Source organism: Muscardinus avellanarius, assembly GCF_963383645.1.
Source record: "Muscardinus avellanarius genome assembly, chromosome: 2".
NCBI lineage: Eukaryota > Metazoa > Chordata > Mammalia > Rodentia > Gliridae > Muscardinus > Muscardinus avellanarius.
In genome coordinates, this window is record NC_137787.1 from 149,550,968 (window position 1) to 149,605,538 (window position 54,571).

General features: G+C 38.8%; 1 protein-coding gene across 2 annotated transcripts; it reads left to right on the forward strand.

The window, feature by feature from the left end:
- Positions 1-650: 650 nt before the first annotated feature.
- On the forward strand, positions 651-43,442 carry SUGT1 (SGT1 homolog, MIS12 kinetochore complex assembly cochaperone; the record flags this gene model as incomplete). Of its 2 annotated transcripts, none has more annotated exons than XM_080689235.1 (11): positions 651-688; positions 774-831; positions 8,314-8,404; positions 9,538-9,607; positions 10,685-10,755; positions 14,795-14,852; positions 21,548-21,722; positions 24,093-24,200; positions 34,385-34,475; positions 39,532-39,713; positions 43,341-43,442. In XM_080689235.1, the coding sequence occupies 11 exons, from the start codon at positions 651-653 to the stop codon at positions 43,440-43,442; spliced, it is 1,044 nt and encodes a 347-aa protein (XP_080545361.1). The 2 variants fall into 2 exon arrangements, with proteins under 2 accessions (XP_080545361.1, XP_080545362.1); XM_080689236.1 differs by having other exon boundaries at positions 21,584-21,722.
- Positions 43,443-54,571: the final 11,129 nt, after the last annotated feature.

A 54,571-nucleotide genomic window follows, 5' to 3' on the forward strand; every position in this document is an offset into this window, starting at 1 on the left:
GACGGGAAATGGAACAAAACACAAGCACGGGGCGCGGCTACCCAGGAAACAGACCTTTCCTCTGAAGCTTCGGTAAGCGCTAAACGACTTCCGGCAGGTCCCCGCCCCTCAGTGCGCTCGGCGCAAACATCGCGGGAATCCACGCGACATCCGGGACCCTGCCCTCGGAACAGATCACGCAGCCGCGATGACGTCACGGGCCGCCAACGGCTTGGCAGGCCGCGGTAGCCATAATGGGAGCTCGTGAAAATGGAGCTCAGTGTAGCATGTGTTATTAACAGACATGCATACGCCCTCCCCTCCCCAATCGCCACAAGTTCCTAGGGGACGGCAGTGCGTTACGAGAGCGAGGGCGCTGTCGGTGCCGGCGGGGCTGGGGAGAGCGGACGGGCGGGCGTGGGCCTCGGCGGCCTCCGTAACCATGGCTGCGAGGCAGGGGCGGGGCCGGGCGCGGTCACGGGACCCGAGGCCGGGCCGGCGGAGCCGGTCCTCCACGTTCCCAGCCGGCCCCGCGCCCGCCGCCGCCGCCGCCCCTCCCCCCGCCGCACGCAGCGTGCCCGCTCGTTGGCCGCCTGCGACGGAAGCTCGGCCGGGGTTTCTCCAGAAGTTTCCCCTCGGGTGGCGGCGGCGGCGGCTCCGGCCTCGCAGGGATGGCGGCGGCCGCAGCAGGACCTGCGGCAGCCCAGCGGTGCGTGCTCCCCTCCCCTGAGCTGTTTGCTTCGTCCTTGTTTCTGTGGTTAGTAAGCCTTGCTCAATTCGTTGTTTCCCGGCAGGTTTTTCCAGAGCTTTTCAGATGCTCAGATCGACGAGGACCCCCAGGCGGCGTTAGAGGTGAGAGAGCCCATTTCTGCCCCCTCCACTCTTGAGGGGGCCGGACTGCGTGGGATTCTGGCCGACCCCGCCTCTCAGGATAGTTTTTCCGTATCCAGGCTCCCATGTTGAGGGCTTCGGTCTCCTTTCTCTGTCTCACAGCGACCCTGTCGCCCCTCCCAGACTCTGCACCTCGCTTTTATTTCTTGGAAGCGTAGTTGGCGTGAAAGAATTTAAAAAGTGGCATTTTTGACTCAATGAAAAAAATAAAGTGTAGATTTTTAAACTAAGGTTTTTTTTGGTACTGGGAATTGAAGCCAGGAGCATTCTACCTCTGAGCCACACCTCCAGATCCATTTTATCGTTATTATTATTTTTTGCGGTATTGGGGAAGGAACTCAGGAACATTCTATCCCCGAGCTACACCCCCAGTCCTATTTTTTATTTATTTTGAGATAGGGTCTCACTGAATTGCAAAGGGGCTCATTAGGTAGCCGAGGCTGTCCTCCAAACGTGATCCTCTTGTCTCAGCCTCCCCAAAAGCTGGGTTTAAAAGGGTGCTCCACCACGCCCGGTTTATCTATATTTTGAAACAGGGTTTCCTTAGGTTGATAAGTCTCACTGCTTGCCGAGGCTGTCCTTGAACCTGCAATCCTCCTGTCTCAGTCTCCCAAGTACTGAGATAAGATTGCTAGGGTGCACCGTACAGCCTAGCTAACTTTCATTTGGTAGTCATTCTTGCAATTCTTCCTTAGGCACTGTGTTAAGCATCTGTATGCATTCAGTTCACTAGAACAAAAACCTTTTCCTGTATGTCCCTAAATGTTTCCAGATGTTCGTTATTCACTCATTTGTTATTTCAAGCTGCTGTGTTAGAAGGTGCTTACTATGATTTAAAGTTATATATGTGTATATGTATAAATATGTTAAGAAAGCACTTTGTGCTTTTGTACACTGGAAGACACACCATAAAGTTAAAAAAAAAAGTTAAAGAAACTAAGTATGATGGCACATGCCTGTAGTCCTAGTACTTGGGAGGCTGAGATAGGAGAATCGCAGGTTTGAGGACATCCTCTGGAAATACTGAGGCTCTAATCAACTAGCAAGACCCTGTTCCAAAATAAAAATTTAAGAAATAGGGCTGGTTGTGTAGAGGTAGAATGTCCCTCTGTTCAATCTTCAGTAACACACACACACACACACACACACACACACACACACACACACACACAAAGAGTAAGCAGCTCAGTAATAAGAAAAAGCCATGCTGCTGTGGGTCTCAAAACTCATCCAGGGAGTTTCTTATAAGTACAAAAAAACAGTTCATTGTTAGGATCTAACATAAGCAACCCTGTTACATTGTTAGGTTCTACTGTAAAGTTAACAACTTGAGGTAAAAACTCTAGCTATAACTTCTTTTGTGTGTGTATGTGAAGATTGAACTCTGGGACATTCTTCTGAGCTATATCCCCAACTCTTTTTACTTTTTGCTTTTGAAGGGTCTTTCTTAATTGGTGAGAGTCTTGCTGCATTGCTGAGGTTGGTCTTGGATCTAGGATCCTCTAGTACCAGCCTCCCAAGTACTGGGATTATAGGCATGCACCACTGCTTTCGGCTCTTGCTATGACGTCTAAAATTTGCCACAGGATACTAGAGCCTCTCTGAAGAGGTGTTGATTGGAGTGGAGACTTGAAATAATGAGGGAGCTAGCTTGGAAACTTGGGGTAAGAACATTCCAGGCAGGATGAAGATGCAGCGCAAAGATCCTGCGATTAGAGTGAGTTGAGCTCCACTAGAGCGGCAAAAAGACTCATTTAGTTAGAGTGGAATGAAAAAACGAGTAGGAGGTGAGGTCAGGAAATCAGACGCTAGGTCTGAGTATATTTTATGAGCTAGACATACCAATCTTCAAATAAAGTGATTAAGGCTTCTGGTATTAGTATTGGAATAATGTTCAAAAGGACTGAGTTTTTTATTTTTTTATCATTCCTAGCTAAACAGCCTTTAATGTCTTGAGTCTATATTTCTTACAGGCTTGTTAGGCCCAGTATTTGTTTGTTTCTTTGTTTGGCACTCCAGTTTATGTGCCAGTTGCTTTAAAAGAATAATAATGTAAGCCGGGCCTGGTGGTGCACTCTTGTAATCCCAGCATTCAGGAGGCTGAGACCAGAGGATCGCGGTTCACAGACAGCCTCAGCTACTTAGTGAGGCCCTCTGCAATTTAGTGAGACTCTGTTTCAAAATAAAGAATAAAAAATAGGGCAGGGGGTGTAGCTTGCAGGTCGAATGCCCCTGGATTCCAGGCCAGCAAAAAAAAAAAAAAAAAAAAAAAAAGAAGAAGAAAATGTAAAGCTGGACATGGTGGCTGTGTGTGGTTATTTAGGAAGACTGTCTCAAAAAAATAAAATTGAGCTAGGAGTGTATTGCAGTGGCAGAATGTCCTTGAGTAACACACACACACACACACACACACACACACACGAATATTAATCTAATGAGTTTTGTAGAGTACTGGAAAGTTAACACAGAGGCATTCTATATCCTAGACCAATTAAATTTCTTATTTGGAAGCAGGGTTTCACTGGGTTGCTAATAACCTCACTAAATTGCTGAGGCTGTCCTCCAACCTCCAATCCTGTCTTAGCCTCGCAAGTACTAGGAATACAATGGTGCACCAGCACTCCTGGCTCAGTAACATGACTTTTTCTTTCTTTCTTTTTTTTTTTTTTCAGTACTGGGGATGGAACCCCAGGGCATTCTAACTCCAAGCTACACCCCTAGCCCTATTTTTTATTCTTTATTTTGAAACAGGGTCTCACTGAGATGCAAAGGGCCTCACTTAAGTAGCTGAGGCTGTCCAAGAACTATCATACTCCCGAATGATGGGGTTACAAGCGTGCGCCACCACACCTGGCTCAATAACATGACTTTTAAGTCCACAATTTGACTAGGTTTTAATGTGTTTACAACACAGTCAAGATACAGAACATCTATCCACAAGGTTCCTTTGTACTACTTCCCAGTGAGTAATTCTTAAATTGATTACTGCTCTGAATATCATCACTGTCAGTTTTATTTGATCTTAATCCCACAAACAGAAGTGTACAGTAGGTGCTTTTTGAGTATACCTACTTTTTTTTTAGTCTGTACTGGAGATTGAGCTTAGGGTTTTGTAGTACTAGGCAAGCACTCTACCACTCAGCTATATCCACAGCCCCCTCTCCCACTTTTTTTGAGACTATACTATTAAGTTCCCTGGCTGGCCCTAAACTTGTGATCCTCTTGTCTCAGCCTCTGTCCTAGCTGGGATTACAAGTGTGTGTCACTACACCTGGTTTCCCTTTGGTTTTAATCATTTGAGAATACATTCACATTTTTGTGTGAAGTGACAGTTCACTTTCATTGCATTTGTTATTTTGTAATATAAATATAGCTTATTTAACAATAAACCTTTGCATTATTTCTAGTTAGTGTGAACAAGAGTCACTATGAATACTCGTACATATTTTGATGAATACATTCTTTGGTTGTATATACTACAAGTAGAATAGAGTAGGACAGGTGTGTGGTTAATTTTAGTGTCTTGGTTATTTCTGTGTGTGTATAATTGTGGATTGGGCCCAGGAGCATTCTACTTCCAAGTTACACCCACAGCCCATATTTTTTTGTTTTGAATCGTTCTCACTAAGTTGATGATTGTCTTGATAAGTTGCTGAGGTTGTCCTTTAACCTGTGATCCTGTCTTACCTTCCCAAGTATTAGGATTGAAGGCATGAGGCCACTATGTCAGTTCTTAATTTGTGGCTCTCGGACCAGCATTATTAACACCAGGGAAATGATTAGAAATGCAAATTCTTAAAGCAAAGTCCTTACAACTTATGTAATCCTATATTTCTTACCCTTATTATCTTGTATAAGAGAAAATTGAAGCCATGCCTGTAATTCTAGCACTTGGGAGGCTAAAACAGGAGAATTGTAGGTTTTGAGGCCAGCCTCAGCAATTTAAGGAGACCCTGTTTCGAAGACCTGTTTCTAGACCCTGTGGCTAGAGTTGTGGAGGTAAAATGACCCTGGATTCAATCCCTCGTACCAAAAAAAAAAAAAATGAGATCCAAAGAAATCCAAGTGATCTGTCATATATATGTAAATAGGTAATCTAGTGCTATAGAACAGTGGTGGTTCTCAAATGTGTGATCTCCAGAGCAGCTGTAGCAGCATCTTGTTAGAAATGCATATACCTAGGGCCCACCATAATCTTCTGAATGTATAGGCAAGAATGGTGGCACATTCCTGTAATCTCAGTATTTGGGAGGCTGAGATTTCAAGAATTTAAGGTTTGAGGCCAGTGCCTGGTGGCTTAAGGAGACCTTGCTTTTTGAGATATCTCCATTTAGTCCCATTGTACTGTAGCAGCCAACAGTTGTTATCAAAAGGTAAAATAATAAAAGTAGAAATGAAACAGCAAAATTTTAAAACCATGTCATAAATCAGATGTAGTTAAAACCACAAATCATTAAATTTCCTTTTTCTGATTTTATTATACTGTATGTTGCTTATTCAAAATAAACTGTGTTTTATTAATAACTTGTTTGTGTGTCATGCTTTGAAGTTTGTGTTCAATGGTTTTTAGTAACAGCTTTATCAGACTTTTTTTAAAACTATGGCCTCTCTTTTATTTTAGCAGCCTCTCTCATTTTTATTTTATTTATTTTTGTGGTGCTAGGAATTGAACTCCGGGGCGTTTTATTCTTTATTTTGAAACAGGGTCTCACTAAGGTGAAGGCCAGCTATGAACCTGTGAACCTCCTGTCTCAACCAAGTACTGAGATGACAAGTATATACTACCACACCTGGCTTACTTTTTATTTTGAAACAGGATCTTGCAGAAGATTGCTTTGAAGCTGGTCTTGAACCTGTGACTCTCTTGTCTCAGCCTCCCAAGTACTGGCAAGTATTATAGATGTGGGCCACCAGGTCAGGCTTTTTATTTAAGTAAAGGAATAACCATAACTGGTTCTCCTTAACCAGCAGTTTCATTTTGATTTTCAAGGTGATTTATAAAGGTAGTTTAAAATGCAGAAGTTTTTACCAAACTCCCTAAAAAGGAATATGAGCTGGTGTGGTGGTACTGGCCTATAATCTTAGTATTTTGAAGTCTGAGACAGGATTTCCGGTTCAGGGACAGCCTCAATAACCCATCTAGGCCCTCTGCAAATTAATAAAACCCTGTTTCAAAGTAAAAGTAAAATAGGGCTAGGGCGTAGCTCAGAGGTAGAATTACCGTGGGTTCAATTCCTAATACCACACAGACATAAGATTTGGTTTATGTCTATTATATATAATTTTTTTTTTTTTTTTTGCATTGCTGGGGATGGGACCAAGGAGTATTATACCTCCTAGCTACACCCTCAGCCCTATATTTTATTCTTTATTTTGAAACAAGGACTCAGTAAGTTGCAGAGGTCCTCACTAAGTCGCTGAGGCTGTCTGTGAACTTGCAGTCCTGTCTCAGCCTTTTTGTCTTTTTGTGTGTGTGTGGTACTGGGGGTAGAAAGGGGCTTTTCTACCTCCAGGCTATTACTCCCAGACCTATTTTATACTTTATTTAGAAACAGGGTCTCACTAAGTTGCTGAGAGCCTCACTAAGTAGCTGAGGCTGGCTTCGAACCTGTGTGATCCTCCTGTCTAGGCCTCCCAAGTTCTGTGATTACAAACACTAGCCACCACACCAGGCTTGTCTCATCCTTCTAAGTAATGGGATTACATTTGTGCACCACCAATTTAAATTGATGCTACAGATATACATATAATCTGTCATGGCCTTTTGGGAAGGGACAGTACTGGGAATTGAACCCAGGGGCATTCTATCTTCGTGCTACGCCCCCAGCCCAGTTTTTTGTTGTTTTTTGTTTAATTTTTGTTTGAAAATGGTCTAATTAAGCTACTGAGGGCTTTGCAGAATTGTGGAGGCTGACTTCCAATCTGATTCTCCTGTCTCAGCCTCCTAGGTACTAGGATTACAGGTTTGTGCCACCATGCCTGGTATAGTGATGTTTTCACCATAATACATGTTTTATTACTGAGGAGAGGCTAGAAGTTTGGTTTATAAATACATAAAAAGCTGTCTGCTAGATGGTATTTTTTAACCTAGAAATTAAAAAGTGCTAGAAAGCATTACGACAAGTTATAGAGTGAGAGAAACTTGGAGTAAAACCATAACTAGGAGGCAGTGTTGTTTTGTTTCCATCTACTTTGGAGTCAGACTTGGATTTGCATCCTGTCTTCGGCACAATCTTGTCACTACTGGGAGGTGAGGACATGAATTTTCTGCACATACAGGGGAAGAGCACTCTAGTTAGAGGGAGCTGCAGTTCCAGAGTCCTGAGGTGTCAAGGAACTGCAAGGAGGCCATTGCAGTTGGAAGGAAAGAGCTGGGAAAGGGTATTAAGAGGTAAGATCAGAGAGGTACAGGGGTCATCCAAAGAGCCTTCTGGAAGAGCTTGGCTTTTTTTCTGAGTAAGCTGGAAAGGCATTGTAAGTTTTGTGCAGAGGCAAAACAACAAGACCTGATGAACATTGCTGATTAGATCAAAAGTTTAGGTGGTAAAAGGTGGTTTGGGTTTAGGTCTATTTTGATTCCCCAGTATACATAGCTAACGAGAATCAAATTACTAGGGTAAAGCAAAATCAGTGACGTGTGAGTCTTGGAATACTTTTGCCTTTTAAGAACACTACCGGATTTCTTAGTGGGAAAGATGGGCAGGGGATCAGATTGTTTGTTTGTACTTGTCCTTGGTCTTAACTAATTGTGAGGTCTCTTGCATCATTATTCTTCCAGCTACTACCTACACATTGACTGCCCAGGGTGGTAAAAGTTTGAATCTCTAAATGTTAACTCAGCGGTCAGTTGGTACTAGCTAGCTGTGAAAGCCTATCTGGATTTTCAACAGAATGATGTAATGTATTAGGATTTTCTGCCGTTGACAGAATAGGAGAGGGCTGGTAAGTTTAATGATGTATGTATTGATTCTGTTAACCTCTGAGCTCTAGATTTAACCTCTAGTGTTTTTTTGTTTGTTTTTATGTGTTTTTATAAATTGGACAGCTCCCTATTTTCTAGGCATTTTTTTCTATGTAGTCTCTGAACCTTCAAATTAGGAGGAATTCTGTGCTGGTCAAAATGTATCAGTTTCTGAGGTTTAACTGATACCTCAGAATAAACGAGGTGATAAAAATTACCATTTATTGCGTTCCCACTGTAGGCCAGAAACTGCTAAGTGCTTTACAAAGATACTCCATTAGCTTGTGTTCTTTGGGCATGGAGAATGGAGAGAGGAAAGAGGACTATTAATCTTTTTACAAAGAAAAGCTCCAAGCTTGTTTCCATGTTACCGTTTCTCTAAACAGCTTATAGTAATAGGTTATTTGATTAAAAGTTATGTTAATTAGGATTCACTTGCTTTTAATAACATTTACTGACATTCAACATATTTGTATTTATAGGAGCTGACTAAGGCTTTGGAACAGAAACCAGATGATGCACAGTATTATTGTCAAAGAGCTTATTGTCACATTCTCCTTGGAAATTACTGTGGTAACTTTTCTTAAAAGTTTATGTCTCTTTATAAGTTGCTTCTAAATTTTGCCCAAAATAGAGTGAATAAAACAAAATGGAGGTTATATGTGAGGATTTTTTAAATGGTCTTTTATACAAGATGAGCTAGCTGCATTGTTAAACATGCTGAGTAACTCCTGTTTAATTTATTGCTGCCTCTTTTTCAATGGGTAGACATTTCATTTTTAGTTACTGAAAAAAGTGGCATCACATTTATTATTTTAGTGTTTTTATTTTTTATTATTTATTTGCAGTACTGGGAATGGAACCCAGGGGCATTCTACCTCTGAGCTACACCCCCGGTTTTATTTTTTATTCTTTATTTTGAAACGGGGTCTCACTGAGTTTTGAAGGGCCTCACTAAGTAGCTGAGGCTGTCCACAAACTACGATCCTCCAGTCTCTGCTTCCCAAATGCTGGGATTACAAGTGTGCGCCACCACACCTGGCTTATTTTTATTATTTTAAATATTTTTATTGGTGTATTGAAATCATACATCTTAGTGGGGTTATTTCAGTGTTTTTAAATAAAAGTTCTTATTTGCATTTTTAATAAAAACAACATTTTGTGTGTGTGTGTGATACTGGGGGTGGAACCCAGGGGCTTTTCTACCTCCAAGCTATACTCCTAGATCTATTTTTATATTTTATTTGGAAATGGGGTCTCACTAAGTTGCCGAGAGGCTCACTGAGTAGCTGAGGTTGGCTTTGAACCTGTGCGATCCTCCTGTCTCAGCCTCCCAAGCACTGGGATTACAAGCGTGTGCCTCATGCTTGGCAAAAGGAACATATTTTTATATTGTGTAACTTTAAAAATTATTTTGATTAGAAATCTGGGTAAGGAAGAAATCAATATTCTGAGTCAAATTATGTAAATCTTGATGAGAAAACTTTGTGACACAGCTTTATTTATTGACGTAAGAGCTCTAAGAAGGAAGCTAAATATTAGGCCAAAAGGAAGGTATAAGATTAATACTTTAGGATTAGCTTTTCCTAGTTTAAAACTGTTTGGCCATTTCAGCCACTTAAGAACTTTATAACACTGATTCAAATGTTTAATATTTGCTAAATCTGTAAATAACTGACTAAAAAATTTTATCTTTTTATATACAGACGCTGTTGCTGATACAAAAAGGTCTCTTGAACTCAATCCAAATAATTCCACTGCTATACTTAGAAAAGGGTAGGTAACTAGTCTCGTTTGGCTTGGTATAGATAGGTGTTTTATTTTCGAGTGAATTAATTGTAAGCTTCATATAAAAGTGTTATATATTTTATAGATAAGATACTCAGTTTTAAATATAACTGATAGTTCTATTATTAGGCTAACTAAAGTATGTGAAAGGAGATCTATAATTTATGTTTTAAAATATGATTGAAGCCAGGCATGGTGGTGCACGCTTGTAATCCCAGCATTCGGGAGGCAGAATCTGGAGGATCGCAGTTCTCGGACAGCCTCAGCTACTTAGTGAGGACCTCTGCAACTCAGTGAGGCCCTCTTTCAAAAAAAAGAAAAAGAAAAAAAAAGACTAACATATAATGATTGAAGTAACTAAGTTGTAAATGAAACAGAGATTGCACATTCCTTTTTTGTTCATTTTTTGGGAATTTACTCTATTTAACTGACTAGAAAACATCCTAATTCGAACCAACCTGGATAGGCTACATTTAATGCTAGAAAAACTCTTGTATCTCTAGCCAGGCATGATGGCACATGCTGGTAATCCCTAATCCCAGCATTTGAGAGGCTGAAACAGGATGATCACGGTTCACAGACAGCCTCAGCTACTACTTAGGCCCTTTACAACTCAATGAGAGACTCTTTTAAAATAAAGAATAAAAAATAGCTGAGGGTGTAGCTCGGAGATAGAATGCCCCTTGGTTCCATCCTCATACTGCAAACAAACAAAAAAACCTCTTGTATCTGTTTTTATCTATATTTGTTAAACCCAGTTTGTTTCTGTTGATAAGTGTGACTTTATTTAAATAGGAAACTAATTTCTTTGTATAATTATATTTGAAAAGAACAAGTTCTAACAATTAAAATCACATTTCTTCTGAAGTGAGTTCCAAAATTGAATTTTAATGAGAATTATACTAGATGTTACAGTATTTTTTTAAATCTCTTGGTTCATTAACATATACTTAATTCTTTGACCAGCAAAAACTAAGATTTTTTTGTGTGTGCGTGTAGAAAGAGGGCTATTTTTCATGATCTTATGTATGTGTGTTAATTTGGTTTTTTAATATGTTCATGTAGGATATGTGAATACCATGAAAAAAACTATGCTGCTGCTCTAGAAACTTTTACAGAAGGACAAAAAATAGATGGCAAGTATTAGAATTATGCTTTAACTAATTTAATATTTTCTCTGTCTAAACACCATATCTCAATTATGTTAATGTAATCTCAATTTAATTGTAGAAACCAATACTATTTTTTCTTCTTAATGACATTTCATGTTGATTGCAGTCGAATTCACTTAGGATTTGATTAAATTGGCCTTTCTTTAGCATTTATATTGCAAATAGACTTTATAGTTAGAAGCCAAGAAGTATAAGTACTTAGTGTTCTCTTCATACTGAATCTGGCTTTATTTTTTTTAATTTATTTTTTTCTGGTAGAAAGTTTTAACTTGCTGTCTTGTGTAAAGCTATTCATTTGAGCAGGGTGTGGTGGTGTACACTTGTGTACACCTAGCGCTTGGGAGGCTGAGACAGGAGGATCCAGGTTCACGGCTAGCCTCAGCTACTTAGTGAGGCACTCTGTAACTTAGACCCTGTTTCAAAATAAGGAATAAAAAATAGGGCTGGGGACGTAGCTCACAGGTAAACTGCCCCTGGATTCAGTCCCTAGTACCACACACACACAAAAAGACAAAACACAAAACTATTAATTTTAGTTAGGTTACAAAGATGGAAAATCTTACAACAAAGTTGTTATGGAGAAGTGAAGTATAAATTTTGAGAGGATAAAGAAGAAATGGAGCTTTTTTGAATTTTTCTCAAAAAGTCGTCTTTTTTAAAGGATTAGGAACATTACAACAGCATATGGATTATCTAGACATACTGAAATTGATCTGAGAATTTAAAAATCTGCAAAATACTAAGATACAGGTTATAAGTAATCTCAGAAAATTACAGGCTTCATAATTCTAATTTTACTTTTACTTTATATCAGAGTGACCACAAATTTCTGTAGCATTGGTTCTCAACTGGGAACAGTTTTGCTTGTTGGAATTTTCAGTATCTGAAGAGATTTTTGATAATCATGACAGGGGATGTCCTGTTGACATCTAGTGAGTAGAGTTCAGGAGTGCTACTAAATATTCTTAGTGCACAGGACAGTCCCTCACTTCAAAGCATTATCATCCAAAATGTCAGTAATGATCAGGTTGAGAAGCTGTTCTAAAGTTTTTTTTGGTGGTACTGGAGATTGAACCCCAGGGCATTCTACCTCTGATTTTTGCCCCCAGCCCTATTTTATTTTTTGTTTGGAAACAAGATCTTGCTGGGTTCCTGAAATTCTCACTACTTGCTGGGGTGGGCTGGCCTTGAACCTGCCAGCCTTCTGTTTCAGCTTCCCAAGTACTGGAATTACAGGTGTGCACTACCACTCCTGGTTACTCTACAGTATTTTCTATTCTTTAACCTTTGCATTTCAGCTTTACTCCCAGTACTTAGGAGTCTGGGACGGGAGAATAACAGGTTTGAGACCAGTCTCAGCAACTCAGTGAGACCTGTTTCAAAACAAAAAATAAAAATGGCTGGGAGTGTATCTTCTCAGAGGTAGAATGCACCTGGGTGCAATCCCTACTTCCACACATACACAAAAATACTTGTTTTTCTTCTGTATACTTATTTAGGAGAAAGAACTGTAGGCCCAGCTGTGCAAGTGGAGCTACAAATTAGGAAGGAAGGGATCTAGACAAGTGAATTTGTTCTTAATCTTGCTTGTTCTAATTTTGGTGTGTAAATTATATTGCTATTCAGTAAGCAAGCTGGCATATCTGCACTCCTAGCAAATGTAGTCTAGTTATATAATGCTTTGGTACCTATTTGAAAAATCCTATTTGAAAAATAAAGAAACATGAGTCATTTTACTCTACTTTTTTTTGTGTGTGTGGTACTGGAGATGGAACCCTTCTACCTCCAGGCTACACTCCCAGAACTATTTTGTATTTTATTTGGAAACAGGGTCTCTCCTGGCTGGCTTTGAACCTACTCGATTCTCCTGTCTCCGTCTCCCAAACGTGGGTGATTACAAGCTGGGTGATTACAAGCGTGCGCCACCATACCCAGCTATTCTCTACATTTTTTGTTTGTTTTTTGTTTTTTGTGTTTTGTTTTGGTGGTACTGGGGGTGGAACTCAGAGGCTTTCTATCTCCGGGCTATACTCCCAGACCCATTTTATATTTTATTTGGAAACAGGTTCTCACTAAGTTGCCGAGAGCCTCATTAAGTAGCTGAGGCTGGCTTCGAACCTGCGTGATCCTCCTGTCTCAGCCTCTCAAGAGCGGGGATTACAAGCGTGCACCACCACGCCCAGCCCTACTCTACATTTTTAAGCTGAGCCCCCCCGCCACCACCACCACTACTCCTCTGTATGATAGGAAGCTTGGTTTTTTTGTTTTGTTTTTTGGGTTTTTTTGGTGGTACTGGGGCTGGAACCCAGGATCATTCTACTATCGAGCTACACCCCCAGCTCTATTTTTCATTCTTTATTTGGAAACAATCTCACTGAGTTGCAAAGGTCCTCACTAAGTAGTTGAGGTTGTCCATGAACCACAATCCTCCTGTCTCAGCTTAAGAGCATGTGCCACTATGCCTGGCTCGGAAGCTTGGATTTAACTTAATCATTATTTGGAAGCAGGGTATTCAATAGAATTAGTTAATTAATTTATTTATTTATTTATTTATTCTCTTTTTGTAGTATTTGGGATGGAACCCAGGGGCATTCTACCTCTCAACTACACTACCAGCTCTGTTTTAATTTTTAATTGATGATTGGTGCTGGGGATTGTACTCTGGGGGCAATCTCCCTCTGAGTTACACCCCTATTCCTAGTTTTATTTTATTTTTATTTATTTATTTTTGTGGTCTGGGGATGGAACCCAGGGGCATTTGACCTCCAAGCTATACCCCCCCTGCCCTATTTTTTATTCTTTATTTTGAGACAGGGTCTCAGTAAGTTGCAGAGGGCCTCACTAAGTAGGTGAGGCCGTCTGCGAACTGTGATCCTCCTGCTCAGCTTCCTGAATGCTGGGATTATAAGAGTACGACACCATACCCAGCTCTTATTTTTTTTTAAACAGGGTCTTGCCAAGTTGTTGAGGCTAGCCTCAAACCTTTAATCCTCCTGTCTCAGCCTCTCATTTGGGGTTGTAGATGTGTGCTACCACACCTGGCTTAAAGACAGTTTTATTGCTTTTTAAATTCCAGATTAATCTTATCTGCAGTTAGCTTGAATTATTAAATTTTACAGTACCTTTAATACTTTATGAGGTATCATGACTATTTAAATAACATCATTCTTGGTCTTTAGAAAAATATAATTTGTTTATGTACACATATTGCTATCTATGAGTATATAGTTCACTATATATAGTATCTTGGCTGCCATGTAACTTGGAGATGTGACAACTTCACAAAGTATAAAAGTGGTTCTTAGTCTTGGTAGGAGAGGTATGGTTACAAGTAAAGCCGCCCAGAGAAAGTAGAATAGCTAGCTGCACTGAAGAGGAAGCTAGAGCCATGAGAAGCTTCCTGACTGCAACCCAGCTAGTTAGCAGGCCTCCACTCCACTCTCACTGATGGCATATTGGGAATCTGACTCAGGTCTGATTTTGTTGTGTGAGAGGAAGCTCCTTTAAGAATAGGGCGGTGGGAAGAAATGTAGATTATAATTGAGGTTGATTATAGTTAAAACTAACCAACAAAACAGTTTTTCAGGATGAATAAATGTAAGCTGGATACAGTAGTACATTACTATAATCTGTGTACATAGGAGGCTGAGACCAGAGGATTGCATATTGGAGGCCAGCCTCAGCACTGTAGTGAGACTCTGAGCAATCTAGTGAGATCTTGTTTCAAAATAAAATAAAATAGAACTGGGGTATAGATATCAGAGCTAAAATGCTCCTGAGTTGGTATGTTTACAGCTTGAAATATTAGGGTTGTTATAATCTCTGTTTGGACAAGTGTTTTTGTCTATTCACTGTTCAATCACCAGTGCCTAGAATGTGCCGAGCACATGGTAGGTATTCAGTAAGTATTTGTATACTTACTGTATACTATTAGTAGGTATTTAGTAAGAAATTTAATTAATTTGCTGTACAGATGAGTGATGTTACAGTTTTTTCTTTTTAGGTGCAAGTGCTAATTTCACTGCCTGGGTTAAAAGGTGTCAAGAAGCTCAAAATGGCAAGTAGATAGGCTTCCTAGTGTGTGTGTGTGTGTGTGTGTGTGTGTGTGTGTGTGTGTGTGTGTGTTACTGGGAATGGAACCTAGGGGCCTTCTAGTTCTGGGCCACAATCCCCAGACTTTTTTTTATATTTTATTTGAAAGCAGGGTGTCACTAAGCTGCTGAGGCTGGCTGTGAACCTGCAATCCTTCTATCTCAACCTCCTGGTACTGGGGTTACAAGTTTATGGCCACTACACCTGGCGTAAATCTTTCTTTTCTTTCTTTCTTTCTTTCTTTCTTTCTTTCTTTCTTTCTTTCTTTCTTTCTCTTGTAATACTGGGGATTGATCTCGGGCATTCTACCTCTGAGCTACACCCTAGCCCTATTTTTTTAGTTGTTGTTTTTGGTACTGGGGATTGAACTTGGGCATTCTATCTTTGAGCTGGATCCCCAGCCCGATTTTATTTACATTTGCACTATGCCTGGCTTCCTGTAGTCTTTCAGTTTAAAAAGAAGTAAGCATTTGAAATTTGTTTTGTTTTGGAACCCAGGGGCATTCTACCTTCGAGCTACACCCCCAGCCCTATTTGTGTGTGTGTGTGTGTGTGTGTGTGTGTGTGTGTGTGTGTGTGTGTGTGTGTGTTGTGTATGTCTTTCTGTCTGTCTGTCTTTCTGTCTAGGGATGGAACCCAGAGGCATTTGACCTCTGAGCTACATCCCATTTTTTAATTCTTTATTTTGAAACAGGGTCTCACCAAGTTGCAGAGAGTCTTATTAAGTTGCTGGAGCTGTCTGTGAACCGCGATCCTCTAGTCTCAGCTTCCCGAATCCCTGGACTACAAGCCTGTGCCACCACGCCCAGCCCCCAGCCCTGTTTTTAATTCTTTATTTTGAACAAAGTCTCACTGAGTTGCAAAGAGCCTCACTAAGTAACCGAGGCTGTCCTTGAATTGTGATCCTCTGTCTCAGCCTCCCAAATTCTGGGATTAAAAGTTTGCACCACCATGCCCAGCTGAAATTTTTTTGTTTAAGCCGGGCGTGGTAGTGCATGCTTGTAATCCCCACGCTTGGGAGGCGGAGACAGGAGGATCACGCAGGTTCGAAGCCAGCCGTGCTGCTTAAGAGACCCTGTTTCCAAATAAAAATATAAAAAATAGGTGTCTGAGAGTGTAGCCCAGAGGTAGAAGTTTCCAGGAACCCCAGTACCACTAAAAAAAAAAAAGAAAAATTTTTTTTTTGTTTAAACACAAGTATTTTTAATCTTTTTAAGTAGATTTTTTTAAAAAGATACATTGATTTTGTCCTACTTTTAATGTTGAAAGGGATATTAAAATGGTGTTACTAAGAAATGATCATGATCGAGGAATCTAAAATGACTCCAGGATCCAAAATTAAACCAATGTCCTTTATTTGAATGATGGGGAGAATTGACTTTCTTAATTAGTATGTTTGTGCCATAGAAATCATATCTAATTTTGTCTATATAAGGGTACTATTAACTGAAAGTGGTTCTTTTTCTATGTTTTTTTAGGATCAGAATCTGAGGTGGTAAGTTCAAAGGTTTTGTCCTTTATGTTTTTACTTAATATTTTCATGTATCAAATATTTTTGAAATATAGGACTTAGGATAAGCTGTCAGTTATTCTGCCTCTGAGCTACATCCCCAGTTCTATTTTATTTCTTATTTGGAAGCAGGGTCTCACTAAGTTGTGGAGGACCTTGCTAAATTGATGAGGCTGGCCATGAACCTGTGATCCTTCTGCCTCAGTCTCCCAAGTACTGGGAATATAGGCATGTGCCACCACACTCAGCTAAATAAAACCATTTCATGTTTGTACTTATGTGTGTATATTCTGGTACTGGAAATTGAATCCAGGGACATTCTGCCACTGATCTACAACCCCCAGCCCTATTTTATTTTTTGTTTGGAAACATGATTTGGCTATGTAGCTAAGGCTTGCAAATCTCCTGCCTCAGCCTTCCAAGTACTGGAATTACAGGGTGTGTGCCATTTTGCCTAGCAATAAAACCATTTTTTTTTCCCCCAGGACTGGGGATTGAACCCAGGTGCCTTCTACCTTTGAGATATACCCCTCAGATCTTTTGTTAATTTTTTATTTTGAAACAGGGTCTCATTAAGTGGCTGAGGCTGGCCATGAACCTGCAATCCTCCTGTCTCAGCCTCCCAAGTACTGGTATTACAAGCCTGTTCCACCACACCTGGCTAATAAAACCATTTTTTGTTAAATAAATTGTAGTTTGTAGTTATGGAAATTATTGGTCTATTTTAGTGAGTTTATGTGTAGGGTAAATTGATGTTTATGATAATTATTTCCTGTTTTTCATTACTAGCAGTGATCGTATTTAAACAGTTAAAATCACTTATAGGGCTTTTTATGATAGGCTTAAAATATAGAGGGAAAGTTGGAAATGTTTGAAATGTTTATATCTGATTCAGTGTTAATGTTTCTTATTTTACACATTAAGATCTTTAAGCTTTTTCAGGTATTAAAGGTATATGGCAGCCAGGCATGGTGGTGCACACTTGTAATCCCAGTACTTGGGAGACTGAGACGGGAAGATTGCAGACTCAGCAACTTAGTGAGACCTTGTTGCATAGTAAAAAATAAAACAAGCCTGGGGGTGCAGCTCAGAGGTAGAATGATCATGGGTTTAATCCTTAGTACCACTTGAGGGGGGGGTGTTTATAATAGAGTTGAGGCAAAGTTATTTTTTACTTTAATCTGTTTAGGTTTATATCTAACACCAATTATGGTTCATGCTTTTTTAGTAGCATTCGTGAACATATTTAGTAAGAAAACAAAAAAATTGTTATTAAAACTCATGCCACATTTATAAATCCCAAACTCCAGACCCACCGTTGAGATAGACACGCTGTAAACTTTTGGCTAACTTCAAGTCATTATGTAGACTTCAAGTTGTTCTCTATAAAATAAGATAAGGCCGGCGCATACTTATAATTCTAGTACTTATGCTGAGACAAGAGGATTGTAGGTTTGAGGACAGTCTCAGCAATTTTAGTGAGGCTGTCAGCAACCTAGTGAGACCCTGTTTCCAAATAAATAAAATCGGTCTGGGATGTAGCTTTGAGCTGGAATGTCTCTGGTTTTAATTCCCCTATCACAAAAAATAAATAAATAAAAATAAATAATTTTTAAAAAGAAAGAACTATAAGAAGTCAAGAGATAAGTTTGTAGTCCTTTTTTTGAGATGAGCTCTAAAGTTGGCCAGGCTGACCTCTAACTGCTAATCCTTCTCAGTTGCTTGGATTACAGGCATGTTCAGTCATCCCTGGCTCTGTCTATATGGGCTATTAGTTAACCGTTTTGAGTCACTTTATCTCTCAAGAAAGATTTACATCTTAATCAAAATTACATTGTGACATTGAGAGAGTCATTTGTTCTCTGATTTCTTCTATGTAAATTTGAACTGACAGCAAATCTACTTCAGGCAGATTATTTTGAGCTTGAGGCAACATATGTACATATGTAGTGACTATTGCTTTGAACATTTTCAAAAGTGAGTCCTGTTCAACTATCCCACTGTATCCATGCTTGCCCATATTCCTATATGTGGTGGGTAAGAAATGAATTGGAGGATGGAGGAGGCCTTTAAAAGTTGGCTTTCTGCTTCAGTGTTAGTAGTTTTGTTCAGTTTTTTTTCTTTTTCAGGTTTTTGGTGCTAGAATTCAGTGCATTCTACCTTTGAGTTACACGCCCAGACCTTTTTTTTTAATTCTTTGTTTTGAAAGGGTCTTGCTAGGTTGATTAAAAGTCACTTTGTGCCAGGCGTGGTGGCGCATGCTTGTAATCCCCGCGCTTGGGAGGCGGAGACAGGAGGATCGTGCAAGTTTGAAGCCAGCCGCGCTGGCTTAAGAGACCCTGTTTCCAAAAAATATATAAAATACGTCTGGGAGTATAGCCCGGAGGTAGAAGGGTTTCTCGGAACCCCAGTACCACACACACAAACAAAAAAAAAGTCACTTTGTTTCTTGATGGGTAATGTTATTAGGAGGTCACCATAGACTCATTTCCTTTATAGGTTTCCAGAGCACTATCTGACATCATTATTATGCCTGAAAATTATATTCTTTGTTAAAAATGGGTTTTAAAACGTTAATGTTATTGTCAATTTAGAAGTTATTTGCACCTTAGCAATTTTATATATGTAACTGGACGTTTTATATATGTAACTTTTACCAGTCATATCTTTAGAAATTTTTGTTATTTAAACTTTGTTTTAAGGAAAGTTAGCTGGATGTGGTAGTACATACTCATAATCTCAGTACTTGGGTGGCCAAGACAGGAGAATTACAGGTTTGAAGCCAGCCTGAGCATTTAGCCCCAGGTCCTTAGCAGCTTAGGCTCTGATTCCAAATAAAACATAAAATAGGACTACAGTGTAGAATGTTCCTGGGTTTCATCTCAGATGTCACCAAATAATAAAGTTGCTTTGGTTTGTTGTGGTCTGGGGGGGAGGGGGGCACTGGTGCTTGAATGTAGGGTCATTCTATCTCTGAGCTATGTCCCCCAGCCCTTTTTACTTTTTATTTGGAAAACAGGGTCTCACCAAGTTGCTGAGGCTAGGCTTGGATATGTGATTCTCCCAAGTACTGGGATTGCAGATGCATGCCTCCATGCTTGGCTATAAAAAATGCTTTTTTTGTTGAAATTAAACCATAAAAACACCATTCTAATTTTTTGGTGAAGATTAGAATTATTTAACAATTGTAGATACCATGCCTTGTCTTTGAAGAAAGTTTTCATAAAGTAATTGCATATCAAAAGAACTATAGTACCATCTAAGTTAATAATACATGAATTTTTAATTGCAGTTGCCAAATTAACTTTGTAAAAATCTCTTTTTCAACTACCAAATTAGTCTGCATCCCAGAAGACTTCATCAAAAATCAAGTAAGTTGTTTGTTTTTTTATAAAATAATGTATGATAAATATGCCTAACGAGGAAAATACTCTGTAGTTTAATTCAAGTAAATCTTACCATGTGGTTTTAAGAGTGTCCTAATTTTGCTTTTTTTTCTCTCTCTCTTTCTTTTTGGTGGTACTGGAGATGGAACCCTTCTACCTCCAGGCTATACTCCGAGACCTATTTTATATTTTTTTTGGAAACAGGGTCTCTTTAGCCAGCCCGGCTGGCTTCGAACCTGCATGATCCTCCTGTCTCCACTTCCCAAGCGTGGGGATTACAAGCGTGCACCACCACGTGCGGCCTTAATTTTGATTTTTGAAGTTGTTTTATATAGTCTTATGAAAAGTGTGTGTGTGTGTGTGTTACTAGGGATTGAACCTTTGAGCTGCACCTCCACCCTAATTTTCTTTTTTTGGAAACAGGGTCTAGGCTAGGTTGATGAGAGTCTCACTATCTGCCAAGGCTATCCTCAAATCTTCAATCCTGTCTTAGCCTCCCAATTCCTGGAACAAGAGTGCGCTACTGCACTACCACACCCAGCTAAAAAGTTTCTCATCTTTAAAGTTGCACTTCTTAGCTCCATATTATGTCACCTTTCCATAAAGGAGAACTTATAGTAAATTAGTTTTATTTATAGATAAATAAGTTAATAATGGGCATAATAGACTTGTAACTGCCCTCCTCTTAAATTTGGAGTAAATTTTTCATGGGAACATTCTGTAAGAGCTGAAAGTTAATATTGCTGAGGATGGCAGTTACAATAATGAATGGACAGCTAACAAGTCTTTGACTTTAATTATTCATTAGCCATGTGTACAGCTTGTGTTCTTAGGGCTGTAACAGAAAAACACAAGTCACTGATCTGGAGCTTTGCATCCTCGCTGAATTTCAGAGGCAAACTGAGACTCTTGAAGTTCCGTTTCTTTAGTCAAGAATTTTTTAAAATAATTTCTTAGAAATGGCTTTAAAATGTTAAAACAACTTAGTCATGTTTTTTTTCTGGGGAAATAGAGGATGGTTCCATCCAGGTACCTAGTAAGCAAGGAACTTTGACTTGCCTACTGGCCACAACAAGGACAGGGCATATAAACAGTAACAATTAGACTATATGAAACATAATTCATCATTTGATTTAGTAAGTATACATGTATTATGCTTGTTCCTGGAAATAGAATAGTGGCAAGATAAATAGCTCTACTTTCAGGGAGATTATAATATAGTCTAATTTGAAAGTGAAGATTCCTACATTTTTAGAATTTTTGAGTGGGAAAGTTACACATAATTAGACCCTCTAGACACACTGGTCTTCTTGTGTGTCTTAAGTTTGAAGGGAAAGTGTATGGATAAACTTACTGTAACAGCTTCCTTTCCTTAAGGCTTTACTCCCAGCTTCAGTGATGAGAACCTGGAGTGTTGGCTCAGGCTGGCCTGAGTCCTCTGCACTTCGGCTGTCACTGTATGGTTGCTTCACCTTTCTGAGCTTGCATGTTCTCATCTGTAAAATAAGAGATGTCGACTTGCAGTATTAGTGAAAATGATATTTGTGTGTATAACTAGTAGCTGTTTAGATTAATTTTCATCTTTAATAATAAGCATAGTCACAACAGAATTATAAAGTTATGTAAGTATTTATGTCCACTGAAAGAGTTTGAGCATCATCTATCATACTGTTTTCTCCTGACAGATCATAGAAAGTTACATAAAATTGTTTCTGTGGGTCAGCTGCTTCGCTATTTTGTTCCTCAAGGTGGAGCTCTTGTTAATCAGACTGGTTTTTATTTTGGCAAACTCGAAATATATTAGAAGTGCTGTTTTAAGTTTCTTTTGTGTGTTTTTTTTCAATAGGTATGACTGGTATCAAACAGAATCTCAAGTAATCATTACACTTATGATCAAGAATGTTCAGAAGAATGATGTAAATGTGGAATTTTCAGAAAAAGAGGTAGTCTTTCAGTTGAATTTTATATGGAGTTTTATTATTATTTGCAAGGCTGCATGTGGTGGTGTACACTTGTAATCCCAGCTTTCGGGAGGCGGAGACAAGAGGATTGTGGTTCCTGGACAGCCTCAGCTACTTAGTGAGGCCCTTGGCAACTCAGTGATACCCTGTTTATAAAAAGACTAGAAAGTAGGACTGAGGGTATAGCTCGGAGGTATAGTGTACCTGGGTTTCATCCCCAATACTGCGAAATATATTTTTTTGCGGTACTGGGACTGGAACCCAGGGGTATTCTACCTTAGAGCTACACTCCCAGCCCGGTTTTTGAAACGGTCTCACTGAATTGCAAAGGGCCTCACTAAGGTAGTACCTTAGACTATTTGTGAACCGTGATCCTCCTGTCTCAGCCTCCCAAATGCTGGGTTTACAAGCGTGCGCCACTATGCCCAGCTTATTTTTTATTTTGAAACAGGATATTGCTAGGTTGCTGAGGCTAGACCTGTGATTCTTCTCTTTCAGCCTCTCAAGTACTAGCATTACAAGCTTGTGTCACTAGGCCTGACTTGGTTTGAATATTTGAAGTTTTGAGATAAGAGCATATATGCTGTTGATAATAGCTACATGTGCATTATTTAGTAGATTTAGAATATAAAGTAGAACTTAGTTGACATAAAGTAGAACTTAGTTAGGTAATTAGGTTACACTTATGGTACACCTCATGAATAGGCCTATTTATTTGACACGGGCATTCTACCTCTTAGCTATACACCCTTGTAGTTTTTTGTTTTTTGTTGGTGGTACTGGGGTTCCTGGAAGCCCTTCTACCTCCGGACTATACTCCCAGACCTATGATTTTATATTTTTATTTGGAAACAGCGTCTCTTAAGCCAGCAAGGCTGGCTTTGAACCTGTGTGGTCCTCCTGTCTCTGCCTCCCAAGTTGCGGGGATTACAATTGTCCACCACCACGCCTGGCCACCCTTGTATTTTGAAACAGTGTACTGTTAAGTTGCTGAGGCTGGCCTCAAATCTGTGATCCTCCTGTCTCAACCTCCCAAGTACTTGGATTTCAGGCATGCACACTACACCTACCATGAACATGACTTTTTTTTTTCCGATACTGGGGATGGAACCCAGGGGCATTCTACCTCCGAGCTATACCCCCAACCCTATTTTTTATTCTTTATTTTGAAACAGGGTCTCGCATGACTTGGTTTCTTAGCATTTTACATAGTACTTTATGATACATATTTAAGAAATGTTATAGTAGAACTTGATGTAGTGGTGCACACCTGCAGTCTCAGTATTTGGGAAACTAAGACAGAAGGATTGTACAAGGCCAGCACTTAGTAACTTTGGAGGACACTTTCAAAAATAAAAAGGAGTCAGACATGGTAGCATATGCTAATAATCCCAGTATTTGGGAGGCTGAAACAGGAAGATAGCAGGTTTGCGGCTAGCCTCAGCAACTTAGTGAGGTCCTCTGCAGTTTCTTGAGATTCTGTTTCAAAATAAAGAATAAAATAGAGCTTGGGAGTAGATTGGAGGTAGTATAGCTCTGGGCTCAACTCCCAGTACCACACACACAAAAAAACAATAATAAATAAATAAAGAGGAGCCAGGCATTATGTCACACACCTGTAATTCCAGTGCTTGGGAGGATGAGACAGGAGAATCACAGTTTAAGGCTAGCCTTAGCAATTTAGTGAGGCCCTGTTTCAAAATAAAAACAAAAAAATAAAAAGGGGGAGAATGTAGAGGTAGAATGACGCTGGGTTCAGTCCCCAAGGCCAAAAATGAAATAAATAAAAGAGAGGGCTGCCTTTGTTTTTTTTCACAGTGCCATAAAAAATGTGTGTGGGGGGGGGTAGTGGTAGAATTGAGTATTTTGCAAATGAATTGTTTTTGTTAAAAACTGGATAATTTTGTTCTTAGTTTTGTTTTCTTCAGATTTTAAGTGTTATGCTATTAAGTATTTGATAAGTATTATGAATTTTTTTCTGCTACTATGTATGTGAGAATTCACATTGATATTCCATATAAAATGGTTAATCTAGGCCAGGTATGGTGGTGCACACTTGTAATTCCAGCATTCGGGATGTGGAGACTGGAGGATCGCAGTTTGCAGACAGCCTCGGCTACTTAACAAGGCCCTTTGCACCTCCGTGAGACCCTGTTTCAAAAAATGAAAAGATGAAAATTAGGGCTGGGGGTGTAACTCAGAGGTACAGTGTTCCTGGGTTCCATCCCCAATACTGCAAAAAAATAAGTAAATAAAATGTTTAATCTCCACTATCAATTGAATTTGTGTTTAAAATTTTTACCTTTTATTATATAAATTTACAACATGTGTTGTTAATTTTTTGTACATTAGTTGTCTGCTTTGGTCAAACTTCCTTCTGGAGAAGACTACAATTTGAAACTGAGACTGCTTCATCCTATAATACCAGAACAGAGCACATTTAAAGTACTGTCGACAAAGGTAGGACAATTGAAAAGGTTTGTCGCTAGTAATATTTCAAAATATGGAAATACTGGTTAACTAAATGTGATAGTAAGTTTGTAGATCTTTTTAAGCCACATACCTTTAAACTAAAAGGGACTGTAAGTAAGAACAATAACTTTTTAGTGTCAGGGTTTTTTTTTTATCCCTCCAAATTAAAATAGGGTGGGATTTAGCTGCCTTTTTTTGTGCGTGTGTGGTATTGGGGTTCCTGGAAACCCTTCTACCTCTGGGCTACACTCCCAGACCTATTTTATATTTTTTATTTGGAAACAGGGTCTCTTAAGCCAGTGTACTCGTCTGGCTTTGAACCTGCGCGATCCTCCTGTCTCCGCCTCCCAAGTGCGGGATTACAAGCGTGCACCACCATGCCGGGCAAAATAGGGTGGAATTTAAATATTGACTTAGTTTGTGTAGTGTTTGTGTCCTTATTAAGATAGATAGCGACAATACGTTTCAGTAAAGATTTCTAAAAATAGATAAAACTTTAATAATCAGTTACAGTACTGGAGATGGAACCCACGGGCATTCTACTTCTGAGCTAAAGCACCCCCAATTTTTTTTTTTTTTTTTTTTTTTTTTTGCGGTGCTGGGGGTGAAACCCAGGGACATCCAAGCTTACGCCTCCAGCCCGTTTTTTTATTCTTTATTTTGAAACAGGGCCTCACTGAATTGCAAAGGGACTCACTAAGTAGCTGAGGCTGTCCATGAACTGTAATTCTCCTGTCTCAGCCTTCTAAATGTTGGGATTACAAGTGTGTGCCACCATGCTGGGCCCTATTTTTTATTCTTTATTTTGAAACACGGTCTCGCTAAGTTGCAAACGGCCTCATTAAGTAGCTGAGGCTATGTGTGAATCTTGATCTTCTTGTCTCAGTCTCCCAAGTACTAGGATTACAAGGGTGTGCCACCAGCCCAGTTTAATCATCCTTTTTCTATTTTCCTTTGTGTGTGTGGTGGTGAGGTATTGGGGATTGAACTCGGGGACATTTTTACTTTAGAGCTACATCCCCAGCCCGATTTTTTGTTTTGTTTTGTTTTTGGTGGTACTGGGTGTGGAACCCAGAGGCTTTCTACCTCTGGGCTATATTTCCAGACCTATTTTATATTTTATTTGGAAACAGGGTCTCACTAAGTTGCTGAGATCCTCACTCAGTAGCTGAGGCTGGCTTTGAACCTGTACAATCCTCCTGTTTCTGCCTCCCAAGCACGAGGATTACAGCGTGTGTTACTAAGCCTGGCCTTAATTTTCTTTTTTGAAACAGGGTCTTGCTAGTTTGCCGAGGGTCTCTCTACATTGCTGAGACTGTTTTTTAATCTACAATGCTTCGTGTCTTAGCCCGAATGTCATTGTTACACTGAATTACAAGTGTGCGTCACCACGCCCGGCCTAGGATATGCCCTTTTTAAAGATATTATTTATTTGAAGATTGCCAAGAACAAAGCTGGCTAATTATGAGGTAGATATGTAAAATAGAGCTGTATGAAATACTAGGGGGGTGGGGAAGGTATGAAATCTTACCAAGATTTCGGTCTGTCACTGATTCCATCTGCATAGTTTACAGTTTGTTCAATAAAAGAATTTAAAGTAGTTGGGTGTGGGTGTGGTGGCACTGGCCTGTAATTCTAGCTACTCAAGAGGGTGAGGCAGAAGGATGGCAAATTTGAGGCCAGCCTGGGCAGCTTGGAGAGACCTTGTCTCAAAATGAAAAATAAAAAGGACTGATTGATCCTGCTCTGTAGTAGAGCACCCCTGGTTTTATCCTTAGCACCACACATGGAAGGAAAAAAAATTTTTTTTAAATAATCAACCCCAAGCCAGATAGCCTCAGCTACTACTTAGTGAGGACCTTTGCAACTCAGTGAGACCCTGTTTCAAAATAAAGAATAAAAAATAGGGTAGGGGAGCTGGATGTGGTGGTGCATGCTTGTAATCCCAGCGCTTGGGAGACTGAGACAGGAGGATCACACAAGTTTGAAGCCAGCCTCAGCTACTTAGTGAGGCTCTCAGCAACTTACTGAGGCCCTGTTTCCAAATAAAATATAAAATAGGGCTGGAGGTATAGCCCAGAAGTAGAAAAGCCCCTTGGGATCCACGCTCCAATTCCCAAAAAAAAAAATATGGCTGAGGTTGTAGCTTGGAGGTAGAATGCCCCTGAGTTCCACCAACAGTACTGCAAAATAAATAAGTAAATAATCAAGCCCAAAGCACTAGATAGATTCGAGAGGGAAAATCTTCAAGAAATTATGAGTTTGGCATTTTTGTGTATATTTGTAATAAAAGATTCTTAATGTGAGTCCATTTGAAGTAATTTAGATGGAAATTGATTTGTTGTAAGTGATAAAGTGACTTAAGATCTTACATATTGGGTAAACATTGGTTGAAATATAAATGAAGTTTGTGTTCCAAATGAACAATAAATAAACTTAATACAAGTATGTTCCATGCTATAATTAGGGCTAGGTGTACTGGGGATTGAACCAAGTGGCATTCTTATCTCTGAGCTACACCTCTAGTCCTTTTCATTTATTTATTTGTTTGTTTGTTTGTTTTTGTGGTACTGGGGATTGAAACCAGGGCATTTTACCTCGGAGCTACATATCCCAGCCCAATTTTATTTTTTGTTTTTGTTTTGAGAAAGGATCTTGCTACAAGGCTATCATTGAACCTGCAATCTTTCAGTCTCAGCCTCCCAGGTACTGAGGTACTGAAATTACAGGAATGTACCACCACTCCAGCTAAAAGCTACATTTTTTGTTTTGAAATAAAATCTCACTAGGTTTCTGAGGCACAGTCTCCTGTCTCAGCCTCCCAAGTTCTGGGATTCCAGGGGTGTGCTATTATTTATTTTTTATTTTTTGGTAGTACTGGGGATGGAACCCTTTTATTTCCGGGCTACACTCCCAGACCTACTTTATATTTTATTTGGAAACGGGGTCTCTTAAGCCAGTGAGGCTGGCTTCGAGCCTGCGCGATCCTCCTGTCTCAACCTCCCAAGCATGGGGATTACAAGCGTGTGCCACCACGCCTGGCCTTTTCTTTTTTTTTTTTTTTTTTTGTGGTTCTGGGGATGGAACCCAGGGGCATTCTACCTCTAAGCTACACCCCCTGCCCTATTTTTTATTCTTTATTTTGAAACAGGGTGTCACTGAGTTGCAGAGGGCCTCACTAAGTAGCTGAGACCATCCTCGAACGGTGATCCTCCAGTCTCAGCCTCCCGAGTGCTGGGTGCTGGGGATTACAAGCGTGTGCCACCCTGCCCGACTTCTTTATTTTGAAACAGAGCCTCACTAAATAGCTGAGGCTGTCCAAAAACTGGTGATCCTCCTATCGCAGCTTTCCAAATACTGGGATTACAAGCACGTGCCACCACGCTTTATTTGCTAAATTTGATAACCCTCATCCTATGCATTGCACTTAATGGGGTGTTCAGTAATATTAGTTTAGTGATGACTCTAAATAGGATTCTGATATTAGCCCTTTAAAGTTGGCAGGATATTATTTTTATTTTTATAAGGAGAACACCTGACATGTATAGGTTTTAAATGCTTACCTCAAATTCACATAGTAACTAAATTGTTCGTCCTGACTCAGAAAGCATATTTTTACTTCTGCTAGTGCTGCTTAGATTTTTCTATGTTCTGGATTAAAGAGTTTTAGATTCTTTCTGTTTTTTTGTTGTGGGCCTAGGGATGGAACCCAGGGGCATTCGCCCTCCGAGCTACACCCCCTGCCCTATTTTTATTCTTTATTTTGAAACAGGATCTCACTAAGTTGTAGAGGGCCTCACTAAGTAGCTGAGGCTGTCCACAAACTGTGATCCTCCTCCTGTCTCAGCCTCGCAAATGCTGGGATTACAAGCTTGAGCCACCATGCCCAGCTAGGAGTTTAGATTCTAAATGATTGTTTTTCTTGTTCTGACCCTGGAATTTCCACATGATGTGTATATGTCTGTGTTAGACTACTTTTACAGTATAGTTAATAAAAAATAAATTGAATTTTTTATTAATATTGTGGTAAATAAATGAAGAAATCTTTTGTGTCCTTTTGTTTTCATACAGCAGAGGGAGACAGTTTTATAAAGTACTTGAAAATAAAATCTCTGGGTTACCGAGGCTTTTATTTAGTAATGGCACTGAGTGGAAAGTATGGGGCTAATTTGTGTCTTATGTGTTCAAATGTCTGGACTATATTTTATATATTCACATATCTTGAATCTTTGGGCAAAATGAGAACAACATGATGTACTTGCTTAGGAGAATCTGTTTGAAATGAGAGATTTTACAAAATCTTACATTTATTTATTAATTTTATTTAGTGATGCTGGGGATTAAATCCAAAGGCATTCTACTTCCCAGCTACAATCCCAGCTCATTTAAAAATTCTTTTTGTTTTGAAACAGGGTCTCACTCAGTTGCCAAGAGTCTCTGTGTTGCTAAGGCTGTCCTTGAACCTGCAAGGCTTTCCTCCTGTCTCAGCCTTTTAAGTACCTGGACTACAGGCAAGCAGCACTGTTTGGCTAAAATCTGTATTGATTGATTGATTGTGGTACTGGTGTTCCTGGAAACTGTTCTACCTCCGGGCTATACTCCCATACCTGTTTTTATATTTTTATTTGAAACCAGGGTCTCTTAAGCCAGCAACGGCTGCTTTGAACCTTGGTGATCCTCCTGTCTCCGCCTCCCAAGCTCAGCTAAAATCTGGTTTTAAAAGAGCTGTTTCAGCTGGGCATGGTGGCACATGCTTGTAATCCCCAGGCTTGGGAGGCCGAGACAGGAGGATCATGCAGGTTTGAAGCCAGCCTTGCTGGTTTAAGAGACCCTGTTTCCAAATAAAAATATATTTTTTTAAAAAATGGGTCTTACTTGGAAGGCTGAGACAGGACAGTTGCAGGTTTGAGGACAGCCTCAGCAGCAAATAATGACACTTTAATTAACCTATTAAGACCTTGTTTGTGCTCTCTCTTTTTTTTTTTTTTCTTCACATACTGGGGATTGAATCCAGGGGTACTCTACCTCTCAAATACACCTCCCATCCCTGTTTTTAGTCTTTGTTTTAAAACAGGGTCTCACTAGGTTGATGAAAACCTCACTACTTGCTGAAGCTGGCCATGAACCTATGATCCTCCTGTCTCAGCCTCCCAACTACTGAGATTACAAGTCTGTGCCACCACGCCTGGCAAGAAGAATACCAGTTTCTTCTTTCTGTATCAGCTTAGTACCTGGGTCAGAATAGGCACTCAGTAAATGTTTGGATAAGCAGTTAGAAATTTGCCATTCATTATTATGTTTGGAATTTTAAAAAGTGACTATAAAATGATTCGAGCAAAGCTGACGTGGTGCACTTCGTGGTGTTCCTTAACTGTAATTCTAGGTACTCAGGAGGCTAATAAGGCAGGAAATTGCAATTCAGGGATAGCCTGGGCAACCTAGTGAAACCTACCTCAAAAGAAATGAAACTAAAAAGCTGGGGATATAGGCCAGGCATGGTGGCTCACGCATTCGGGAGGCTGAGACAGGAGGAACATGGTTCACGGACAGCCTCAGCTACTTAGCGAGGCCCTTTGTGAGACCCTGTTTCAAAAATAGTAAGACTGAAAAATAGAGCTAGGGATGTAGCCCAGAGGTACAGTGCGCCTGGGTTCCATCCTCAGTACCAGAAAAAAATAAAAAGCTGTGGATATAGCTCAGTTGTAACGCCTTGCCAGGTGGAATCCCAGTAATGTTAAAAATAAATAAATAGGTGCATGCTTGTAATCCCCACACTTGGGAGGCAGAGACAGGAATCGCGCAGGTTCAAAGCCAGCCGCGCTGGCTTAAGAGACCCTGTTTCCAAATAAAAAGTATAAAATAGGTCTGGGAGTGCAGCCCGGAGGTAGAAGGGCTTCCAAGAACCCCGGTACCACCAAAATAGATAGATAGATAGATAGATAGATAGATAGATAGATAGATAGATAGATAGAAAGAAAATATTTTTATGTAGGAATAAAGATGGTCGTAGATATAACAGTGTGCCTCAGGAAGACTGAGATACTATTCTAGTATTGGACAAAGGTGTGCTATACCAGTGAAATGTGCAAAGAGCTACATAAGAATGTTGGGAAGGCTGTATTCTGAAGATTGGGAAACAATAATGACTACAACATTGAAGCAGGTGGTTTTCAAAAGTTTGTAACTTTGCCAAAGTTCTTTAGACTCTGGGAAAGATCCCTTCACTGCCATTCTAAGTTGGATCTTACCACTTCTTTGTATGTGTGTATTGTGAGAAGTGGGTATGAACCTCAAAGGCTTTTTGTCTCTTAAGCTACATTCCTAGCACTTTTAAAAAATATTTAGAAACAGGACCTCACTAAGTTGCTTAGGCTGTTTTTGAACCTGCAGTCCTGTCTCAGCCTCCCAAATAGTGGGATTATAGGATGAGCTACCACACTTTCCTGGATCTTACTACTACTTAAGGTGATGAGGCAGGAGTCCAGGATGGTGCCACCCAGTCCCAATCACTTGAAGCCCAAGATGGTGCCACCAGTCCTGGCCACATGGACGCTAATACAGGAAATCTAGCTCAGGAAGTGGAAATGAAACCTGATCTGAACCCCCTTGTTAGTACCCCTGCCTGTTATTGACCCAACCAAAACCTGTCACATTGTAGCTATGCATTCTGTGTGATAATGCCATTTGGGGATCAGACATGGAGCTTTGCTCTCTGGGCCGTAGAGGTGATTAAAGAGACCTGCCATATCTATTCCAGCCTGTTTCTTGTTCTCCCTGGCCAAAGTTTCCTGCAACAGTGGTATCTGGAGACCATGATTGCTTAGGAGTAATAGTAACTTCTTTTTTAATCTGAAATTCCTTTCATTGGGAAAAATACTAAATTCTCAGAGACCTCAGAGGTGGGTGGTAGTACAATCATGTTGAGAACTGATGATCCAGCACAGCAAGGATTCTTATTAGTAATTTGTGGATTCTGCTTTGGGATATTATGGTTTCTTGAAAGCCTTCCCTTGCATATGAGAACAACATCAAGAAAATCATCAAGATTTTAAATTAACTTTTAAAGTACTTTTTACTTAAATGATAATAGAATGGTTTATTAATGGTTGCAGTAAAAAGCCTCTGTAATTGGACTATAATTCTAGAAGTACCTGCCAAAAACATCAGGATTTCAAGCTTCCTTTTTTAAAGCATGTATAAGCATTGAGAGTGAAGTAGGTGTAAAAAGGAATTCACAGAAAATCAGTCACCCCCCCTTTTACTTTTTAAAAAGCTGCTTTACATGGTTTATTATGTGCTGTGATTTTAATGAATGGATTAAGTATAATTTCAAATTCAGGTCAGCTTGTCTCAGTTGAAACAGGGTTCTGCTAAGAGCTTTGACTGACTTTACAAAGGCTTTTTTGTTCATACTGCACAATTGCTCAGGTTACAGTGGCTTTCACTTAGATGTGAGTACTAGTCTGCATTGCTTTTCATGTGAAACAAACTTCTTGTAGGGAGTGTATAGTGTAGTTTATATGAAGTGTGAATATGGACGGAGTGCCCTATGGATGAGTTTAGTGTGGTGATGTACATACACACTGATTTCTAGGCTCTTGTTTCCCTATGAGGTGAAAATGAGGTAAGAAGCAGTTTTAAATTTTAAGATAATATTAATAATGCTTTTCATTAACTGTTCATGTGTCATTGGCAGCTATTTGATTTCTGTATTTATTAATGAATTGTAACTTACATTAAAAATAGTGTACTCTTTGCCTTTCTCCCAGTGACATTTGTTACATGTATTTTTCTTGTTTTAAAAACAACAAACACAAGCTGGGTGTGGTGGTGTAACCTATAATCCCAGTACATGGGAGGCTGAGACAGAAGGATCACAGGTTCCAGGCCAGCCTCAGCAACTTAGTGAGAACTTGTTTCAAAGTAAAAAAAAAATTGATAGGATGGGGATAGAGAGGATGTGACTTAGAAGTCGAATACCCCTGGGTCTAATTCCCAGTATGAAAAAAATTAAAATGGAGCCTGCATATATTCTATACCATCATTAAAATTATTAGCCAGGCGCAGTGGCATGCACCTATAACCCCAGTACTTGGGAGGCTGAGATAGGATCACATGTTTGAGGCCAGCCTCAACAACTTAGTGAGACCCTGTTTCAAAATAAAAGGGGGGGGGCACTGGATCTGTGGCTCGGAGGTAGAATACCCCTGCATTCATTTTTCAGTACCATAAAATATATTGACTGGTTTCTCTGCTTAATGCTTGTTAAATTTTTTTTGTTTGATTTGGTACTCAGAATTGAAGCAGGGTCATTCTACCTCTGAGTTATATCTTCAGCCTTTTTTAATATTTTATTTATTTATTTATTTCCTGGAAGCCCTTCTACCTCCGGGCTACAGTCCCAGACCTATTTTTACATTTTTTTTTTTTTTTTAATTTGGAAACAGGGTCTTCTAAGCCAGTGTGCATGGCAGGCTTCAAACCTGAGCAATCATCCTGTCTCTGTCTCCACGCCCGGCCTTTTTTAATTTTGAAATGGAGTCTTTCCTAAGTTGCTGAGGCTGACCTTGAACCTGCGATCCTCCTGTTTTAGCCTCCTGAATGCTGGGATTACAAGATTGCGCCATCAAACCAGCTTTGCTAACTTCATTTTCCAAGTGAACTTAGTCTAACATTCAGCAACTCTTTTTTTCCATCTGTAGTTTTCACTGCTCTGACATAATCCTGGACTTGAGGCAGATTTCTCCATACTCCTTGAGAGGCACTGGGTCCTTTCATACACAGAGCTCCCGTTTCAGGTCATTCTTTTTGCTCCTGGAGACCTACCCTTTCCATCCTTGCTAACAGGTCTACTGCTCAAAAGTTCTTGAAACTGCATGAAACCTTTCTCTACAATTGGTGTGATCTCTTTTGATTCCCCCCCCCGCCCCCCACACACACCCTCAACCTTTATTTTTTTATTTTGAAATGGTATCACCTAAGTTGCTGAGGCTGTACTTGAATCCTGTCTCAGTCTCCCAAGTGCCTGGGATTCAGGGGTGTGTCACCAAGTTCAGCTTTTTTGAGCTTTTTGAACATTTATTTGTCTTTTTGTAACCTTCAAAGTTCAAAATTCTCCAGAATCTGTGGTTTTTTTTTGGGGGGTGGTGGTGGTGGTACTGGGGTTCCTGGAAACCCTTCTACTTCTGGGCTACAACTCCCAGACCTATTTTTTGTGTTTTTATTTGGAAACAGGGTCCCTTAAGCCAGCAAGGCTGGCTTCAAACTTCCATGGTCCTCCTTCTCAGCCTCCTCTAAGTGTGGGGATTATAAACATGCGCCACCACGCCCGGCGAATCTGGTACTTTTTTTGAGTGCTGACATGAGATCACAAGTGGAAAATTCTGTGCCTGATCTCATATGAGAGGTTGCAGTCAAAATGCAGGTACACAAAAATATTGTGTGAAATTACTTTCAGGCTAAGTACATAAGGAATATAAAAAACGTAAATGAATTTCATGTTTAAACTTGGTTTCATTCCGAAGATATCTTATTATGTATTAAGTACTTTGAAATCCGTCCCTCCAAAATCTAACATTTGTTTGGTCCCAAGCATTTCAGCAGAAGGATCCTCAGCCTGTAATTATGGTTAAATGAATGTTAACATTTGTTGTGTTATTTTACACAGTGGTTAATGCACATGTGAATAGAGTAATTTCTGTACAGTAGGGGTCCTCAGTGGTGGACATTTTGACTGTATAATTCTGTTGGAGGGGGTTGCTCTGTACAATTGTAGGATGTTTAGTAGCATCTCACTATACCACCTTGCCCTTACTCCTGTTGTGACAACCAGGAGTGTCTACACATATTGCCAAATATCCCCTGGGTGGCAGAATCATCCCTTTTTGAGAACACTGCTTTAGAACAAAGATAAGCATTTAGATATCAAAATTCTTTTTAATTGCAGCTTATATAGTACTTATGTTATTGTTTTAAAGGGTGACTTTTAGAAACACAATAAAAGGAACCAAATAAATATTTTATAATTGTTCAGATTTAACCTTGTTTAATTTATGGAAACTGTCAAGGACACTACTAATTCTTATAAAACTTTGATGACTTAAGAATATTGCATTTTTACTTTTTTATGTATTTTACATTGAATAATGGATTTTATTTGGTGTTTCCTACAGATTGAAGTTAAAATGAAAAAGCCAGAGGCTGTTAGATGGGAAAAGCTAGAGGGGCAAGGAGACGTGCCTATGACAAAACAGTTCATAGCAGGTTTGTTTTTTGGCCTTGACCAGCTTTAAATTCCTATCATGTTGTGTCTATTGAAATTAAATAGTAATGAGCATTCTTTCTACTTTCATTATTTATGTTTCCAAGATAAGATACATTGAGTATAATATGATTGCTCATAATGAATACAAAGTAGCCTTTATTATGAATGTTCTAACTTCCTAAAAACTAAGAATACAAATGAATGGCACCAAAATCCCAGAGGAGTTAAGATTGTTTACCATGTCAGTTTATGACATTACTTGGAGGTTGTTTGTTTTGTGTTGGCCTTTCTTAATGCCTCTTTTTACATTGCAAGTTAATTAGTTTGCTCTGCTGATATGTTCCCTTTTCTCTACCTTTATTTTTTGTGTGTGTGTTCTTTCTACTAATGTTGTTAGCTTTAATTTCCTGGAATTTCCGAGCATCATAGAGTAAGGTTTCTAGCTCATTTCACTATATTGTTAATTTAAAGATATATACAAACAGGTAATGAGTACCTATGGAAGGCCTAGAAGAGTAGGAAATTAGGGTTGATTGTATAACCCTTTAAGGGATGAAGAACATTGTGCTGAGGTCAATTCTAAGCATATGCAATAAGCAGATAAGCATTTTTCTAATGGAATAATTAATCTGCAGGACATTCTTAGAACTACAAGCTAAGATCATATTTTACCATAATAGCCTCGTTAATGAATGGAGAGAAGTTTCTTTTTGACTTTTTAGTTAATACTTGACTTGATGACTGAAACAAGCTAATATTGTGTCTCGGCTACTTTAAGATTTTCACTGCTTTCTTCCATAGGAAAAAACACATTTCCTTGTTATAACTTTTAGAAAATAAGTTCATCAGCAGATCATTTATGTGTGCATGTGTTTGTTTATTTTCTTAATCAGAAATATTTCTGGTTGATACTTCAAAGAGTAAAAATGTTCTATACTTTCCTTGAAATCTACTACCATAGAATTTTGGTCTAAGATTTGTATATAGTTTTTTGGTTGGTTGGTTTAGGTTTTTGTTTTGTTTTGTTTTGTTTTTTGGTTTTTTTTGTTTTTGTTTTTTGTGGTACTGGGGTTCCTGGAAGCCCTTCTACCTCTGGGCTACACTCCCAGACCTATTTTACACTTTTTTATTTTTGGAAACAGGGTCTCTCTTAAGCCAGCACGGCTGGCTTTGAAACTGCGCGATCCTCCTTTCTCTGCCTCCCAAACGTGGAGATTTCAAGCGTGCACCACCACGCCTGGCTATATATAGTTTAAGACTTTTATTTATTTATATATTTTTTCAGTACTAGGGATTGAACCCAGGGGCATTGTACCTCTGAGCTATATGCCCAGCCCTATTTTTTATTCTTTATTCTTAAAATGGAGTCTCATTAGGTTGGGGAGGGCCTCAATAAGTACCTGAGGCTGACTTGGAAACCTGCATTCCTCCTGTCTCAGCCTACCAAGTACTGGGACTACAAGGGTACGTTACCACACCTGGCTAATGAATTTCTTTCAGTGTAATATATCACTTAATTGTAACAACAGCCCTATGTAATAGGCAGTCTAATAGTATTCCTTCTATTTTATAAATTCAAAAAGGTTAAGAACCTTGCAAAAGGTGGCCCAGCAGATTTCATTGCTTAGGACTAAAGTTTTTCAGAGTGTGGTTCTTATTCTTTTGTTAACCTGTGTGTTGCTACATTTTCTAACAATTGAAATGATCTCTGCCGACATGAATATCTTTGTAATTACATGATATTACAGTGAATGAGTAAAGAGGTTAGATTGTTCACAGTTGATCTACCATCTTACTTAACTCTTCATAATTCATCTGACATTTCCAGGTGTTAAAGTTTTTCTGAGATTAAAAATCAAGGTTTTGTAGTGTTACAGTTAAGTTTTTTTCTAAGCTCAACCTTGTAGATATTCAAGATGCTATTTCTCCTGGCCTGTTATGTTTTTGTAAGGAATTAATATGCTTGTCAGATTCCTGTGTACTGCAAGCTGGAGACAGTAGATAAGGGCAAGTCACTTAACCTATCTGGGCCAGCCTTCTTATCTGTAAAATGGAGATTAAAACCTCTATTCCCAGGCTTGGTGGGAGTCAGCATTAGAATTAATTAAATCCATGTTTCAAAGGCTTAAGAGCATAATGGCATAAATTTTTTGTTTTCTTTGGTTACTAGTGAAAATGTACAAAGTGAATAGAACTTTTAAAATAACATACTTGCCTTAAGTAAAACAGCATGGGGTCTATTTGGGTTTTGTTGTGATACAAGATGAGCAGGGAGAAAAGGTTGGTTTACAGGTAAAGAGAATGTATGGGAAAACAGAATGAATGTTTAGTACTTTTTTTGAGACAAGCAATATATATGGGCATTATTAGAGGAGTAACATTTAGGTTTATATTAATTTCTCCTAATATACTAATAGAGAAATTTCAAGTGATATTGTTTTTGTTTTTTTGTTTTTAATGTGGTACTGAGGGTGGAACCCAGGGGCTTTTCTATCTCTGGGCCATACTACCAGACCTATTTTATACTTTATTTGGAAACAGTCTCACTAAGTAGCTGAGGCTGGCTTCGAACCTGTGCGATCCTCCTGTCTCAGCCTCCCAAGTGCTGGGATCACAAGCATGTGCCACCATGCCTGACTCAAGTTTTTTAAAGCACTATAGCTCTACTATTCAGTACAGTAACTATTGGCCACATGTACCTATTGTACACTTGACATATAATTAATATGCATTGGGATATTCTAAGGTAAAATACAAAGTTTTAATAACATTAAAAATGTAAAATGTATTAATATTTTCCATTGATTTCATGTTGAAATTATACTGTTTTGAGTATGCTAAATTAAAAAAAATACTGTTAAGCCGGGTGTGGTGGCGCACACTTGTAATCCCAGCATTTGGGAGGCTGAGACTGGAGGATCTCGGTTCGTAGACAGCCTCAGCTACTTAGTGAGGCTCTTTGCAACTCAGTGAGACCCATTTTTAAAATAAAGAATAAAAAATAGGGCAGGGGGTGTAGTTTGGAGGTCGAATGCCTCTGAGTTCCATCACCAGACCCTCAAAAAAAAAAAAAATACTGTTAATATATTTTACCTGGTCCTTTTTAGTAACATACTGCTAGAAATTTTTTCCTTTTTTCTCCCCCCCCCCCCCCCAGTACTGGGGATGGAACCCAGGAGCATTTTCCCTCTAAGCCACACACCCCCAGCCCAATTTTTTACTCTTTAAATTTTAAACAGTTTCTCACTGACTGAGTTGCAAAGGGCTTCACTAAGTCAGCACTACCACGGCTTGCTGAAATTTTTAAATTATATCTGTGGCTCAACACTGGCTTTTGTCTATAGTTTCACTGGACAATGAATAGAGCTACAGAGGTACTCTTGTACTGACTAAGTTGATTTGTTATTTTTAAAATTATTTGTATGCCAAAATCTTTATTCCTTTGGTCTAGGGCAGTCCTGGAAGTGTCTTGCGTTCCTGTCTAGTAGCCTATCTGTATTTACCCCAATGTCTCCTACAGTTATTTTCTGTCTTGTAGTTTCTACACTGTACAGATAATATAGTTATTTTCAGATACTATATGTGTGATATGGGCCTCAAGTATAGTACTTTACAATTTCAGACATTCTTTATTTTCTATTGAAGCAATCTTAATTTTAATGTAGGAAGATGAAGTTTTAACTCCTGTTGTGACATGAGCAGTTTATTTCTACTCTGAAAGATGTATACGTTCCTCAGAAAAGGCCACCTTTTAAATTGGGCATGGTGGCACACACTTGTAATCCCAGCATTTCGAGGCTGAGACAGGAGAATCACAGTTCATGGATAACCTCAGCTGCGATGTAGTAAGGCCATTTGCAACTCAGTGAGACCCTGTTTCAAAAATAAAGAATAAAAAATAGGGCTGGAGGGAGAGTGCCCCTGGGTTCCATCCCCAGTACTACACACACACAAAAAGGCCATGTGTTAATTTTATATTTTGAGAAAGGGTCTTCCTATATTGAACAGGCTGAACTTGGAACTCCTAAGCTCAAGTGAAACTCCCTTCTTAGCCTCCTGAGTAGCTAGGACTATAGGCATGTACCAGCATGCTATACTTCCAGACCTATTTTATATTTTATTTGGAAACAGGGTCTCACTAAGTAACTGAGAGCCTCACTAAGTTGCTGAGGCTGGCTTCGAACCTGTGAGATCCTCCTGTCTCAGCCTCCCAAGTGCGGGGATTACAAGCATTCGGCACCATGCCTGGCTAAAAGTCACATTTTCTACATTAAGTAATTTAAAAAATAATAATAATACCTTTACTTTTAAAACTATTTGTATCTTTGTGATTTTTCTTTAAATATAAAATTTCCTGTGTACTTAACTCAAGTTTCCTGTTATTATTATACAAATTTGTTTTTAATTTGGTGTTACATAATGTGCTAAAATTTTATACTTTATTCTTTTTTTTTTTTTTTTTTTTTTTTTTTTTGTGGGTCTGGGGGTGGAACCCAGGGGCATTTGACCTCCGAGCTACACCCCCTGCCCTATTTTTTATTCTTTATTTTGAAACCGGGTCTCACTGAGTTGCGGAGGGCCTCACTAAGTAGCTGAGGCTGTCCCCGAACCGCGATCCTCTGGTCTCAGCCTCCCGAATGCTGGGATTACAAGCGTGCGCCACCACGCCCGGCTATACTTTATTCAGATTTTTTTCTTCTCAAAAGAAAGTCTTAGAATTTTACATTAATGCTTACTGCTTCAGTTTTTAAGAGTGTAAGTTTAAGCCAGGTGTGGTGGTACATGCTTGGTAATCTCAGTACTTGGGAGGCTGAGAAAGGAGAATCAGGGGTTTGTGGTCAGCCTTAGCTATTTAATCAGACTCTCCACAACTTAGTAAGACTCTTTTCAAAATAAATACTGAAAAATAACTTGGAGGTAAAATGCTCCGTTGGGTTTAATATTCCTAGTACCGAAAAAGAAAAGAAGTGTTTGCTAAGATGTTCTGTTTACTATAGTCACAGAATTTATGTATTGACATGTTGATTAATCACTTTTGTCATTTTTACTTACTAGATGTAAAGAATCTATATCCATCATCATCTCATTATACAAGAAATTGGGATAAATTGGTTGGTGAGATCAAAGAAGAAGAAAAGAATGAGAAGTTGGAGGGAGATGCAGCTTTAAACAAATTGTTTCAACAGATCTATTCAGATGGTTCTGATGAAGTGAAACGTGCCATGAACAAATCATTTGTAAGACCATGAACTTTTTAGAAAAAAGTATTATGGAGGAGTGAATTTTATGTTTATAGAAATAATAAGTAAATAATTTGAGACCAAATTACATATAATACATCAGAGAGGCATTTTTGAATAGGTTTTGCCTGAATATTTCATCTTGCTCGAAACTTAAAATAATTGTTAATGAGGCTGAAAACTTGTGAAAGTGATTAGAATAAGTGTTTTTTTTTCTAAAAATGTGTTTTTTCTAAAATATGTGTTTATATATATATATCATACTTAAGTACATACATACATGTATTTTATTACTGAATTAAAAGTGAGAAGGCTAAGAAAGACCAAGATTACAGGATTATACATAATCTTAATGTTAGAGATGAATATAGAGGCAAAACTTTTCAAGTGTTTTGCTAGTAGAAAGGTGGACATTAATTATTCATTGATTTAATATTCTCTCTATTAAATAAGAAAATCCAAACTTTTGCCGGACAGTGTAAATATCACCAGATTTAGGCCTCAAACTCTTGAGATTTTAGTGACAATTCATCACTGTATAACTGTGTAAATTTTTCCTATAGATGTGATTATTTGAGTTTTATCAGGAAACATGCATCTCTATCTTCCCAAACAAGGAAGTCTCACTGTTGACATTTAAAAACTTCCTAGACTAAATAGCAACATGTCAATTAAAGATACATTACAGAATCTCCATTTGTTTTATACAGAATATACCCATAAAACAAGCCATTTCATTGAACTTAAACACATCAAGTGCTTCTGTCTTATGGGAAAACAAAAGAAATAAGACAGACTCTGCTGTGATCTCTCAGTCTGATTAGAATATGGTTAGCCAACACCTACAAAGTAATTGGAGGGAAATGCTACATAGCACTGCATCCTTTAAGGAGAGAAGGAGAAAATAAGTGTCAATAATGAATAGAACCAGATTATAAACAAAATCACTGAAGATCCTCCTAGGGATTGTTAAGTAAACATGGTTGCCATATTTAGTTCAGTCATTTTATTTCAATCCTACTATGTGCCAGGCTACTGTGCTTAGAACCAGGGTAGAAATATATTCAGTTCTTTATCCATGGGTTCTGCATTCATAGTTCTACTGACTGTGGATTGAAAATATTAGAGGAGAAAAATTGCATATAGACCTTTTCTTGTCATATATTCCTTGCCCTTGAGCATGTTTTAGTTCCAGACAAGGATAAGAAGTACATATTAAAGGGCAGACCCTTCAGGTACATCAGTGCAGTGTGATACATGTCATCTTAATGGTAAGTAGGCTTATATAGAAGACAGATTCTGTAAGAGTACAGTCCTGATATTAAACAAGGCTACTGAAAGACAGTGACATTTCATGTTTGGAGGATAGCTAAAGACACACCTACATCCTGAGATAGAGAAGAGCATCTTGTGCAAAGTTACCCATGTAAGGGAGCATGAGAGGACTTTAATTGAGATCTTGGGGTGATGGTAGAGTATGTAATTTTGTGTCTTTGCTAGTCACAATATTTAGAAAGTTTACACTGTTTGCTATGATCCAGGTTAATGCATTTTTATTGCATTAGTATAAAAAATGTTCAGAAGTTTTGTTTTTTAACATATGGTCATGCGTCATTTAACAATGGAACATGTTCTGAGAAATGTGTTGTTAGGTTATTCTATTCTCATCATGATACAAGCATCATTGAGTGTATTTACACACTCTTAAATAGTCAATCACTTGATGTGGCTTGTTGTGTGTTTGCACGGTCATGGTGCCGCTGACCTATGCCCCCAGCTGGATGTAGCTTCTTAATAGAATCAGGAGATTTGTTAAACGGAGCATATGGCATTCCTGCAAGTATAATATGGTATACTTTTCTACAGTAAACTTTTTTAAAGTAGAGGAGTCTCCTCAAAAATAATTGTATGGCTAGGCGTGGTGGTGCATGCTTGTAATCCCAGCATTCAGGAGTTTGAGACCGGAGGATTGTGGTTCGCAGACAGCCTCAGCTACTTAGTGAGGCACTCCGTAACTTAGACCCTGTTTCAAAATAAAGAATAAAAAATAGGGCAGGGGGTGTAGCTCAGAGGTCGAATGCCCCTGGGTTCCATTCCTGGTCTCCCCCCCCCCCAAAAAAAAATGTCTTGTATGCAAGCCAGGCATACTTGTAATCACAGTACTTGGGAGGCTAAGACAGGAAGGATCACAGGTTCGAGGCGAGCCTTAGCTACTTGGTGAGGCCATCTACAACTTAGACCCTGTTTCAAAATAAAGAAAAAAAACAGGGCCAGAGGTGTAGCTTGGAGTTACAATGCCCCTGGGTTCAATCCCCAGTAACACAAAAAAGAAAAGCACATAAAGGAGTAACAGCTGATTATTATCAGATATTACGTAATAATATACCTAGTTATATGTGTTATGCTGTTATGTGATTGGCAACACAATAGGTTTATACTAGCATCAACCTAGACATTTGAGTAATAGGTCACTGTAAGAGGTTATAATGGTTATATGTCATTAAAGCAATGGAAATTTCCGACCCTGTTATAAATTTACACTACCACTCTAATGTATTCAGTTTATTGTTGACCAAAAACATTGTTATGTGGCACTTGACTGTATGAATATGTTAGGGTTGTTGGTAGGTGGTATATTCAGTAGATGGTAAAGAGATAGCCAGTTCTTCACTGAGGCACTGACCATGTATACCTATGTTTGTGTACCTTTCAATTAAAAAAGAAAATCTCATTTGAGAGGCGGAAACAAGAAGATTGTGGTTTGCAGACACCCTCAACTACTTAGTGAAGCCCTTTGCAACTCAGTGAGACTTTGTTTCAAAATAAAGACTAAAAAATAGAACTGGGGGTGTAGCTTAAAGGTAGAATGCCCCCGGGTTCCATCCCCAATACTGCAAATCATCATCATCATCATCATCATCATCATCATCTCAAAGCAAATATGCATGTGTTTGGCACAGAGGGAAATTAAATTAGGAGTTCTTAAGGTTCTGTTTAACAGGTATAGAAAGTGTTTTTTTGGTCTGATCTTTACTGTCTTCAAAAAAATTTATAGCATTCCTTCTATTTTCATTTGAATGTATCTTTTTCAGATATCTTTATGTTGATTAGCAGAGAGGAACATGGTGTTTAATATGGCAGCCTATGTGTAAATTACACAGGATATTCTACCTTATTATTCTAGGAGTGTGTGTGTGTGTGTGTGTGTGTGTGTGTGTGTGTGTGTGTGTGTACTGGGGATGGAACCCAGGGGCATTCTTCCTTTGAGCTATACCCCCAGCTCTATTTTATTATTTTAGTTTGAAAAACATCTCACTAAACTGCAAGAGAGCCTCACAAGTTGCTGAAGCTGGCTCTGAACCTGTGATCTTCTAAGCCTCTCAAAACCTGTGATCTTCTAAGCCTCTCAAGTACTGATAAGCATGTGCTACCATGCCCCTTTTCAGGTTTTCATAGAACTTGTTTATCCTCTCTGGGAAGCTGAAGATTAAATAAAAATATTGTTTTTATAGAGCCATATATTATAGCCTATATTTGGGATTCTGTTGCTATAACATTCTTAGGAAAATACTCTATTTTTGTTACATGGTCCAGAAATTAACTTACTTTTATTTTTCATTGCAGATGGAGTCTGGTGGTACAGTTCTGAGTACGAACTGGTCAGATGTAGGTAAAAGAAAAGTTGAAATCAATCCTCCTGATGATATGGAGTGGAAAAAGTACTAAATAAATTAATTCGCTATCATTGTATTGCGTATATTCACCTAATGCTCATTGTGTACTGATACTGCATTCTTGAATTTTGAACACTGAAAATCTTTTTGAAAGAACATACCTCTTTATCTCTTTGTGCTTTAGAAATTATTTCCTTCAAGTATTCTAAGAGTCTAATGAAGAGTGAAGATCACATTTTTATTACTTCTTTCCCTAGGGATCTCAGATGTATTGAAACTGAATGAAATATCGTTTGCTACCGGATAGATTGGTTCTATCTAGTTGTGGGAATGGAAAAAATTTTAATATTATAACCTGGGTTGTTGCCTTACTTTTGATGCAGTATTCTGTTAACAATTTATTGGACCTGGCAACTTTGGTTCAGCATAAAATTTTTAAATTCAGTGTACTTTGTGCTTGCATTTAAAAACTGCTTTTGAATGGAGTTGTAAATACAATTTTTCTATGAAGAAGTTTGATTTATTTACTTTTTTTAAGTTTTTAGTGAGAACCTTGAGAAATTATTTAATCATAGGAAATTCCCATTTAGTTCTCTATGAGAAGTATTTGTAATTTGTAATTGCACCGAGATTTTGGTCCTACCTTCCAAATTCCTATATAAAACAGATCCTTCAGTTTAACCTACTGCAAACTTAACCATTGCAAGGATATATTGTGGGATATAAGGAGATATATCTGTGAAGCTAAGGCAAAGAAGTAGGTAGAATAGCCCAGCTCTACTTGCTGCTTTTACCACATCACGGTTCCTGAAGTTAAAGCAGTATGGTGGAATCTTTAGTTTTTTATTTTACTTTTTATTAGAAATTTCTGTTCTCAAATCCCAATGACTACTTGTTTGAGTGATTTATTGGTAGCTACTTTAACAATAAATTAATACATATATATATATATATATATATATATATACATATACATATATATATTGCATTTATTCTGTGCCTAATATCTATATTCTAATGGAATACAAAAACTAAAAGACATGATCATTCATTTCAGAGTTTATAATATAGCAGAAAGTAAGTTAACTTTCATGAAAGAATTACAGATTGGTTGAATGTTGAGCTCATTGTAAATAGTTTTGAGACAGAAATAAGTGTGATGTGGCTAAATCCATTACAGCCTGAGCTGTTAGAAGGTGTAGGCTATGGATGACCTGTAGATCTGGCATTGTTTTCTGACCATAATTTTTTTCAACCTTTGTGCTCTAGATGTTGGTATTTGCTCTGTTAGATGTCACTGACATTTCTGTAGTTGGGCTACTCTGAACCCTCGATGCTGAGGGTCGGCTGAATGAGAAGCAAATTGGCCATCATTTCAACACCAGAAAAAGTAGGAATTTCGCTCATTCCTTCTGCTCCTTTGCTAGGAGACACAGGAGAGTCCTGGTTAAGCAATGGTAGAGTGGTCCCAGGCAGTGCTCAGACCTGTTGTCACAACTTGTTTAAGCATGCTGCAGTTTTCACTTGTTATCTGCCCACATAGAGCCTCAAGCTACTTTTTTTGTTCTTGAACATTGAAGGGAAAGCAAAATTAAGTTCTTCCATGGATGGATTTCTAAAATTTTTCCCTTAGGGAAACAAGATAAAGTGACATATTTTATATGTTAAATTTTTTTGGTGTCATTTATCTTAGGAGGGGAAGTTGTTGTTACAGAGGCATAAAGTTGAGGGCATACAGCACGACACCAGGGACAAGAATCTTTAACTCAAGTCTCTGTCATTGGCTAATTTATAATCTTCAACAGGTTTAGGCCTTTCTTTGTATTAGTTCCTCTATCTATAAATAATTGGTGGGACTTAAGAGATACAATTAAAAGACCATGGTTCTAAAAAAGGAAATATTTTTGCCACCTTTTTCTTAAAATTTTTTATTTTTTTATTTATTTTATTTTTTTTGTGGTACTGGGGGTGGAACCCAGGGGCATTCTACCTCCAGACTACATCTCCAACCCTATTTTTTGTTCTTTATTTTGAAACGATCCCACTGAGTTGCAAAGAGCCTCACTAAGTGGCTGAGGCTGTTTGTGAACTGCGATCCTCCTGTCTCAGCTTCCCAAGTACTGGGATTACAAGTGTGTGCCACCATTTCTGGTTTTAATTTTTTATTTTGAAATAAGGTCTCAGTAAGCTGCAGAAGGCCTCACTAAGTAGCTGAGGCTGTCCGTGAACTCTATCCTCCTGTCTCAGCCTCCCAAGTACCAGGATTAGAATTAGAAGTGTAGCTGGGTGATAGCACACACTTGTAATCCCAGCATTTTTGAGGCTGAGACAGGAAGATTGCAGTTCGTGGACAGCCTCAGTTACTTAGTTAGGCCCTTTGCAACTCATTGAGACTCTGTTTCAAAATAAAGAATAAAAAATAGGCCTGGGGGTATAGGTCAGAGGTAGAATGCCCCTGGGTTCCATCCCAAGTACTGTAAAAAAAGAAAAAAAAAAGAAGTGTGTGCCATTATGCCTTGCTTTAAAATGACCATTGTGATAGTTTTTTTTTAAAACTTAGTGCTCTTTTTGCTTTTGTTTGTTTATTTTATTTATTTATTTATTTATTTATTTATTTATTTAAGGTACTGAGGGTACTGGAGATGGAACCCGGGGGCATTCTACCTCTGACCTATACCCCTAGCTATATTTTGTTTAGTTTTGCTTAGAGTATGCCTGTTAGTTACATTTTTATAGTATTGGCAGTATTCAGAATTTTGCCTGGCTAAATGGAGTTTCTATCATTAATATATATATTTTTTTTTCATTCATTCAAATTCATTCAAATTAGTAATAGCATCCCAGTATTACAGATTAGAAAAATAAGGCCAAAATTAAGTGTTAAGGAAGAAAAATCCATCTGAGAAGGGATAACAGACAGCTGAAATTTGAGAACTCAATGAGCAAGTGAAATTTGAGTACAGACTTAAAGGAAGTAAAGGAGTTAGCAGTACAGGTACTAGAGAAAGAACTTCAAGCAACAGGTGTGTGTGACATGCTGGACAAGTTACGCAGCTGGAGCAGAGTAACCAAGGCAAGATCGTGGAGGGCCTTGTAGGAAGTGCCCTGAAGTGTTGGTAGCTTAAGCCAGGGGTAGCCTGGCTTTATAAGAAATCTTGTCCTCTGTGCTATCAGTATTTTGTCAATTGTCATGCTTTTAAAGCTCTCCTAATTTTTATCAAGCAAACATTAATCAGATAGTGGCAGGCTTTCAGTGAACAACATCAGTCCCTTCCCTGCCTCCTCTCCCTGCGATCCTTCTCAGAGGCATCTGTTTACAGGTGTTTTTAGTGTCCCTTGCCCCATTGACAGCCCTTGTCTGTCGAACAGAACAGGCTCCTCTTTTCTGTTCTCATTTTGCAAATTTTCTATTTCCTTTTTGGGTTTTTTTGGTGGTACTGGAGATTGAACTCAGGCATCCTATCCCTAAATTATGCTCCCAGCCTGATTTTTTAATTATTTTGAGGCAGAGTTTCACTGAATTACTGAGGTTAGTCTTGAACCTGCAATTCTCCTGTCTCAGTCACCCAAGTACTGAGATTACAAGCATATACCACCATGCCTGACTTCATATTTCATTTTTTTAAGTGTGGCTGTATCCGTACAAAAAATTTTATTACTTTTCAGTCAGTGGAATTACTATGTTAGCATTTAGTAGTGTTAGAAGAAAATCTGGAATTTACATTCATATCTGACAAGGATTGGTAGTGGAATTTTACTGTGAATTCCCTGATGGTTTTGTTGTGAATTAATTTGAGTTATATATGACTCAATGGGCCCTAAGTCTGAATGCTTAACCTTATTTCTTCCCTTTCTTTCTTACACATTGAATTACGGTAATATCACATGTTAGTGTAATCTTTTGCTTAGCAAAGTTACTTCTTGTTCTGGAATATAAGTGTAGTTATAGCAGAATAAATACTGAGACAGATTGTATTATGTAGAATGACTAGTTGTGAGCAGAGTTGTAAGTGTGGTAGAGGATTTTATGTTGAATAGAATTGTTAAAATCAGATCAACAGAGCATGGTTTTAATGGATCATCTGCCAGGACGAAAGGTAGCTTTGGAACTTTTTAATACCTTAACCATGTAGTGCATTCCATTCCATCAACATGAAGGGACAAAACAAAAATGAAACCAGAAGCTTAGAGCTTGAGTGGATCTTAAATACTGTGTCTAGTTCAAACTCTTTGCTTCACAACTGCACATTTTCCAGTGTTTTAAGACACTTGCTCCTTCATAATAGTTCTTGAGTACAACTTACATAGCTAGAGTTGGTGGCAAGTTAAGAGTTGGTGACAGAGCTGGGCGTGGTGGTACACGCTTGTAATCTCAGCATTTGGGGGACTGAGACAGGAGGATTGTGGTTTGTAGACAGTCTCAGCTACTTAGGCCCTTCGTAATTTAGTGAGACCCTGTTTTAAAATAAAAGGATAAAAAGTAGGGCAGGGGGTGTAGCTCAGAGGTCGAATGCCCCTGGCTTCCATCCCCAGGCCTGCAAAAAAAAAAGAAAAAGAGAAGAGAGTTGGTGACAGGTCAGAATCTCTCAAACTTTAAATTATTTATCCTGATCACCTACTAACCCTTCTGAGAATTGCTCAAAAGTATACGGCAACTGAAATACAGCTTTGGGCAGTTATTTTGTGTAATATATAGGGTAGGGTTCTTAAATTTAATGATGACTAACCCCTTCTTAGGAATATTGTTACTTTAAAAAATATAGACTAGCCAGGCGTGGTGGTGCACACCTGTAGTCCCAGCATTTAGGAAGCTGAGACAGGAGGATCGCACAGGTTCGAAGCCAGCCTCATCTACTGAGTCCACACTCAGCAACTTAGTGAGACTCTATTTCCAAATAAAAGTATAAAATAGGTCTGGGAGGATAGCCTGGAGGTAGAAAAGCCCCTGGGTTCCAACCCTAATACCACAAAAAACATTTAAATGTATACTAATTCAGCCTTTCTCCTGAGATTTAGAGTCCATACATTTGGGTTGAGGTCAGTAAATCTGTATGTTTAGTGAACTTTTAATGATTTTGAAGCAATTGACCCCAAGGATAGCACTTTAAAAAAACATTTATTTCAAGAAGTAAAGGAGAGAAAAAAGTATATTTAGCACAAGTCACATGTAATACCTTATTTCCAATTAGATTGATTGATTAATTAAATTTGAACATGGGATTAAACCCCCGGAGCCTTGAGCTATACCCCCTAGCCCTTTTTTGTGTTGAAGCAGGGTCATGCTGAGTTATTGAGGTAAGCCTTGAACTAGTAATCTCCCAGTTTTCACCTGTAAACTATTAGGATTACAGGTTTGTGCCACCACTCCTGGCTCCAGGAAATTTTAGAAAAGGCTAAAAGGCAGGGCGTGGTGGTGCACATCTGTAATCCCTGTACTTGGAAGGCTGAAACAGGATCACAGATCCAAGGACAGCTTTAGCAAGTATTGAGGCTCTCATCAACCTCTCTAGACCCTGTTTTGAAATTAAAATAAAAAATAAAATAGGTCTGGGGGTGTAGCTCAGAGGTAAAATGCTTCTGGGTTCAATCCCCAGTACCATAAAAAGAAGAAAGAAAAGACTAAAAAGCTACTTGGGGACTTGATCCTTTGAAGGAATTGTTTTCCTCTTAACATAGAAATAAAAAAGCAGTAGAGTATTGTCAGTGATAATTTTATTTTCCTGTTATTTGAACCTTCACGTCATTATGATTATTCCGCGTGTTGGTTTGGCACTGCACATGGAACAAAATCTGTCTGAGTCAAAATGAAACAAATTGAGAGTAACTATTTGGGCAAGACACTAGTTTTATCTTTGCTGAGATAGTACCAAAATAGAGTAGAGAATACTGTAATACGCAGGATTTATGGAGGGCCGTGGCATGAATACGGGTTCATATTGAGACATTACTTTAGCAACTGGAATGTTTGCAGATGTTAACCTGTTTGATACACATACATGTTAAGTGGATATTAAAAATCATGGTGCGCCGGGTATGGTGGTGCACGCTTGTAATCCCTGCACTTGGGAGGCAGAGACGGGGATCATGCTGGTTCGGAGCCAGCCTCGCTGGCTTAAGAGACCCTGTTTCCAAATTTAAAAAATATAAAATAGGTCTGGGAGTGTAGCCCGAAGGTAACAGGGCTTCCAGGAACCCCAGTACCCCCCCCACACACACACACACACACAAATCATGGTGCTGGTTGAGTGGACTGAGTAGAATATGTGGTAAAGTCTATTTTGCCTTAACTACTTTTACTGCTTAGTCTTAGTTATTTCAGTAACTGGCAGTTATATATATATTTTTTGTTTTGTGATATTGGGGATTGAGCCCAGAAGTATTTTGAGCCATACTTGCAGCCCTTTTTTTGGAAACAGTCTTACTAGGTTACTGATAGTGATAGTCTTGCTATGTTGCTGAGGCTGTCCTTGAACTTGCAACCCTCCTGTTTTAACCTAAGTATTATAGGCGTGCACCTGGGATTATAAGTGTGTACCACCATACCTGGCTAGGGATATGGTTTTAGTTGGAAAGAAACTACTTACACTTAACAGCATTGTGTCCTGCCAAGGAAATTCTTGTTTTTTCAGGTCTGTGTCAATATAAATCAAATTTATTATAAAATTATAGGCAATAGTCTAAGCTAATTACTAATATACGTACTTATTTATTTTCTGTGTGGAATAAATGTGGGTGTTCTACCATTGAGTTACACGCCCAGCCCTAATTTTTAAAAATTTAAAATAGGGTCTTGCTAAATTACTGCACACTGTCCTCAAATGTGTTTCACCCTCGTGAGTACTAGGAGGTCCTCCTGTCTCTCCCAGGTACTGGGATTACAGTTGTATGTGCGCTACCATACCTGGCGTAGGCTAGTTAAAAAGATGAGCGACTGAAAAGAAAATTCTAGCCAGGCATGGTGGTGCATACTTGTAATCCCAGTAACTTGGGAGGCTGAGACAGAAGGATCGCGGGTTCAAAGCCAGCCTCAGCAACTTAGTGAGGCCCTGTTTCCAAATAAAAAATAAAAAAAAATAGGTCGAGAGGTATAGCCTGGAGGTAGAAGCCCCTTGGGTTCCATCCCCAGTACTACACACACAGAAATTTCTTAGCAATTAGATAATTCTCACCTTGGAAGACAAAAGGTCAGGAAGCCACAGAAAACTATTTTTTTAAGTAATTATAAGTAAATCTGCAAATAGGGTAATTTTGTGTGTGTGGGGGGGTACTGGGGGTAGAACCCTGGGACTTTTCTGCCTCAGGGATATCCTCTCAGACCTATTTTTTTTTTTTTTTTTTTTTTTGGTGGTACTGGGGTTCCTGGAAGCCCTTCTACCTCTGGGCTACACTCCCAGACCTATTTTTATATTTTTATTTAGAAACAGGGTCTCCTAAGCCAGCGCGCGCGGCTGGCTTCGAACCTGCGCGATCCTCCTGTCTCCGCCTCCCAAGCGCGGGGATTACAAGCGTGCGCCACCACGCCCGGCTCTCAGACCTATTTTATACTTTATTTGGAAACAGGGTCTCACTAGTTGCTGAGAGTCTCACTAAGTAGCTGACGCTGGCTTCAAACCTGTGCAATCCTCCTGTCTCAGCCTCCCAAGTGCTGGGATTACAGGCATGCACCACCACGCCCTGCAAATAATATAATTTTGTTAAAGTAATGTTAGAGGTATTTCTTCCCAGCTATCCTGTTGCTGTTAGAATTTTTGTAGCCATCTATAGAGCAGAAGACAAATATTCTGTGTTTGTGACTCAATTCTAAGAATTTGGTACGAAGAGAAGTTTTGCAAAGAAGAAAGCAAATATGACTTAAACACCTGGAAATTATTAATAAGTTCATAGTGGGAATTGAGTTATACCACGTAGGTTGTTTTAAATAATTGGACATTTTAACCGTGCATGGTGGCGCACACTTGTAATCCCAGTGCTTGGGAGGCTGAGATGGAAGGATCGCACAGGTTCGAAGCCAGCCTCAGCTACTAAGTGAGGCTCTCAGCAACTTAGTGAGACCCTGTTTCCAAATAAAATATAAAAATAGGTCTGGGAGTATAGCCCAGAGGTAGAAAGCCTCTGGGTTCCACCCCCAGTACCACCAAATAAATAAATAAATAAACAAACATTTTAGGCTGGGTGTGGTAATGCATGCCTGTAATCCCAGAATGTGGGAGGCTAAGACAAGAGAATCACAGGTTTTTTAGGTCAGTCTCAACAATTAGTGAAACCCTCATCAACTTAGCCCTGTTTTAAAATAAAAATGTAAGCCGGGCATGGTGGCACACACTTGTAATCTCAGCATTTGGGAGGCTGAGACCGGAGGATCGTGGTTCACGGACAGCCTCAGCTACTTGGTGAGGACCTCTGCAGCTTAGACCCAGTTTCAAAATAAAGAATAAAAAATAGGGCAGGGGTTTAGCTCGGAGATCGAATGCTCCTGGGTTCCATCCTCAGACTCTCAGAAAGAATAAAAAAAATAAAATAAAATAAAAAAGTGCTAGGATAGTTAGGAGGTAGAATGCCCCTAGGTTCATCCCTAGTTCAAAAAGGGAAAAATGTGAATATTTTAACTAGTGATTTGCTGTAACTTGGTTTATTATTTCTACTTCCTTTACTAGTTTTTTTAGTATTCCAGATGATAACATATACCCTACTAGAGACTGATTTTAAAACTAGGATGTTGAAAAGAAGTTCAGTAAGCCAAACACTTTACAGAATATTCTTACCTGTTTGCTAAGTTATGCATTCTGAGGCATACATGTTTTAAACCTGTTGAAACAGAACCTCATTGGCATATTTCAGTGACATACATTAATGTGACAGAACAATTATATAATTGAAACCTAGCAATACCTTTTCTTCATTTTCCTTATCCTGATTGAGCAGCATGAGGATATGGTAGCCACCTTTTATTTTGAGTCAATCAAACTAGGCCCTTGAAAACTAGCCTAAAATGTTCCAGAAGGACTTATTCTATTGCTAAGCAAGACATACCTAAAACAATAAGGTATTACTAATATATATTGTCAATACATAAACACATAAGTGTTTCAGTCAAGATTCAGCCCAACAACCTTTTGGACTGGCTTAAAGTGATTTGAGGATTAATACCACGTTGTGAACTTTTTATTCCAGTGTCCTCTCTTCCTTTTACTTCTTTCTCTGTCCACTGGATTCTTCTCTTTTAGAATAGACTCTAGTTTTTCTCTTGAGCACAATTTTGGTCTCTCAGTACCATGCTTAATCCAACTCTTTGGCCTTAGAACATACAGATACTTTCTTTTCTGTTAAGTTGATGCCCTTGGATATTAAGTGGCTTTTTATAAGAATATGATCCCTTTATCTGTTTAAAGGTAAGTTATCCACCTATATTTTTTATCTAATGCTTTGAAAAAGGAGCATCTTTACAAGGCAGCCTTCTTGCTAATAAGCCCCTTTGAAGTCACCATGGTGGCACACGCCTGTAGTCCCAGTACTTGGAAGGCTGAGACAGGAGAGTTGCAGGTTTGAGGTCAGCCTGGGCAACTCAGTGAGATCCTATTTCAAAATAAAATAGGGCTGGGGGTGTGTATCAGAGAGAGAACCCCGCAGGGTTTAATTCCCAGCAAAATATACACACATACAAACACACACACATCTTTGACCTGTCGAAACTTGATTCTCAGAATGCAACCAAAGTGATCCATCTAAAATGGAAACCTTATTAACTTTTTTCCTGGAACTTTTCATTGATTCCTCTCTACCAAAGAAAGAAAATATTTCTCAAGCTGTATAACATACAGCTTCTGCTTAACTTTTGACCTTGCTATTTCCTGCATCAACCTGAAGGCTCTGCTTTTCTGCTTATAACACAGCGTCACACCTCCAGCGGTGCTCTGGAATGCCCACCTGTGACTTCACTTGGCTATCTCCTGTGCATTTTTAAAGGCATCAAGTGGACAGATGGAAACCATTGCTTCCATCTTGGTCAAGGCTTTGGTATACTGAAGCCTGACAATTTGTGTCTCCTGTAATTTTTTTCATGACTTCTAGAACACAGTACAGGTTGCTGAGCCACAGGAATAGGCATATATTTTGGCTATATATGTAGCAACCATTTTAAGCAATGTATAAAGTTTACCTGCAGGAAGCAGCTGCTGCCTAAGAATGAGCAGTGTGACCTTTACATGCCATTACAGTGTGTATATTTCATCCCTTTTTTCCTCAGATTAAAGGGACACATCTGATAACTAAATTTTTAAAATTCTGCCTTTTTATAGACTTTGGTTGGTAAGCACCAAACATGCAGTAATAAGGTGTATTCAGAATGTGGTAGTGAGGTCATGCGTGAAATCAAGACCTTTTATCTCAGAATCTTGTGTTTTGGGAAACTTTTATCTTCCTCAGGAAAGTAGTTCTTTATCTCTAACTGTGGGATTCAAAACTAAAACATCAAAAATACAAAATTTCCTGCTCATCTTCTTCCTGATCTTATATTTCAATTTCTAAACACAGTCTTTGTTCCTGAGAGATTTCCTTTAGGTCATTATAAGTAAGCTATTCTTCCTCAACAGTATCTGCCAAGCAACACTGCTGGCCCTATTTCTAGGAGACTAACTTAATGGTAATTGGGCTACATCAGCAGCCTGATTTGTACTACAAAGGTAAAAATCATTATGCTGCTTCTTGCTCAACAACCACTTATTGAAAACATTGAAAAGGGTGTGAAGACCTGCTTTTCAGAATGCCAATAAAGCCCATCACCAGTCTAGATTACCTTCGAATACATTTGTCTTATCCTAATAGTTTTCTGAAGGTAACAGCATAGAGCTACCATCTGTTAATCACATGCCAGCACAAACTATAAAGAATTTCTCATGAGCTAGTACATTAAGGCTTGTAATATTCACTTTCAGGTAGATTCCATTATTTGTCCTATTTTCCTTTTTGTTTGTGTTTATCTTGGAACTCTGGGGACATGTTTGCAAGAATAGGAAGAACAATGAAAATTAAGAATTTGAGGAATTCTGTACAAATTAGAGAAAGACTTGGATGGAATTGAGATGACTTGATGAGAAGGACTCGAGTAAACAATATCTTTGAAAAATAATTTTTCATGTTTATTTTATAATTGCTTAGGAAGACTTACAGTAGGCCTCAAAGCAA